The 69,485-nt window shown below is 56.1% G+C and overlaps 1 protein-coding gene and 1 long non-coding RNA gene across 4 annotated transcripts; one reads left to right on the forward strand and one right to left on the reverse strand.

Moving 5' to 3' along the window:
* Positions 1-25,000: 25,000 nt before the first annotated feature.
* On the reverse strand, positions 25,001-38,448 carry TBX3 (T-box transcription factor 3). 2 transcript variants are annotated; one of them, XM_051826596.2, is made up of 8 exons: positions 36,751-38,448; positions 34,811-35,078; positions 33,832-33,891; positions 33,404-33,550; positions 31,535-31,611; positions 30,366-30,523; positions 28,480-29,156; positions 25,001-27,052 (listed from the first exon to the last, which is right to left on the reverse strand). In XM_051826596.2, exons 1-8 carry the CDS (start codon positions 37,137-37,139, stop codon positions 26,609-26,611), a joined length of 2,220 nt encoding a protein of 739 aa, XP_051682556.1. In that variant the 5' UTR covers positions 37,140-38,448; the 3' UTR covers positions 25,001-26,608. The 2 variants fall into 2 exon arrangements, with proteins under 2 accessions (XP_051682556.1, XP_051682557.1); XM_051826597.2 differs by lacking the exon at positions 33,832-33,891 and having other exon boundaries at positions 36,751-38,440.
* A 5,369-nt stretch (positions 38,449-43,817) lies between these two features.
* Positions 43,818-50,568, forward strand: LOC103351746 (uncharacterized). 2 transcript variants are annotated; one of them, XR_519462.4, is made up of 3 exons: positions 43,818-45,409; positions 45,798-45,903; positions 49,861-50,568. It is a non-coding gene; the product is annotated as an uncharacterized lncRNA (long non-coding RNA). The 2 variants fall into 2 exon arrangements; XR_011385119.1 differs by lacking the exon at positions 43,818-45,409 and having other exon boundaries at positions 45,573-45,903.
* The last annotated feature ends 18,917 nt before the right edge of the window (positions 50,569-69,485 follow it).

Raw genomic sequence — 69,485 nt, forward strand, 5'->3', positions numbered from 1 at the left:
CCCCTCTAAGACCATTGGTTACATGAGCTCAATTCTCACATCCACTTGCGTGGACTAGGGCTGGCGGTGTGGTGCAGGAGGTTCAAGTCCCAACTGCTCCACCTCTGACCCAGCTCCCTGCCCTGGGAAGGCAGTGGAAGATGGCCCAAATGCTTGGGTCCCTGCTACTCACATGGGAGACCTGGATGGAGTTCCAGGCTCCTGGCTTTGGCCTGGCCCAGCCTTGGCCATTGAGGCCATTTGGAGAGTGACCCATCGGATGGGGGAGACTTTCTCTCTCTCCTCCCACCCCGCCCCAGCCCCTAACTCTATGTTTCAAATAAATAAATGTATGTGTGATCTAGTCTGTAATGATTGAAATGATGGGTGCAGGTCCGTCTAGCGACATGGGAGCCACACTCCTGGCGTTCTAGCCACAGAGATAGTAAGGGGATTTCGAAATGCGTTCTACTCTGGGATGACGCAAAGGCAGGAAGAGAAAGTGGAAGTTCGAGCTCCAGTGACTGCAGGAGCTGTGCCTCTTTCATGGCTCTTACGAAACTGTCCTTGTAAGAAATGCAGACAGCATGCGTGAAGCCGGCAGATACCGGAGCCGCTGGACGGGGCCAAGCCGAGCAAGCACAACGTGGCCCCGTTGGTGTGCTGTTCCGACCAGCTTCCGTCCCGAGGAATCTTTGCCAGGAGGAAAGTTCTCTGGGCAAAAGCTGCTGAGTGGGCTGCACCCACATGTTTCTGAGTTTCATACACTTTGAAGATCCCAGGAAGACTCATGTAGTCAGAAGGTAGGGGGCCTCCCCCTGGGGGAGTTCCGAGACCTGCCCCCCAAAACCTGTCCACTGAGTCCCTGGCATCTCCAGGTTAAGCACCCTGGCTTTCTTTTAAGAATGCGATCTTGGGGCCGGCACTATAGCACATTGGGTTAAAGCCCTGGCCTGCAGTGCCAGCATCCTATATGGGCATTGGTTCGAGTCCCGGCTGCTCCACTTCCGATCCAGCTCTCTGCTATGGCCTTGGAAAGCAGTAGAAGACAGCCCAAGTGCTTGGGCCCCTGCACCCATGTGGGAGACCCGGAAGAAGCTCCTGGCTTCTGGCTTCGGATCAGTGCAACTCCGGCTGTTGCAGCCAAATGGGGAGTGAACCAGCGGATGGAAGACCTCTCTCTCCCCCTCTGCCTCTCCTACTCTCTCTGTGTAACTCTGTCTTTCAAATAAATAAAATAAATCTTCTTTTTTTAAAAAAGGCAATCTTCCTTCCTCTCCTCCTCTTCCTCCTCCTCTTCTTCTTCCTCTCTCTCTCTCTCGCTCTCTCTCTCTCTGAATATTTATGAGACATTCACTGTATCCCAGATAGGAGATGAACCAAGTACCAGGGACTTGGTGACAGTGAGATATTAAAGTGCCACCTGCTCTCACTTCTCGGGTCGACTCCCTCTTCCTTTGTGGAAGTAGCAAGAAAGAAAGAAAAATCGCTGGCATCCAGGGAGATGGTGCTGATTGCCAACGATTTTCTCACATCGCCTGATGCACGCCTTTGGCTGCTGTTGAGTGTCATCTTGGCTTACAAAGGCAACGCTAAAACTCAAAGAAGGCAGGACGAGCAACCGCTTTATCCATAAGCGATGGAGGGAAAAGTTCCGAACCCAGGAGTTCTGGGCTGCAGAAGCCACACGGGATTTTCTCATCTGGGGGATAGGACCACAGTGTGAACCCGGACCCTGCCAGTGCCGCGTGGTCTTTGAGCAGCTCCTTGAATTCTGCGAATTAGTGCTGGGCGTCACCTCAGCTCCATAACCAACACAGCAGAAATCCCAGGCCTAGCACCGCTGCTGGCTAGCCTGGCTGCGCGTGCAGAGCCGTCTCCGTGGGCTTCCTCCCATCTGCAACAGCACTGGGCGGTGGCATCGCTGTCCCAGGCCCGGGATGGCCGCTCCCATTCGGTTTGTTTGCGCTCCATCTCGGGCAATCCTTCCTCCTCCTCGGCTGCCCCCTCCCCGGGGTCTGAAGCCCCCCGACCCCGTCTTAAGAGGTTTTGGGCAAGTGGATTTGCTCGTGTGAATGCTCTCGCTGTCACTCTGCATATCTGAAGCAGGGTCCAGTCTAGGCACTGGAGACAGTGGACACCTCTCACTGGGCTCCCCGAGGCAAGGAGGGGCCGCAACACACAACTTGCTTGTCAGGTGGCCAACAGCTCGAATCTCTCAGCGAGATAAGGTTGTGTTTATTATGTCATGTGGGGTGAGAGGCACCGTAAAATCAGAATGCCTGAAACCTACAAGATCCCAAAAAACCTCTTTGTCCAGAACTATGATAATTGTTGAAACTGGATGATAAGAGGCGGGGGAGGGAGGGAGTTTGTTATAGCTGGAAATGTCCCAAAGTCTTCAAAACACATATTTTTATTTTTTTTATTTTTTTTTTTTTTTTTTTTTATCTTTTATTTAATGAATATAAATTTCCAAAGTACGTCTCATGGGTTACAATGGCTTCCCCCCCATACCGTCCCTCCCACCCACAACCCTCCCCTTTCCCACTCCCTCTCCCCTTCCATTCACATCAAGATTCATTTTCGATTATCTTAATATACAGAAGATCAGCTTAGTATACCTTAAGTAAGTATTTCAACAGTTTGCTCCCACACAGAAACATAAAGTGAAAAATAATAGATGATTTTTTTAAAATGATGATGAAATCAGATCAGACCTATTGTCATGTTTAATCCCAGTGAGAGTCAAGTTGGGAATTGAAAATTTCTTTCTTTTTTTTTTTTTTTTTTTTTTTTTTTTTTTTTTTTTTACAGAAGATCAGTTTAGTGTACATTAAGTAAAGATTTCAGTCGTTTGCACCCCCATAGAAACACAAAGTGAAATATACTGTTTGAGTACTCGTTATAGCATTAAGCCTCAGTGTACATCACGTTAAGGACCGAGATCCTACATGAGGAGTAAGTGCACAGTGACTCCTGTTGTTGACTTTACCAATTGACACTCCTGTTAATGGCATCAGTAATCTCCCTATGCACCAGTTATGAGTTTCCAAGGCTATGGAAGCCCCTTGAGTTCTCCGACTCTTATCTCAAAACACATATTTTTAAAAGATCTTTATCCCCATTTCGTCACCGTCACCGAGTCATCCTTTGGAAGCAGCTTTTGCGTAGGTGGAGTTTGGAGAACTCCACTGCGCCCATCCCTCAGCTCCCTCGACCCAGGGCTGGTGTGAGATCTCCAAGACAAGGAGGTTGAATAAACAAGTGTTTGTTTCTCCTCTTGTAAAATCCCTGCAGGCACGAGGCAATAAGCGAATAAATCAGTGCATCTCTGGCAGAGCCAGCCTGGGGGAGCTGGTGGCTCCAGAGGTCTCCCTAAGCCTCTGGGCAGGGGTCTGCAGCGGCTGAAAAGCCATCCCGGCCTTGTCTCAAAGAGAGACGGTTGCATTTCAATGTCGACTGAAATTCTCCCACCCGCCGGGACTGGGATTCCGGACCCAGTGGCGTCTCCAAAGAGGAGAAATCATTAGCCTTAATTAAGCCCTCCCCAGCAGGCTGGCTGGGGTCTCAGAGGCCAGCCTTCATTCCATCCCGCCCCACAGGAGACAAGAGAGGGACAGGGGTCATGGTTTCCGTGGGCATCGTCCTTGGGTGTGTGCGACTGTCCTCTGTCAAGGTCATTCGGGTGACGCCTTCCAAACAAGTTTATCGCTTCTGCTGCTTCCGGCCTCTCAGAACGTGTCCTGGTGGCCGGGGGTGGGGGGTGGGGGGTTCTGAGAGTGAAGAAGAAATGGCCGAGACCGTCCGGATGGCAGGATCGAGTTGGGGGCAGAGCCAGAAAGGGCAGTGTGGTGCCAGACTTTGCAGGGGACCGGCGGGATGGGCGTGCAGGGACAGTTGAGAAGGCTGACAAGAGGAACAAGACGCTGCTGATGACAAAGCAATATTTTCCTTACAAATGGGCTGGGCGCCTATTAGGCAGCCTTTGTGTACTGGTTCATTAAAATTGCTTTAGCGTTGATGTACAAAAGAAACACAAAACAAGGAGGTCTTACCGCGTTTTGATGACCGGACAGCCGGCCGGGGAAGGGGTCAAAGAGTTGGCTTTGGGACTGTCCCTGCCATCTCCCTCCTTCACAGCACCTTCAGAGCCCCTCCCTCGTGCTGTCCCCTAGCCGTTTTCTCGGCGGCACCTGTCACAATCAGTATATAGCATGTGTGCACTGTACGATGGAGAGCATCCTATTCACCACGGTAGAACTGAGAAATACGTGAATCTGTGAATGAGTGATGCACGACTGGTGGATTCAGGGAGTGAATGAGTGAATGAGGAGGCAGATGATCGGGTGAGTCAGTGAGGGAGGGAGGGAAGAATCAGCCAAGGAGCAGTGGTTGCATAGACTAATGCACGGGTAGGGGTGAGTGCAAGGTGCAGTGAGGGCCTGGATGAGCAGGTGAGAGGCAGGCGTGTGAGTGGGTCTGTGTGTGCCCACGTGAGAGAGAGGGACTCGTGTCTGTGCGCGGGTCAGCTGCCGTGGACTCTCCCAAACCTGGTCACCACGCACAGGCCCAGGCCTCCCCTCTCTCAGCTCACCCTGCCCTGACATCCCAGAGCATTCACAGAAGGAGGCCTCTGCTCCCACGTGTGAATTTTCTCGAGTGTTTGGCAGCCTCGGTGTTCTTTCACGCTCAGGAGAAGCCTTGGGACCAGTATAATTTTCCTGTTGTAACAGATAGGGAACCGGAGGCCCAGAGCCATCAAGGTTTTGTTCCAGTGTCCAGAGCTGACAGGTGCTGCCTAGGATTCAGGTGTGTCACCTGAATCTCACACCAGAATTTGCACTCTCCAACCACAGTCAGGAGTTGCAGGGAGGGGAGAGGGGCCACACGGAACTCACCGAGACTTCCTCAGAGAAGGAGCCACAGGGAGAGACCTCAGCAATCAGTCTTGAATTCTCAGACCAACTTCCTGAATGGAAAATGAGTGAGTGGATAGATGGATGGATGCATGAGAGAACAGAAGGATGAGTGGATGAATGGATGGGTGGATGGGTGGGAGGGTGGGTAGATGGGAGGTGGATGGATGGGTGGGTGGGTGGATGGATGGGTGGGTGGATGAGTGGGTGGATGGATGGATGGATGGGTGGGTGGATGGGTGGGTGGATGGGTGGATGAGTGGGTGGGTGGGTGGATGGGTGGATGGATGGGTGGGTGGATGGATGGGTGGATGGATGGGTGGGTGGGTGGGTGGATGGATGATGGATGGGTGGTTGGATGGATGGGTGGGTGGGTGGATGGATGGGTGGGTGAATGGGTGGGTAGATGGATGGGTGGATGAGTGGGTGGATGGATGGATGGATGGGTGGGTGGATGAGTGGGTGGATGGATGGGTGGGTGGGTGGATGGATGGGTGGGTGGATGGATGGATGGATGGGTGGGTGGATGGATGGATGGATGGATGGGTGGATGGATGGATGGGTGGGTGGATGGATGGGTGGGTGGATGAGTGGGTGGATGGATGGGTGGGTGGGTGGATGGATGGGTGGGTGGATGGATGGATGGATGGGTGGGTGGATGGATGGATGGATGGATGGGTGGATGGATGGATGGGTGGGTGGATGGATGGGTGGGTGGATGGATGGATGGGTGGGTGGATGGATGGGTGGGTGAATGGGTGGGTGGATGGATGGGTGGGTGGATGGGTGGGTGGATGGATGGGTGGGTGGATGGGTGGGTGGATGTATAGGGACCTAGTGAAGCAGTCAGAATCACACTCAGGTGCTGGGGGCCTGGATTCAAATTCTATCTTCCCCCACTTCTCTGTTGTATGATAAGAGGCAAATAATGTTTTTAAGATTTATTTATTTATTTGGATGGCAGAGTTACAGAGAGGCAGAGGCAGAGAGAGAGAGAGAGAGAGAGAGAGAGAGAGGTCTTCCACCTGCTGGTTCACTCCCTAAATGCCTAAATGGCCACAACAGCTGGAGCTGGGCCAATCCGAAGCCAGGAGCCCGAACCTTCTTCTGGGTTTCCCATGTGGGTGCAGGGACCCAAGCACTTGGACCATTTTTCTTGTTTAAAAAAAGATTTTTTAAATATTTATTTGAAGGACAGAGTTACAGAGAGAGGTATAGACACACAGGGTGGGGGGTGGGGGTCTGCCATCCTCTGGTTCATTCCCTAATGGCTGCAATGGCCAGGCTGAGCTGGGCCGATCAGAAGCCAGGGGCCAGGAGCTTCTTCCAGATCTCCCACATGAGTGCAGAGGCTCAAGGACTTGGGCCATCCTCCACTACTTTCCTAGGCACATCAGCAGGGAGCTGGATTGGAAGTGGAGCAGCCAGGACTCAACCGGTGCCCATATGGGATGCCGGCACTGCAGGCAGTGGCTTTACCTGCTACTCCACAGCGTCTGCCCCTATCATGGGCAAATAACTTTAATGTTTGATACTCAATTTATCCATCTGAAAAAAAAACAAATAATAGGATCTCTATAATAAATATTAGTAATTCTCATTATTGCTCAGTACAATATCTGACATAAAAATTACGTCTTACATAAAGTAGCTCCCTGCAATCAATAAATGTCATTTTTATTATTTTATTTAAATTGAAGGCTATTTGTTGAAGAAAAATTTATTTATTTATTTTAGATATTTTAATTTTTTTAATTTGAAAGGCAGAGTGACACACACACAGAGAGAGAGAGAGAGAGAGAGAGAGAGATGGCTTCCATTTGCTGTGCATCCCCAAATGCCCACAATAGCCAGGGCTGGGCCAGACCAAAGCCAGAAGCCAGGAACAACTTCCAGGTCTCCCATGTGGTTAACAGAAGCCCAAGCACTTGGGTCATCCTCCACTGCTTCCCAAGCACATTAACAGGAAGCTGGATTGGAAGCAGAGTAGCCGGGACTCAAACCAGTGCTGTAACAGGGGATACAAGCATTGCAAGCAGCAGCTTACCTGGCCGTGCCCCAGCGCCCACCCCTGTTGAAGACAAATTTACGTATAGAGTTTGGGAACCGGGTTCAGCTCTCACTTGCTGTGAACAACCGTGTGGCTGCACAGATGTCCTCCACCTTGTCCGTGGCCATGTCCCCATCTGCAAGTCAGAGCGAGTGCCTGAGGGGAAGCGGTGGACATCCGAACGTTTCCAGAGGACTCAGCACGCAACTGACCCGCGGTGCCTCAAACATCTCCATCAGATCCTCATCACAACAAAACCATCTCAGAGCTTTGCAGGGGTACGAGTTGGAAACCTGGCATGATTTCTAAGCAGCAACTTGACAGCAGACGGAATGGGGTATGCTCGGTGGGTGTGGCATTGCAGCCCCTCATTTCTGCACCCCAGGATAGGTCACAGTGGGAGCCCGGGGTCTCCACGGGCTGCGTTGGACTCCTCATGCCTGCGCCGCCAGGCGCTCAGCACACCTGATATTAAAACCCGAATTAGCCAGGTATCTAACAATTGCAACTGTTGGGGGAAACCTGAGAATTGAGCGCCTCGGAGAGGACGTAGTGGATCTAACCAGAGCAACCTCACGTGCCGGTCCTGCAAGACAGGAAAAAGGGAAGCAGATCCCATGCATTCCTGATAAAAAGAATAAATTATAGCACTCCAATGCTGGCTCGAAGCCAGAAGCCTCCCTACATGGGTTTTCTTTATTATTTACTCATTTGAAGGAGAGAGAGAGAGAGAGAGAGAGATAGAGAGAGAGGTCTCCTATCCACTGGTTCACTCCCCAGATGGAGATGGCTGGGCTAGGCTGAAGCCTGGAGCCAAGAACTCCACCCAGGTCCCCCGTGTGAGTGACAGGGCCCCAAGCACTTGGGCCGTCTTCTGCTGCCTTCCCAGGCACATGAGCGGGGAGCTGGATCAGAAGCTGAGCAGCCAGGACTCAATCCAGGGCTTGGAAACCAGATGATAGCGTCACAGCAGTGGCTTAATCCACGGAGCCACATCCTTGCCCCCCCCCCCCGCCCCCATGAAATTCTTATGCCACGAACGTGCTACTATGTCTATGGACTGTGTGTACATCTGTGCCGAAGACATGAACCAGGGGGCCCCTCCTCCCCACATCCAGTCTTACCCGCCTTGAGCAAGGCTCTGCCCTCCCCCCCCCCCATCACCCTGCTCCCTGCTTTCATTCCTTGGTGGGGTGTGGGGCCTGGGTGGCTGTCAACCCAGCTACCCAAAGGTGACGCCTGGACTATCGCTCTGGCTGTGTCTGTTCCCAAGCTGAGTCTGTCCCTCTTAGGGGCTCTCCGCCATCTGAGATTACGAGAGGTGGGAGAGGGCTGGAGGACAGCCTCAGAAACAACACCGATTTGGTTTTTTTTTTTTTTTTTAAGTAAACAGTATGGATTCTTCTTCGCTCTCAGTCTAAACCTTGCTTCCTCACCCTCCCTGGAGCCCGGCGCGGAGTGCGCAGGCCCCCACTTTCCACTTGCCTTTAATTAACCCCCGGGATTCAGGGGTCTGTCTGAAGTGCTCCTCAAGAGCCTCCTTGGGGCCGGCCGGGGGGCCCACTCGAGCCCCCTCCGCGCCCCCCCAGCGCGCTCAACGGCGCCACATTCTTGCCCGGCTTCCGCCACCGGCTCTCTCTGACCCTGGCAGGACAAGAAGGCTCTATTTGGAGCTCCTGACATTGTAATGCCAGCTTTTGTGGTGTCCCCAGCGCCACAGGATCAGGGGGGGCGCCCCCCCCCCCGGCCTCCCGGGCACTTCCTCCCCGACCCTATTAAGTGATGTGAATTCCAGAAAGGTTGGATTGTTCTCCCGGGCTGTCCGGCGGCGCGGCGGCGGCGGCGACGGCAGAGCGCACGGGCCGGCCCGGGAGCGAGCGGGTGTGCAGGCGGAGGAAGCACCCACCACCCTGGAGAGGGAAAACTCATTAAAGCTCCTGCCAAAGACGCCCCCACCTGTGGGCTCCGGGCCTGCTTTTCAACAACAAAGCGCAGCCTGGCATTCCTGTTGAGGGAGGGCCACGTTCGCAGCCCCTTCTGAGCTCGTAAAATGAATTCTGCCACGGAGAGGAAATGGAACTTGGTGTGTTTTTGAAGTCCAGAGGAAAGCACGGGAGGATGCTAGGGGGCTCCGCGGCTATAAACCCGAGCGCCTGCCTTCCTTTCCCTCAGAGGTCTCACCAATTAAAAACCAGAGTTCAAGAGTTTGCTGCTCCACGCGAGGAACCTTCCAGAAAGACAAGGTAGCAGAGGTGCCCGAGACACCTGGCGGTGAAGTTCGTGGCGATACTGTTGCCTCCAGAATTCCACTGGTCCCCCTTGCCCATTGCACAGTGATAAGCAGAGAGGAGGTTGAGGCACCTGACATAGCCGAGAAGACGAGGATACCCACATCCCACATCAGTCCTGGTTACTCGGCTTCCAGGGTAGCTCCCTGCTAATGCAGACCCTGGGAGGTGGCTGTGATGGCTCCAGCAGGTGGGTGCCTGCCGCTGCTGTGGGAGCCATGGACTGAGTTCCTCACCCTGGCCCAGCCCCAGCCATTGCTGGCAAGAGGCACTTCAGAAGGGTGCAGTCATCCCTCAGCATCCATAGTTCAGTTCTGCGTCCATGTAGTCAACCCTGCTCAGATGGAAAATATTTGAAGAAAAACCTGCATCTGTCCTGAACATGTACAGACTTTTCTTGTAACCCTTGTGCTCCAGACAATATAATTTTACAGCTATGTACGTAGCATTTTAAGTAGTCTGTAATGATTTAAAGTGTATAAGTGAGGCAGGCACTGTAGTACAGTGGGTTGACACCCCGACTCTCATATTGGAGTGCTGGTCTGTGCTCGGCTTTCAATCCAGCTCCCTGCTAATGTGCCTGGGAGGCAGTAGATGATAACTCAAGTATCTGGGGCCTCTGCCACCCCTATGGGAGACCTGGGATGGAGCTCTTGGCTCAGCCCCTGCCATTGCGGGCATTTGCAGAATGAAATAGTAGATGGAAGATCTTCCCCCCACCACCACCACCATCTTTCAAATAGATAATTAATTAATTAATTAAAACCCTTTCATCTGAAAAGAGGTTTGCAGGCTTCACCAATCTGTCAAGCAGGTTGATGACTGAAAAAGTCAAGGACTTCCAAGGGATTAAAAGTCCTTCCCTTAAACAGGAACACAGTAGCCGATGAGCTCAATGGGCTTAGAGTCTGGTCACCACTGCACCTGCCAGGGACAGTGCAAGGCATATAACATATGCTCAGCAAGTACTTCTTAAACAAACAAACAAACTCTGCGCTGCCTTTCTGTGTCAGCAGTGTTGCCATCTACTTGGCTACAGCCAACTTCTGCCTCTGTGTCCTGTGTCAGGCAAACCTTTGCTTTCTCAGTCTCCTTCTTGAATAATCTGTTGTCCTCTAGGGTACACTGGTTGGAGAGATGCTCCCCCTGTTTTTCCTGGGGATCTACTGACCTCCTGATGCCTTGGCCTGTAAGCATCCATCCACTCACCCACTGGTTCACCCTGTCATTCATGACTCAGCTGTAAGGAAATTTCCCCAACCATCTTAAAAATATTCAATTAGCCCCATGAATAATTGAATAGCCCAGTTGACTCCAGGGGGATTGTGAATCAGTCTGAGTTTTTCTTTTTTTCCTGGTGTTCCATTCTCTGCTTTGAGAGTGGCTCTCACAACATGTGTGTTTACATCCCTTTGTTGTGTTTTCCTTACAGTAGGGGGACTGTCTCTTACAGAAGACATGTGTCTGTTTGGTCACCTCTGTACCCTTAGCACTCAGCGTAATGTTTAGCATGGAGAAGAAGTTTAGAAGATGGTTGTTGGAGGGATGGGTATTGGATGGATGGATGGATAGATAGATGGATAGGTGGATGGATGGATGGGTAGGTAGATGATGGATGGGTGGATGGATAAATGGATGGATAAGTGGATGGATGGATAGGTAGATTGTTGGATACATAGATGGATAGGTAGATGGATGGATGGATAGATAGATAAGTGAATGGATGGGTGGGTGGATGGATGGATGGAAATCAGTCAATGACTCAAGAAATGTGGAAGGGGAAGTACACAGTTTTCGGCAGTGGGGAGAAGGAATAATGGGTTCAGATTGAATATATAGTCAGCCATTCCTAGCCTTGGTTTCCGTATCTGTGGATTCAACCAACAGATTACTTCTAAAGCCAATTTGTATCTGTAGTGAACATGTACAGACTTTTGTACTTGTCATTATTTTGCACTTGTCATTATGCAGTATAACTGGTGTGTAGTGTTTGCATTGGATTAGGGATTATAAGTAATCTACAAATGACTTTGAAGTGTCTGGGAGGATTGCATGGGTTCTGTGCTGAAACTGCCATTTTATGGAAAGGATACGAGCATCCACTGATTTTGATATCTCCAGTGGGCCCTGGAACCAATCCACCATGGATCCTGAGGGACCACTGTGCTACCTTTGAGGTGGGGTTGAGATGTCTAAGTTGAGACACCGAGTGTGACCCCGGTATGAAGGTCAGGAGGAAGGTGTGCCCGGTGAGGGCCGGTTTGAAGCTGCCATCATGTTTCTGATGAAGGATCCATGGAAATGAGGAGAAAGGGTGCAGTGGGAAGGAGGGGACTGAAGATACTGTGCTAAAGGCTGCAGAAATGCAAGAAGGAGCAAGAATGAAAGACCCTGAGGGTACATTGGTAGGAAGACCGACAGAGATGCAGAGGAAGAGCTAGGGGACCATGGGATCATGGAAAGTGAGGAAAGCAGGAGGGTTCAAAGACGCAGGACCAACAGGGTCATTTGGGGTCAGGAGAATCAAGAGTGACAAGACCACCATCTTGATTGCTTTGGGTGTAGCATTGGCCAACACGGCAGTGGACATAATGACAAGAGATGCACCTGCAGTCCCCCAAAATCTCTTTTCTGGAAGACACTTAACTCAATTTTCTCTTGGAACCATGATATTTAACTTTTGAGAGGAGGGGCATAATTATCTGCTTTGAAAATTCAACAAAAGTCATGGATCACCTCCCAGAAAGATGTACATCTGAAACATCAACAGCAAACTCTGATAAAATTTCAGAGGCTCATGAAGCCACAGAAGCTGGATCCCCAGTCAGAAATCTAAAAGCCAAATTTTAGGACTTGGGTTTGATGATTTCTTTCTTGCTGTTTGAAAGCCTTTTTGATGGCCCGTGTCAGCTGCAATGGTTAAGATGTCACCTGGGGTGCCCGTGTCCTATATTGGAGTGCCTCGGTTTGAATTCCAGGTCCACTTTGCAATTCCAGCTTCCTGCTACTATGCATCCTGGGAGGTAGAAGTTGATGGCTCAAGTACTCGACCCTGACCTGCACCTGAGTGACCCAGATTGAGTTCTGGTCTCCTGGCTTTGTCCTGGTCCCTGTTGTGGGCATTTGGAGAGTAAAGAAGCAGATGGAAGATCTTTGTCTGTCTCTGCCTCTCTCTATCTCTTTGCTTTTCAAATAAGTGAAAATAACTATTTTTAAAAGCCTTTTTGGGGTGGGGGGGAGTCCACAATGTGGCATCGTGGGTAAAAAACACCGCCTGTAGTGCTGGCATCCCATAGGGGCAGCAGTTCAAGTCCCGGCTGCTCCACTTCTGATCCAGCTCCCTGTTAATGTGCCTGGGAAAGCAGTGGAAGATGGCCCAACTATTTGGGTCCCTACATCCACGTGGAATACCAAGATGAAGTTCCTGGCTCCTGGCTTCAGCCTGGTCCAGTCCCAGCCATGGCAGCTATCTGGGAAGTGAACCAGCAGATTAAATATCTCTCTCTCTCTCTGTAACCTGATTTAACCAGTCAGGCGGAGCCCAGGGGTGGGACCCGTCAGAACTGCCCAGGTGCATCCAGTGTGCAGTGGGTTGAGAATGGCTGTTGGGAGCGGGAGGGTGGTGTGAACGTGAGATGACAGGGGGCAGTGCACCTGCTGGATGTCTGGCATCCCTGCGCATTTGGGATTCACATGGAACATTTTCACTCTCTTTTTGGTTTGCTACATTGGCTATTTTGGACAGAGTTCTCTGGCCTTGAAATGGCTGTAAGTCCTGACATCAAGGCTTGCGCCTTCACTTCCTTATCTTTGCCGTGAGTCATCTTCCCAACCCCCTGCTTCCCGCGCCGGCTTGAGCAACAGCCATAAATAAACGAGAACAGAGACAAGACGCTTACGGGCTTGGGGTTCCTGCCTCCACTCCATGCCATGGGACACTAGCTTGCTTTTCTTCTGAGCATGTTTTCTTTTGAACTAGGCTGTCACAGTCTATAAAATTTTAATGCACAAATTTTCCATTGTTCGGGTATCCATGGGGCACCAGGCTTCCTGTCTCACCGTCGTGTGTTGACCAGGAGAGAAGCTGGCTGGGAGGTCTGGGGTAGCTGCCTTGTTTCTGAATGTGCTCTGATGTTGTTTGCTTTCGCCCTGTTGAGATCTGAGACCCCATAAATAATCCTAATAATAGCAAGCGCATCAAACTCACTGCGGGCCAGTCCCCGGGCTCTGTGCTGCTGGGCGCTATCGTGACCATCTTATAAAGCAAGGGTCATTGTCAGCCTGGTTTTAAGAGCAGGGAAGCGAGGGCCACAAGCAGCTGAGGCGCTCTGCGGGGGACAGAAATATCCGCCTTCCCCAGCCCGCTCTTTCTCTAAGAAATGATAGAAGGCTGTTTTTTCCGTTTCTGTCTGAAAAAGGCTGTTTTATTGGCTCCAGTGTGCTTTTTGCACACATACACGCACGCACATGTACACACGCACAGGCTGTCGCCACACCGGTGTCTCTCGAGTTGGGAGTGTTGCCTACAGCAGGGGCTGAATGGGCCTCCTGGATGCGGTTCCTAGGGAGGCACAATGGTGTTTGACCCCAAACACAACTCGCCTCAGCCCCTCTCTCCCTGGGGTCCCCCGCCAGCTACCAGGTCTTGTTCTGCAGGGGCCGTCAAGGGGACATGGGCCTCTCCGGCAGCACAGGAGAAGAGGAGTGGAAACAATTACTCTGATAACTCAGACCGCGACGTCACAACCCTCACAGGTAGTTTCCGAAATGATCTGGGTGATTGCCTCCATTTTCAGCTTGGGTTTAGATTCTAAGAACCCCCGAGCTTCCAAAATGATTCATAACAAGTGCGGGGCCTGGGCCCAGAAGAGGCACCGCGGAGGAGGCCCTGAGCTTGGGCGTCGAGTCCCCAGGTGGACACGGAGGTCTGGCTCCTCCCCGCCTCGGCTTCCTCCACGGAGCCTCAAAGCAAAGGCTGGGTGTAGAATAGAGAGGGAGGGGAAGGGAGGGGAAGAGAGGAGGGAGGGAGGGGGGAGGGAGAGGGGAGAGGGGAGGGAGAGAGGAAGGAGGGACAAGAGAGACTCCTTGTACCGTCACCCCACAAGCCTAGGAAAACATAAACCTGACCTTGTGTCTCCTCCGTTCTACCCAAGGGAAAGCAAACCATGAAAAAGCCACGTGATTGTGTCTTTCTGTCGTGGGTCTCCGGGTTGGCCCGGGCCCGGGAGTGGGAGCCACAGCACAGCTGCCTGGTCGGAGTCCGCACCCCCTTCCCAGCCCACAGTCGGTTGCCTGGGTCACTCCTGCTGCCGCTGCTTCCTCGTGGAGCCAGCCCCTGTGGCTCCGGGCTCCCGCGTGCCCTGCCGTCCAGCGGCGGCCTTTGGTGAGTGACCAAGCTCTTGGATTGAGCACCTACTAAGTGCCGGGCACTGTCACAGGCTGTGGCTCGCTAACATTTGCATCCCTCTTCTTGCCCTCACTCAGCACTCCGGGAGCCCAACCCTCAGGCACCCCGGGGTCCCTGGCCTGCGTTTCTCTCGGTTCCTTCTCCTTGCAACAGTTAACCGGGTGCCAGAGTTTCTTGGGGCTTGTGACGGTTTTGCTGTTTTGGAAACTAGATGTAGTAGCCACCCCCCCCTCCTTCTGGCCAGGGGCCAGCAAGCATGTGTTGCAAAAGGACAGGAAATAGCTAGATCCTGGCGTTCTGGTCAAACAGGCCGTAGGAATGAGACGCTCCGGGAACGAATGAGAGTGACCGAGGCCCGGCATAAGCGGAGTTGTGGATGCTAACATTTGCCTATCAGGCCATCTTCCTACGTCGTTACCGTTCCTTTGACAATACCACCCCCTCCCCCCGACCCCTCTCCTGCCATTTGAGAAGGTAAAACCCAGGGCTGGCACTGGCCCAGCAGTTGGGAGGCCGGGGTGCACGTTTGGTGCAACGGTGAGGAAGCCACTTGGGGTGCAAACATTCCTTATCCTGGTGCCTGCCTTTCAGTCCTGGCTCCACTCCCGATCGCAGCTTCCTGCAGAAGCACACCCTGGGAGGCAGCAGGTGGTGGCTCAGGTACGTGGGTCCCTGCCTCTCACGTGGGAGACTTGGATTGAATTCCTGGCTCTACCTGGTCCACCCCCAGCACTTGTGGGCATTTGGGGAGTGAAGCAGTGGATGGAAGATGTCTCTTTCTCTCTCCATCCTGCTTTTCAAATAAAACGAGAGAAAAAGATGCCCACTTCTCCTATCCGAGTGCCTTGGTTCAATTCCCGTCTCCAAGTCCCGACTCCAGCTTCCTGCTAATGTGCAACCTGGGAAGCAAAAGTGGCGGCGGCAGGACTTGAACTCCTGGCACTCACATGGGAGCCCCAGCTCAGCTTGTAGGCTCCTGTTTTTGGCCCCACCCAGCAGGGCATTTGGGGGAGTGAACCAGCATGTGGGAGCACTTCTCTCTCTGTCTCGCTCTCTCTCTGCCTCTCAAAAATAATGTTTTTAAAAAAAGTAACAACAGTTCCCTTCTCACAGGCCAGCTGCACCTGGACTTCCTACAGACTGTAGCTGGTCGATGAAGCCGTGGGTACCTTCCCAGGATCATGGAAGCCTTGGAGGATGGCAGATGAGGCAGAGGAGGGGCAAGTGAGAAAAGCTCCAGCCGACCTAAGAGTTCCAAGTGGAGGAGTCTCGGCTAGCGCAAACCTGGAACACGGTCTTGACCTGCAGTCGGTTGTCAGGCAAGAAGCTTTGCTCATGGTCTGTGATGTGCTACTCAGTCTGTCAGCCATGTCAGCCGTGAGCTGCTCCCTGGGGGGACCCTGGAGGGGCGCTGAGACCTGTGGCAGGGAGGCTGCCTCTAGTCTGGGTGGTGAAGACAGACAGTGGCTTCCATGTCCTCGCTGAAGTGGGCCAGGCCAAAGGCAGCCCACCACTCTATGCAGGTCCCCCACATGGGTGGCAGGAACCCCAGGAACCTGAGCCAGCCCCTGCTGCTTTTCCAAGGGCATTAGCAGGGAGATGGGCTGGGGTCAGAGGAACCAGGACCCAAAAGCAGTGCTCCCGTATAGGAGCCTGGTGTTCCAAGTAGCGGCTTAACCCCTCATCACAATGCCTGCCCCCACAGACCTCCTGAAGTACTCTCACATTCTCTGATTTTAGCTTTCAAGGAACGGGGCCAGGTGAGTTTAGAGAAGGAGGCGGGAGCCAAGTCAGGCGTGGTCCACGAGGCATGGAAGGTTAGACATGGGGCCAGAGCAGTCATTGGAACGTGACGCTGATGCGGGTGCTGGCATCAGCCCCACTGCCTGTGGCCCATGGGCTTAGGGGGTGCGAGCAGCGGTAGGCTTAGGGAGCCCTGTAAAATGAGGATCCCGACAGGTGAGAAAGGATGGCCCAGTAGCTGGAGCTGGCGTATGATGTGGTGCTGTCTTCAGGGTGTGACTGGGTGAGGACGCATCAAACGGACAGCTGGGCAGTGCTGGGGTAGCAGGTGAAGTCACTCCTCTGATCCAACTGTCAGTTCCAGTCCCGGCTGCTCCACTTCCAATCCAGCTCCCTGCTGATACACCTTGGAAAGCAGCAGACGATGAACTATGTACTTGGGTCCCTGCTACCCACGTGGAGACCCAGATGGAATTATGGGCTCCTGGCTTCAGCCTGGCCCAGCCCTAGCTGTTGTAGTCATTTGGGAAGTGAACCAGCTGATCTCTCTCTCTCTCTCTCTCTCTCTTGATCTCTCGCTCTCGCTCTTTCTCTCTCCCTTCCAAATAAATAAATAAACCTTTTTTAAATTAAATGTACAGTTGGCTGTGTCATCTTGCTCATCTTGTATGTTTTTAAGATTTATTTATTTGAAAGTCAGAGTTACACAAAGAGGAGAGGCAGAGAGAGAGAGAGAGGTCTTCCATTTGCTGGTTCACTCCCCAGTTATCTGCAATGGCTGGAACTGTTCCCATCTGAAGCCAGGAGCCAGGAGCTTCTTCCCGGTCTCCCACACAGGTGCAGGGGCCCAAGGCCCTGGGCCATCTTCTACTGCTTTTCCAGGCCACAGCAGAGAACTGGATCAGAAGTGGAGCAGCTGGGACTCGAACTGGCGCCCATATGGGATGCTGGCGCTTCAGGCCAGGGTGTTAACCCACTGCACCACAGCACCAGCCCCGCTCACCTTGTCTTTTTAACCAACACCCGGAACTCCTGCTCACTAATCATGGTTTGAGTTAAATTGCTGGAGGTTGGTGCAGGAGAGTGAAGAAGCGATTGCCCAGAACATACATGAAGAGAGCAAAGCTGCCTGCAGAAACTGCCATGGCTGGGAGTCAGTGACACAGGTGCACCTGTGGGAAAGGGGACGGAACGGGAACTGTGGGTGGTGCAGGCACTTGGGACCAGGGTGTCTAGCCTTTGCTCTTCTCAGCACGCCTGCCAGTAGGCATGCAGGTCTTGTTGTTCTACTTTTACTTATCTGTTTACTTTTTAAGATTATTTATTTGAAAGTCAGAGTTACAAAGAGAGAGGGAAGACAGAGAGATCTTCCATCCATTGGTTTATACCCCAGGTGGCCGAAATGACCAGGCCAAACCCAGGAGCCAGGAGCTTCTTCGGTGTCTCCCACAGAGGTGCAGGAACCCAAGCATTTGGGCCATCTTTTGCTGCTTTTCCCAGCTGTGAGCTGCATCAGAAGTGGACCGGGGACTCGAACCAGTGCCCACATGGGATGCCAGCATTACAGGCAGCAGCTGTGCCCACTATGCCATAATGCCAACTTCCCTATTTATTTAAATATTTATTTATTTATTCATTCACTTGAAAGGCACACCAGGATGGGAGGGGGGAGAGTGAAATCTTCCATTTGCTGGCCCACTCCCCAAATGACTACAACAGCCAGGTCTGGGCCAGGCTCAAGCCAGGAGCCAGGAACTCCACCAGGGTCTCCCACATGGGTGGCAGGGGCCCAAGTACTTGGGGGCATCTTCCACTGCCTTCCCAGGGGCACGAGCAGGCGGTTGGACGGGAAGCACTAGGGTATGGGATGCTGGTGTTGTAAGCAGTGGCTTAGCCAGCTGCACCTCAATGCAGGGGTTGAGACCCAGAGAAGTTGAGACCGCTGGCCGAATGGCAGCCAGCAGGTGGATGGCAAAGTTAGCGCTCAAGGCCCACTTTTCAGCTTCCAAATGCCAGCTTTCTCCTTTCTCGCCATGCTCCCTTGCTGGAAAGCAAGATCCAAGAGAAGAGAGACCCCCGTCTCAACAAGTATTGGTTGAATGAATGAATGACTGTTGGAAACGTTTCGTGCACTTTCCGCGGCCACCAGCAGATGGCGGCAAAGGAGCGGCCTAGCCGAGGCAGGGAGGCCGCGCTGGGAGTCGCAGCCTGGACTCCCGGAGCTGTGCACAAACCGGTCGCGGGGACTTCTTTCTCCCGCGGGCACCCGGAGGTGGCGCGGAGGGACTGCAGTCCCCGCTCCCTGTGCGGCCCCTCTGCCCCTCCGCAGACACCAGGGAGAACTTGAACGTCAACGCAGCCCGCGTAGGAGCGGCCTGTTGACGAGGGCGAGGGCAGGGTCGCCATGTCCCTGGCGCCCGGGCAGCTGCCCCGTTCTGATCCGCTTTGGAGAAGATCTTGGGGGACAGTCGAGCCTCGTGGGGCACCTACTGGGGTGGGGTGGGGGGACAGGCGGCCTGGCCCCAGCCCCGGGTATGAAGTGCCCCTGGAGTGCGCCCCGGGTGGCCGGGGCCGGCCAAGGCGGGGTTCGCGCGCCTGCACCCGGAGACGGCCGCGTCCGTCCCTGCTCCCGCGGTCGGCGGCGTCCAGGAAGGGCCCTCCGTGCTCCCGGATCTCCCCGTGCTGTTTCCTCGCATTAATCGTGAAAGACGCAGAAAGCCGAGACGGACCCATCCGCTTCCCAAACGCGGGGCTTCCCGGGCGTCTACACAGCCAGCCCGCTCCCCCGTCTGGGAGCTAAGGCGCTAAGGCTCTTCTGGGCCCCCAAAAAGAGCCACCTGCATTCAAACAGGTCCCAGCCGCCACCTGGCTGCGTGTTCTTTTTCCTTTCTGTGCTCTGGGGAGAAGGCTCAGGGGACCTCAGACCCCAGCGAGCCCCTTCGCGAACACACAAGCCGAGAGCCCCAGCTCCAAGCCCCCGCTTCACCGGGCGCGGCTGTACTCCGAGGTTAGACAAGGAGATACAACCTGCCCGCATCTGCACCGCTGCCCGCGATGGGGCCCGCGGAGGAGACGGGCGGGGACGGGGGGGGGGGGGGCCTGCCCCGCCAAGCCGGACCCCCGCACCCCCTCCGGCCTCCCCCTGCAGCCCGCCCCACCCTGGATCTTGAGGCGGGAGGCATCTAGGAAGAAGTCATTTTGTTTTATGAAAAGTGGTTTCCTTTTATTACCTGCGATAGCCAGGGAGGGCGAACCCGGCCACAGGAAATTAACCCCGGACTCGGTGGGGATGATAATGACGGCTCATAATCACAGGGCTGATAAGTTAATATCATTAATTAATCAGGTAATTATCCCACGCCTGGGGCCTTGGAGTCTGGAGGCTCGGCGTCGGAATAAGGAAGGGATTAGAGAACAGAGAGAGAGGGAAAAGGAGATTTTTTTTCCTCAATGCTACGTCCCCTAAATGACCGCTTTCCCCTTGTCTCCTTGTCCCCAGGGCGGTGAGCGGCCTTGGTTTGGCTGAACTCTTGCATCTCAGGATGTGTCAGAGGAACCGCACGGTCCACTCGCGACGCACACCCAGCAGCAAACTTCTGAGCGTGAATTCGGGATTCACCGGAGCCAGGAGCCTGCCCTGGCCTGGGGATGGCCCGCTGGTACTAAGCGGGGGCGCGGGGAGTGGGCGCCCCAGGGGTGGCCGCGTGTCTGGCGGGGTGGCAGGAGTGCAGGCAACGCGCCGCCGCCCGGGGTGCCGGGCTGGGAGGAAGCGACCTGAGTGACCACCGGAGACAGCCGGCCACCGCCGGGGTGCGGGGCGCCTGAATCCGGCATAAAAAGGGGGGAAAAAGAGAAAGTAGGTCCAAGGCGCCTGCGCTGGAGACGCGGGAGGCCCACAGGCGCAAACGTGCGGGAAGCAGAGCGCCCCAGTGCCATTCGGCGCCTGCGTGACCTTGACGCTTTGCGCACCTTCCGGGGCTCGCCACGCTCGCGGGGGTAACCAAGGCGAGGGAAGGCTGCCGGGCCACGCGGACACCGGCCTCTCCTGGTTGGGGGGCCTTACCCAGACCCAAACCCGAGCTCCGGTCATCAGCGGGAAACCGAAGTGGCCCGGGGGATCGCATTTCAAAAGCTCAGACGGACTGGTGGGGCGGGGTGGGGAGACGGGAGTAGTGGACAGCCGCACGGACCGCACCCAATGTACCTGTCCAGGTTCCGACGTCCCCCCCTCTTAGCTGCTCCCCTCACCCCTGTTCCAAGGACTTCTCCCAAACCGAGTGGGCCAGGACAGGAGGGCCACCCGCGGTCCCCACAGTCTGGGGGCGGAAAACGCCTTGGGTTGGGGTCACAGGCGCTCTTCCAGTTGCTAGCAGGACAGGGACTTGGCCTACAGCTGCCCAGGCTGCTGGGACCTGGGCCGGCGGCCGCACAACAAGGCACCACCCTAGGTCTCAGGGCTGCACCCTCAGCACCCCTTTTTCTAGCTCCTCGGTGCAGCCTTTGGCCCCTAGCTGAGTCCAGCTTGGGGCCACAGTTTGAATGCAAAGGGCAGGAAAAACCCAGTGTGTGTGGGGTTCCAGAAGCCGGCCTGAGGGTCTCAGCCGCAAAGAGCAAACTACCCGTGTGCAGGCAGAATCCCCGCACCGGCCGGGCCCTGGGGCCTGGGAAGACCGGACCCAGCACATCCTGGCGGCGCGGGAAGACCTGAGGTCGCTGGAGGGGAGCCTGGGGCGCTCCCAGCCTAAGTTTTGCTCCTGGGCCCCACGGGAGAGGAAAACCGTGGGGCCGCTGGCTGGCGCACGCGATGGTGCTGTAATCCCGTCGGTCACGGCTGCCCCTGGGCTCATACCCGGAGAACACGGGGTCGGCTTTAGCACCCTGCTGCAGGCATTTGTAGATGGGGGTTTCCGTCCCTGGCCCACCTCTCGGGGAACAAAGGCTCTGCGGGGGAGGGGGGTCCCGGGACTTAGGCAGAGTGGCTCACCAGGAAGCTGAACTTCCACTAGGCGTGGCAGATGCACGAATTCAGAAACTCTGGTATCAAAAACTCCAAAGCCCCCCCCCCCCCCCAACAAAAGCCGGGACACAGCCTGCAGATTTCTCTATACGCGGGACGCAGCAGCAGGTGGAGCGCCACCTGAGCTAGCTATCCTGACTCAGCAAAGGCAGAGTCCGGCTCCCAAAGTCCCCCCTGTGCGGTGACTTCCTCGGCCGTACCTCGGGCTCTGCCTTTGTAACCCCGGGATAAGAGCTGTACACACCTGAGAGAGTTCATTGCCAGGGCTTAGGAGGGTCCTTTTTGGGGGAAGCCTCACCGAGCGCGCGTGCCCCGTCCATGCCAGCTTTTTTTTTTTTTTATGATCGCTGTTGTGAGTACTTTGAACACTAACATCTGTAACGTATACTTCTTGATTATACGCATCTTGATTGTAAAACAACCCAATGCATCTACATCCGGAACTGTCCCGCGCATGAACTCCCAAACCCAAATTGGCGGCGACGTCTACAGATGGAGCACGCACAAGAACACGCAAGCACACACGCACACACACACACACACACACGCATCCGTCTGACACCTGCGGGGCTTGGCGGCACTGCTGGCGCTCCCCTCACCGGCACACGCAGGGGCCCGGGTCGCCCCTCACAGCCACGCTCTTGGCTGGTTGCCGTGAGGTCAGATTTGGAAACCAGCGAGGCAGAAAGCGCGCGGACGCGAAGCGTTTCGGGCGTCTTGCAGCGCCCGAAGGCGGCTGCCTGTCTGCCGTCTCGGAGGGGAAAGGTCAGACCTGGTTTTTCCTCCTCGGAGGGATCTTTTTTTTTTTTTTTTTGAAGGGCCTGCACGTCTTTAACCTTCCCCACAAAGAGTGGCTCCCAACACTGCGCCTTAGCGCAGAGCAAGGCCCTCCACGCACGCACCGCGCGCGCCCGCGTGCTCACACCCGGCTCGGCTCCTTCGGGATTGCTAGGGCCTGGGAGGAGGGGGTGCGGGGTCATGACCCCTGCCTCTGCCCCTGCACGCCCTTCGGCCCCTGCAATTAGCGCCGGGAGGTCAACAGGAACCTTCACCCGCGGCTCCAAGCGCAGCCAAAGGCGACCCCAGCCCCTCCCCTCCGCCGGGCTCCGACGCCAGGGCTCAGCCAGGCTGGGGGCCGACCTTCCCGACGGGCGGGCGGGGGACCCCGGGAGCTCAGACCGGCACCCGTATTTGTCACCTTCAATCTGCAAATCACGGAGTCGCTGGGCCCTGCAGGCTGCGGTAGCTGACCATTGCCGGCGACCGTGAGGCCCGCTGCTCCCTCGAGCCGTGGCCTTTGTCCCCGCGGACGAAGCCAGTTTTTTTTTTTTTTTAATACACACGCGCGCGCACACACACACGGAAAACTTTCATAGTTGTAAAGCAGGAGAGTGCCCAGCCAAGGAGGATCCATGCCCGGGGTGGAATCCGAAGCGTGCAGGCTGGGGACAGGGTCTCCCTTCCCTAGCCACGCATCATGAATTCACCGTGTCCCCAGCCCGGCGGGGCCCTGGGCAGGGGTCCACGGAGATTCCCAGACGCAGCGGCTGGGCCCCTGGCGGGAGCGTTAAACACAGAAGCCCTTCCTCCCCTGCGCTTCCAAGCGCTCCAAGCCAGGCCAGGAAAGATCTGCTTTCCTCATCTGCAGCCCAACAAGAGCGAACGCGATGTCCGGGAAGGAGGTGACGGCGGCTTCTGCCCGCGCAGGGGAACGGGGAGGCGCAGGGAGAGGGGCGCGGGCTGGGGGCGTCGAGGACGACCAGGGGCAAAGGTGAGGAGCCCGAGTTCCGGGACCCGGGAGGCGCTGGGGTGCGGGGTAGCCGGCGGCGACCAGGGCGCATTGGTGGGCCAGACAGATAGGTGGCACTCGAAGCCTGGAGAACAGGCGAAGGCGCCGGCCCCGAGTGGCCTCGGCGGCCGCCGCCGCCGCCACCATAAAGCCCGCGGCGAGATTGCGACCGGCGCCAGGTGAGTAATAGGCAACGAAATCTGGAGAGATTGCGAGCCGTCCACCCCCTGTCCATCAGCGCCACGACGGTTACTCATTAACTCCACTATATACAGATCAGATCGACCGGAGATTAAAAAATGGAGAAGAAAGCCTGGAGGGAGGCCGGGCAGTGTCCCCAAATTCGGGGGGTGGGGGGCGGGTAGGCAGGAGGAACGCGGATCCGCAAACCCCTGCTTCCCTCCTGCCGGCTCCATTCTGTCCTCCCCCAGGTGGGGAGCGCGCGGAGGGGCGCCACCGACCCACCACCGCCTTCCCCCGGCGCGGGCACCGTGCGGCTAACCCGGGCCCAGAAGCCGACTCCTCCAGCGGCTGCGGCTGCTCGGAGGGCGCGCGCCCCTGCAACTCGCTGCGCCCCGAGGGGGGCAGCCGCCGCCCAAAGACGGTTCAGGCCTCCCTGCGCCCCGAGAGAGCGCAGGAGGTGCCCTGGGGTCCCCATGCGGCCGGCCCGGGATGGAGGGGACTTTGCCCTTCTCTCCCAAAGGTCTCGACCCCCAGCCCCTTGCAAGGACAAGAGGGCGGGGAGGAGGCTCTTCCTTGCCGGGCGGTCAAGAGGCCCTGAAGGTGACAGGACGTGGGGCCGGGCTGGCGGGCTCCAGGCTGGGGGGTGGGAGGGTGGGGTGAGGGGTAGTCGGCCGCCAGGCAGGCTCCGGCCGGGTCCTCAGCACGCGGCCCCCGAGGCGAGAACCTCTCCTGGCCGCCCGGGTCGGCGCGCACACCTCCGAGGCGAGGCTGGGGGTGGGGGGCTGGGGTGGGGTGGGGAGGCCAGAAGGCCGCCGCCGCCGGCCCTACCGTTTTTTATTGAATGTTTCAAAGATAAATTGAACTTCAAAAGGCAACTCCCCCAAGGGCCTGGAGGCTGGCCGGAGGGGAGGATGCCAACCTTGTGCGTGAGCCTCCCCCTGGGGGAGGTGAAACCTGCGCCGGGGGAAATCGCCTCGCCCTCCTGCCGCGGTGTCCCGGACTCGGAGAGGCGCCCGGGGTCAGCCGGCTCCAAACGGTGACGGCAGGGACGCCGAGTGCGCGTCCAGGCGCCTCCGCTTCTGGAAGCTGCGGAGCCGCCTCGCTCCCTCGCGGGGGTGGGGGGCATTCTGCTCGCCCGTTCCGTGCCAAACGCACCGGTGCGGACACAAGCAGAGGGGTTGGGTATTTAAAAAAACCAACAACAACAACAACTCGGATTCCCCCAGATCCATGTCAAAGGGAGCGCACACTTGAAACGCACGGGGTTCCCGGTGCCCGGCCAGTTTGGGTTGGATTCCGGTGGGCGAAGCCGACGTAGGGAGCAGCGCTGTCTGCTCCGATTAGCATTTAAGGATCTGAAATGACTGTTCTTTCCGAATTCTAATCAGGCCCCTTCCCGTCTCTCATTTTTTTCTTTTCTCTCTCTTTTTTTTCTCTCCCTAATTTAAAGGAAAAGTAATTTCAGATTGAAGCTGCTCCCTTCGCCGGAGTAAGGGACTTTGCTTTTTAGCTTTGTAACTTGAGTGACATCTCATTTCGGTTCACCTTAATTATTTAAAGGTGGGGGGAAGGGGATAGGCAAGAGACTGATCCTACCGAGGAAAGCACATAACACAAGGCCCATAGACATTTCAATAAAAATTTATTGAAATTTCAGTGATGTTTTAAAGAGAGAAGGGGGGGATACAGAAAACCAAAGAACTCATCAACAGCTATAACACAAAATACACCTTCTGTAAGCTCCTCTGAGCACCTGACTTTTGGACTGTGAAGGCAGCGCTATAGGCACTAACTCAAAACACCATCAGAGAATTCCAGACACTAGCAAATAGAAATACAAAAGAAAAAAAATTACAAGTCAAACCACAGTCCCTTCCACCCACCCCTGGGGCCACAGCAATTTCAGAACCACGTTGGGGTGTTGTATTTTCAGGAATTTCAAGTGGATTCTGGAAGGGGCACACCCCCTCCCCGATTTTGGCTAAAATAGGAAATAGCACTCTGGCCCCCCCCCCCCCACAATCTTGGACTTTAAAAACAAAAGAGATCAGAAAAAAAAAAAAAACCCATGTTGCAGATAAGTGTGTAGGTGTTGGTGCACAGTGTGTTTTTTCGGGTGTTAACAGCGAATTCTGTGATTTGGAGATAAAACCGGCGAGGAGAAACAACACAAAACCTTACAGGTGCGGGCCTATTTACAGAGCTTTATACAACAATGTCAATAAATTAAAGTTTTCATTTTCCAAGCATTCATATTCCACCTATTTACAAGGGTTATCAAATAATTACATAAATACTTTGTCTAATAGTCTCGCTCCTTCTTTATTTTTTTAAAACCTTGTTATTGCATATACAGGAAAGAGAAAACTGTCAAAGAAACACAACAGGAATCCTGCTACAGAGATTAATTAGAGAAAATAAATCCATACTTTTTTCTGTTGTCCCACCCCTCTCCTCCCTGGGGGTGCAGGCTTGGGGGGAAGGGGGTGGGATGATGTTTCTCCCCTAAAAGCTCAGAGTTCAAAATAAAAACCACAAATACATGACTGGGGAACATGCAAGAGACCTATAGCGGCTCTTCAAACATCACAGGAGTATTCAAAAGACAGACTTCCTTACTAGACACTAAGCTAGGATGGCAGTGACACCCCTGGGTGCCCCGCGGTGCTCCCTCAGGGACCCCAGGAGAGTCGCTGAAGTTACTCATCTTCACACACAGAATCGCGTTCGTGTATGCATTTGTCCCCTTCTTTTAAAAAACAAAAAACAAAAAATTTGCTTTTTGTTTCCACTTGACACAGCGAAGGAAAAAAAAAAAAATATATATATATATATATAAATCCACAGGGACCAGGAGGCTCTCTGCACCTCCTGCCCCTCCCGGTGGGCCTGGCTGCAAGTTGCCTGGGACTTCAATGTCTCCACTCCCACTCCCCAACAACTCGAGACCACAGGCGCGCTTCGGAGCTCCCCCACCCCCACCCCACCCGCGGCTCTGGGGCTAGATCCAGGATACAGAAGCATTGCTAAGAAGCCAAGGCGCCAAGGCCTGGCTCTAGAACGTTCTGTCCAGGGAGGCCGGCACCCCTGGCCCCTATGACCGCCGAAGGGGACGGCTACACCCTCCCCTCTCCCCCGCGCGCCGCCGCAGGCCCGCTGGCTTCTTGGCCATCCCACAAAGTGCACGGCAGACTGGACTGGACTGGAATGGGCAGAATCCGGGGCGCGGGGCTCTAGGGGGACGAGCTGCGGGACCGGTCGGGCTTGGCCTCCAGGCCGCTGACCAGCCGCTGGATGCTCTGAAGTTCGCTGGTGGCCGCCTCCTTGTCGGCGCACAGCTTGGGCGACAAGGACACGGAGCTGGACGACAGCGTGGAGGAGCGGCTGTTCAGTTCCGAGCCCGAATCCACGGCCCCCGAGGCCGGGCTGGCGGCCAGGGCGGCGGCTTTGGCGTCCAGGGGCCCCGCGGCCGCGGCCATAGACGGCAGCGCGGTGCTGAGCAGGCCGCTGCTGTCGGGGACCGGCACGGGGATGGAGTAGGGGCTGTAGCGCAGCCGCGGGCGCATGCTGTTCAGGTTGAGGAAGGGGTGGCGGTGCACCGAGCTGGAAGCCGCCGCCGCCGCCATGTACGTGTACGGATAAGGGAACAGGCTTCCGAACGGCGCCATGGCCAGGCCCTGCGGAGGAAGAGGAGCGCACGCAGCGAGTCAGCCGAGCGAGCGGGGGCGGGGCCGCGCCCACCACGCGCCCCCGCCCCAGCCGGGATCCCTGGGTCTTTTGGAGGCTGGGGGTGGGGGCTTCGCTCCGTGTCACCCCTGCCCCCAGGGAGGGAGGTGGCAGATAATTGGCACACTTCTTGGAACCAGCGCCCGGGGACAGGCCCGCGGGGAATCTCTCCCCGGGTAAGTCGGGCATCTGTTAAATGGGACCGCAGAGTGCATGTGCCCCGGAAAGGGGGCTGAACAAAAACACGAGGGGAGGGATTATCAGACTCTGGGGAGGAAGGGAGGGTTGGCCTCCTTCTCTCTTACAGTCTTTCCTAGAAGTTTTCTAAAAGGGAGGGGGGAGCTTGAGCAAAAGGAAGTGGGGGGGAGAGGAGGGAAGGTGCACCCAGGGGCTGGGAAGCAGGAGGGCCGCACTCAGCTGGGGCTGCAGGATGTACAATGCAGGGTCCCGGGCCCAGGCTAGTTCCCCCGTACCAGGTCTCAGGACGCCATCAGTGCCCCTGGGTGCACCTTTCCTGGCCCACCTGTGTCGGGGCTGCCAGGAGAAGCCAGCCAAAGCTGGGAGGAGCCCAGGAAAGCCAGAGGCCGGCTCTTGTCTGCACGCCCTCCCCCCTGGGCAGGGGAGGCGGCTCCTGCTCCAGCCTCCTTGGCCGAGAGAAGGGAGACGAATGCCGGCAGACAAAACAAAGGCGAGAGCCGCGGGGAGCCGCGGAGAACCTCTCTCTGAGCGAATGCAGCGGCCTGCCCTGCCGCCCTGTACCCGGCACAGCTGTGGGACCAGACGCACACGCCTGCCACAGCCCCTGCCGGGCCCTCTCCGCTGACATTCCCCACCTGAGCACCAATTAACCCTTCACGGAACAGGCTGGGCTGCCCGGGCTGGAAAGGCTTCAAGGCCTAAGAGGGAACTCCCACCCAGGGAGCGACACCCCCCACCCCTGCCCCAGCCAGGACCCTGTTCCCAAGGGAAGGATGGGACTGGGAGACACTGCAGCCCTGCAAAAGCTGAGATGGAGTCAGATCTGCCAGTGCCAGCTGTGTGACCTTGGGCAAGTTACTTGACATCTCTGGACCTCTCTCCCTCCATCTGAAAATCAGAGCTCATCCCAGTACTATGGGAGGGTTGGACCAAGCAAGTGGGAATAGACCAAGAACCTGCTCCCTTGCTACTCCCCCTGGGAACTGCCCTCAGGAAGGCATTGTAAAGAATTTCCTGGTGGGGAGGGGCCGGGTGAGGTTAGGAGGAGATAGATGAGCCCAGCACCTAGTCCTGGATCAGTCGTGACAATAATGAAGCTGCCAGACAAGGGGGCTGGGGGGATGGCCCGGAATCCCAGGGCAGAGGGACCAGAGCCAGTGGGGGAGGGGAGGATAAATACCTGGGAAGCCAAGACGTGCTGCTGGAGGTGGAAGGGCAGGGTGGCGGCCGAGGCCCCGGACAGCCCCTGCGCCGCGGCCGCCGAGGCCATGGCGGTGGAATCCAAGCCCGAGACGCCGGTGGAGGCCCCGGACACGGTGGCCAGCAGGGGCCCCATGCCAGCCGCCATACTGGAGAAGGCGCCACCCATGGCGAACTGGCCGGGGTGCAGGAAGAGCGGGTGCCCGTTGAAGAACTGCTGGCCGGCGAGGCCCGGGGCGAAGCCGAGGCCGGGCAGCGGGCCTTGGGCCAGGTGCGCGGCGGCCGCGTCCGTCTGCACCGAGAGCGGCGCGAAGACCTCCTTGCCCGGCGGCGCGCGCGCCTCCTCCAGCTTGGACGTGGCCGCGCCGTCGCGGCCCGGGCTGCGGCGCTCCTCGGCGCCCAGGCCGCGGGTGCTGGACGAGATGGTGGCCGGGCTGTGGCGCGAGTCGGGCGATGCCTTGTCGGGCCGCCCGCTGTCCCGGGGCCGACCGGCCGCCTCTGCAGCGAAGAGGTGCGCCTTGCCCCCGGGGCTGCCCTTGTCGCGGCCCGGCTCCTCCGACGTGGTGGTGGAGATCCTGGCTGCTTCGCAGGCCTCGGGGCCGTGGTCCTCTTTGCTCTCGGCCTCAGCGTCGCTCTCCCCCTCGCTGGGACACAGATCTACAGTGGGAGGAGGAAAGGAGCAGCCTAAAGTTAGGGCCTGAGCGCCGCCAACGCAGGCCAGGGCGCCCCTGGCTCCCAAGTCTGAATCCCACCCAGCTTCCAGGCTCGGCAGCCCTGGGGGAGCCCCTCATCCTCACCTCACCTCAGTCTATGCATCCACAAAATGGGAATAAGGATCCTGAACAACTTGTGGAGTTCTTAAGCTCACAAGGAATTTCTAGTTTGGTGTGGAGCTTGTTCCCCCACCCCCGCCACCCCAGGGGCAGCTCTCTTGTTATCATGAACCTGGCTTCTGTTTGTGCGAGGGTCCATTGCCCTCCTGCTGTATCAGCAAAAGTTGTGGCATGTGTTTCTCCATCGTGCTGCAGGTCAACTTGAAGAATAAAAACGAATTTGCTCTGAAAGTCACAGCTGGACCCCAGCCAGCCACTTGGAAGCGGCACCTTCCACAAGTGTGCGGGTTGTTGGGGAGGCCTTGTTTGGGGAGAACCCCGCTGTCTGAACTGGAATGAAATTCAGGCCCCTCTCTCTCCTCCCATGCTCACCCTCCCCCCCCCCACACACAGCCTTCGTGTGTCTGTCCCAGCCGGGACGGGCAGAGATGGGCGCTCCCTGCTTGGGGACAGCCAAACAATCACAGCCTCTTTTTTGCTCTCACCACACCCTCTGTGGGTGTCCGACCAGAGAAGAAAAAGGGGCCCTGGTTTATGTTTAAAGCTTAACCGGACTGAAGACATGAGCTGCTATTGTTATTACACTTACAAACAGGTTCCTTCTGGTCGAGGGCGCGCGGGCCAACTTGCTCTTTTAACACAGGAAGCCCACTGGGGCTCTGAACTCTCTCTGCCAGCCCCACCCCTGCCCCCAGTGGGTCTCCCACCCATCCCACCCAGGTCAGCTGCTCTGGAGCTGGTGCAGGCCCTGCTCTCCTGCCTGCCCAAATTCCCTGCTGCTGGGGGGGGGGGGGGGTCAGAGACTCTTGGTTTGGAGGGAGGGAGGGAGGTGGGAGAGAGAGAGAAGCACAAACACCCCCACCCCCAGCCCAACCAGGCTTTGAGGGATGAGGTTCTGAGCTCTCCAGTACCTGCGGGCCCTTGGGGAGGGACACACCCCAGGGGCCACCTGTCTGGAAGGCACTCCCAAGGGCGAGTGTCAGGGCCTGTGCCCCTTCCCTGCACCGCGGCCAACGCAGGGGCCCAGGCTCACCTTTGAGGTTCGAGGTCCCCACCGTGGAGACGGCGGGAGAAGAGGCTTGAGCGAAGCAGCTGAAGGCGGCCTGTTCACTGGAGGACTCATCCGAGGTCCCGTTCTCTTTTTTGTGTCTTTCATCAAACACGCGCATGGACTGCAGGGTGAGCTGCTTCCTGTGGCAGAAGTCCCCACTCAGCATCACAGAACGCGACCCCCGGCTCCCCTCCTGGCTTCCTCCCCATCCCAGGGCAGGCATGCATGCACACGTCACCTTGCCTGCACGCCACCCAGGGGCCACCCCGATTCCCTGAACTCTGCTTGCCCAGGGCAACGCACAGACCCTCTGTCCAGGCCGCCAGGGCGGGGAGGAAGGAGGAATGAATGAATGAATTCAAGATCAAATTCAAGATCGGGGCGCCATCAGGGAAGGTCTGTGCACTTTTGTCTGCAGGAGCACAGGGCGGTGGCGGCCTCACAGAGCAAGGGGGCACGGGGGTGTCTGGCCCTGGGGAACACCAGCTCAGCCTAGCAAACCCTTGCAAGGGCCCGGGAGGAAGTGTTTATTTCATGGTGCACTTCACTGTAACCGTTTCAGCAGCACATTAATTGGAGTAAAAATTTATTTAGATGTTAGAAATTATTTTTAATGCCTATCCCCTCAAGGGAATAGGTGAAAAATTGAGGGTGATTTTCTGGATTTTAGAAATTCTTTGACTAGGGGTGGGGGAAGGGAGGGCTTCGTGCACACATACTCCCCAGCTGTCTACTTAATGCAAAATGATACATGGGCCCTTGAAGGAGGGCGGGAGCCACAGGCTGCTCTGGGGTCCCCAGCTCTGCCTGATGGCATTTGGAAGGCAAAAGTACAAAAATTCCACACCATCTGTGAATATCTGGTCCTGTCCTGGGACCAACCCAGGAGGAACTTCCATTAATTAGGAACCAATAAGTGTCCTTATATAATCTGTGAGCCTTGATACTTTTTCTCCCAGAAATAACCGTGGCGTAGCCCAGTTAATTTCCTTCAAAGTAATAATGCATAAAAATGGACGGTGGCCCAAGGGGACTGAGTTATCTTCTATCCACTCTTCCCAATAATTCATTTTGAATACTTGAAAGCTGGACCCCAGAGAAGAGGCGCTTTCTCGAAATTATCTGAGAACAGAGTCCCTGTCTCAACTCACCTTTTTTCTCTCCGCCCATTTCCAGTGTCCCGGAAACCTTTTGCGAAAGGGTTATTGTCTATTTTTAACTGAGTTATCTAGAGGAGGAAACAGCAAGAGAGAGAGAGAAACATTGGCCTCAGATTCTGGGAGGTTGCTGGAGTCTTGCCCCCAACCCAAAGCCTCCTGGGATGGGTCAGGGGCAGGAGAAAGGGGGCTAAGATGGTGGCAGGAGTTTGGAGGGGGCCGTGGAGACGCCACAAGGAACCCTACCAAGACTTGTGTCTTCCCTAGGAGGCTAAACCAAGGATTCCAGGCTAAAAGGACCCAAATACGTTTTTTCTTTGGGCAGCTGAGAGCTTGGGTTTAGAAACAAAAACATCATCGAAATTGTCCACAGGAAAACCTGTAGCTCTTCAACTTGTGCTTTTACTTGGATTTCTTTATCCAGAGCAATTAATCATAAAATATATTGTGATGTTCTCCCCTACCTTCACACACACACACACACAGCATACACTCCAACCTTTTCCATAATCTAATAAAATGATTTATGGGACTTCACTACCCTTGTGCTGGAGTGAGTTTGATTTTTTTTTTTTTTTTTTGCTGGGGGTGGGAGGAGTGGTTTGAGGAATTACAATATTGACAATTACAGATTTAAAAGGACGGAGTGACCACTGGAAACATTTGTTTTCATTTATTTTCTCTGCCACCGCCATTAGGTGGAGAAGGCCCGCGGCCCCTTTGTCTGATCTGATCAAAAATGCTGCATTTTATTATTACATTAACAACTGAGTTTCCCAGGAATCCGGGTCCAGAGGGAGCCAGCACTTTGCAGGCTGAGGGAAAAGGCTGTAATATGGAAGCTTTCAAATCCCTTGCAGAGTTACTCAGGGATGGGAAAGGGCCCCTTGGTTGGGTTCTTGTTCTTGGAATACACTGCTGAGGGCAGGCACTTCAGAAGGGGTCCAGACTTAGGGAACCCTCCCGTCGGGTGTCCCCAGGGACAGTGGGCTTGCAGAAAGCCAGGGGCTGTCAGCTCACCGGCACTCCGCACTTGCACAAGGTGAAGAGCCCCCAGCCCCTCCCCCAGCCCCTGTCCAGCTGCGAACTGGTGGAGCGGCAGCAAGGGGCGCTCTCTGTGTCTCTTACAGTCTATGCCCGTGACCTTTAGGCCACAGCAGCTCTAGACTCCAAGGGCTGCCCCATCGGAGGCTCCGTCTTCCTTCAGCCTCCAGGGGAAAGAAAACTTCTGATGAAGTGGGGACTTTGACCGTGTAAACTGAAAAGCAGGACTGTGATCAGGGTAGGTTATTCCAACCACGCAAGCACGCACGCACGCACGCGCACGCACACACACACATCATAAAAAACACAGCAGCATAAAAGGTAATAAAAACCAGACCAACTACTCGGGATTTCTGGGGAGCAGAGCTGGTCTCCACCAGGACGCTCCTTCCAGGATTCCCAGGGGCTTTTGCCTTAAATTGTTAGCTGATTCCTTGGGAACCTGATTTCTGGATCCTTCTTCCTGAAGGGGCAAAGGATGAACAAAGTCTGGAGGAGCGGCGTGGGAGAGGGCGGGGTTTGGGAGGGTGGATCGGGGGCGACCGTGGGCACAGGAGCCTCTTCCTGGCGCAACTGGCTCAGCGTTTTAAAAATCAGCATTGGCTTCTTAGCTGCTGGGGTTTTATTTTGTTCCCTTCCCTGCCCCCATTGTGGGTGCCAGCTCCCCTTTCTCACAGATATCGCGCGCACAAGGAAGGTCAGAGCCCCAGAGCAAGCTCAGGACGCACAACCCCCTCTCTGGTAACTTTCTCAGTCAGATGCAGGGCAGATCAAGGGGGAGGAGAAAGACCATCCTTGGAAAGAAAGCCCCTCGGTTACCTTATCGTTCTGGTATGCAGTCACGGCGATGAACTCGGTTTCGGGAAACAAGTACGTCCGAAATGTACTATAAGGGAGTTTCAGGATGTCATTGGCTCTTACGATGTGGAACCGCGGCTGGTATTTGTGCATGGAGTTCAGTATGGTCTGCAGGGGAGCAGGAACGGGAAACACGCACACACAAACAGACACACACACACACACAAAGGATTTAGCAAGACAGGCGGGGTCTCTCCAGCCCCTGCCTCAAAGCCATCTTCCCACCGCAGGGTGCCACACTTGGCCCGAGCCCACCTCCTGGGAGTACCTCCTCGGGTACGTTCGGATCTTATCTATCGGAGAATCCAAACCATGGTGCCTCAATTTCCACAGGGTCCCCCCCCACCCTCGCCAGCTAAGGTGCATTGGCACCTTGAACCCTAGCCTACCTGAGTACCAAAACTATAATTCCCCTGCCACGTTGCGTGATCGCTTGGGAAGGCCAAAGTCTTAAAAGATAGAGAAAAACATGCATTTTAATTTACAAAATGATTCAGTGCTTATAAGCGCCCACTAATTGACGCGCCCAATCCACTTAAAGCCCTGAACGACTGAACTCCAGAGTGGAATATTTATGCCTTAATCAAATCAAGAGCTTCAAATGCAATTCCTGCCCGCTGAGGATATTTTCGTGCCATTCACGTCTTCCCGGGCCTGATCTCCATGCTTCCCCTTCGCTTATCACTGTTTATTTTATTGAAATGCTGGGGAGGGGTGGCCGCAGGGGCGAAAGGTCCTTTGCCTGACTTTTGCGGGCCACCCCAGTTCTCACCAAGTATCTTAAGCATTCCCACGCCGACTACGCGGATGGATGCACTCCACACACACACACACACACACACACACAAGCATGCACGCACCATGTTTCTACCAAGGATCTCGGGCCTCGTCTCCGGGAAACCTAACTCTCACCTAAGCCCCAATTATTTTCTCCTAGGAGAGAGTCAATTTCTAAAAATGTCCTTACACCCTTTAGCCAACATGAGCAAGGCTTGGAAGCGCAAACCCTCCCAAGAAATAACGCGGCTGGTTTCAAAACGCCACCGGCAGGTTTTCTCTTTACAACAAAACAGATCCTTCGTGCTGAAACTGACTCTAGGGCTTTGGTTTTTCTTTTTCTTTTTTCTTTCTTTCTTTCTTTTTTTTAACCCTCACTGTCAGGTCAGGCAGCCGTCTACCAAGGATCTGGGATCGGGAGAGACACAGAAGCCCGAGCAGAACGGCAGGCCTCCCGTGACCCACACAGCAACAGCTGGGAGTCCTGGTCTCGGGGCAGATCGACCGAGTTTGCTTGCATTAAAGCAGAACTCTGGGGAAAGCGAGGCAGAGAAAAAAAAGGCTCTGGCTGACAAGTGGAATGAGACTTACAAATCCATGCTTGTCCGAGATGTTGTTGGTGAGTTTCAGTTTGTGAAAGGTAACCACTTTGGACATCCACTGCTCTCCGGTGGCAGGACTGTCCGGATGAATGTACATCCTTTTGGGCATCTCCGGGTCGGCCTTGCCTGCCACCATCCACCGCGAATTGTGGAATTTATATCGGCAGTCATCTGCAGCTATAATATCCATCAGCAAAATGTATTTGGCTTTTTTATCGAGTCCTGAACATCTCACTTTAAATGGAGGAAACATTCGCCTACAATGGGAAAGAATTGAAAAAAAAAAAAAGGGAGGAGGAGAAAGAAAAAATAACAAAAGAAAAAGAGCGAGAAATCACTCAGAAGCTTGGGTTTGATTTCATCCTGAAATGTGTTAACCAAGTTTAAAACGTCCCACTGTGATGGCACACATCTGTTTTTCCCAAATAGTGCAACGGGGTTCAACATCATCTCTTTCCACCCAGAAGCATTCAACACGTCCAATGGCTCCAGTCCCAGGACCCAACACAGATGCACCGTGGCAAGGCACTGATCTGCACCCTCTAATAATCTCTTTCTCCCCCCGTCCCCGCAGGACTGCGAAGCCTGCCGCCCCCCTTTTTAGGGAAGTCGAGGCCTGTGCCTTATTCTGTAGGTCGCTAAACGCGAAAACAGCTCGGGGGTAGGATTGCGGTGAAATGCGCTCACCCCAGGCCAGACTCTGCCAGCACCTATGCAGGAGAAAAAATGCTACACTTCCCCCAGGACGCGGGGCATCAGGTGGCACCCTCCCTGCCTCTGGCCGAGCCGAGCCGAGCCGGGAGTCCCGCTCTGGCGAAATGAAACCGGACTTAGGAAGTTCTAACTCCGAGCTTCCCCTAGCGGGCTGGACTCCCAGGCCTCACACAACCCGGCTGTCGGCTGTGGACACAGGGATCCGGGAGCTCCCCTGGCTGCCGGCTCAAGTCCCCAGGCCCCTCCACACCGGCCAGCCTGGGGCACCACATTGCTGCTGATCACACAGAAGTGTTGGCAGTTCCCAGAAGGGAAGCCCTTCGCTGTGGAAACTGCCTAAATGCGCTGTGGCTTTGCGGAACACATGGTGCCAAACCCTGGTCTCACTTTGGAAGGAGACAGGAAGTTGAAGACATCAAGGGGGGATTTTATACATACATATAAATATATATATATAGTTTTCTTTTAAATCCTTTCCTCTTTACGTCCGACTTCCATGCTGTTTTTAAATCTGATAGTCGCAGGCAAGCGTTGGGCCAGGGCAAGGAGTTGGAAACCTCAAGCAAAACACGGGGTAGGACACTCGCACCGACACAAGCGGTGTGCACAGCCTGGCTGGCTCCTCGGGTCTGCGAGCATAATCTTAATTATCCAAAATTGCCTGTTGAACTCTCCCTCCGGTCACGGACACGTGAGGCCAACAGCTCCAGCCGTCCTTAGATTTGGCCCTGACCCCTGGCAGCAGGGGCTTCGGCCCCCTCACACCCAGAGGCCCCCAAACTGCAGAAGGGCAGGCGGGGAGAGAGGGGCAGGCCTCCCACTCCCAGGCATAAGACAAGATTTGCACCCTCCCCGGCTCCCCGAACAAAATGAAACAGCCACAGGACACAGCATTCACAAAGAAGTCAACGGGATCCGGAATGGAGTGAGGGCTTCTTGGGGGGTAGGGGGGTTTCTGCCTCTCTGCAGGGAACCCCAAACCTCTGAGGGGGTGGGAGGAATCCTGTCTGCCCCGAAAGGAGCTATGCCGGCGCCCAGGTAAGCAGAACGGCCCGCCGCTGAGACAGGGCCCCGGGAGTCTCTGCACACTCGGTGCAGGCAGCTAAGTTTTCGCCCCAGCCGTAAGGACTGGCAAACCAGCTTCCTGGGAGGAGAGGGAGGGAGAGGCGCCTCCAGGGCCTCCGGCGAGGGGGCCTCCGTGGCCTGGGCGCTTACCTTCCCGACTTGGTAATGACCATCTCGGTGCCCCGCTTGTGGAACTGATCCCAGAGCTCTTTGGCCTCCAGGTGCACCTTGGGGTCGTCTTCCACCTCCTCTTCGGGCTCCATGGTCTTGAGAGGCCTCAGGTGCGCCTGTGGCCCCAGGGACGAGAAGGGGATGCCGGTCTCGGCCGCCCCTACCAACTGATCCATGATGGGCTTGGCCAGCGCGCCGGGCAGCGAGAGCGCCGCGGCGCCGGTGGGCGGCAGCGTGAGCGCGGGGAAGAAGGGCGGCTGGTGCCCCAGCACCGCGCTCATGGCGAAGTCCGGCGCCCGGTGAGGCAGAAAAGGGTGGTAGGCCATGCTGGTCCCAGGGATCACCGGATCTCTCATGGAGAGGTTCATGCACTCCGGGCGGGCCCCAGTCCGCGGCGGCTGCTGCTGGTGAGCTTTTGGTTTCTTGTCTTTTGGTTTCTTGTTTTGTTGTTCAACAGCAGCACATAGTTTTTGTTGTGGTGGTTGTTTTAAGAAAAAAAAAAGCCAAAAAAAAAAAAAAAAAAAGAAGAAGAAGAAGAAGGAATCGCAACGAAAGCACTTCAAAGGGAGGGGAGGGAAGTGCGTTTCGCAGCCAGAGCTAGAGAGGAGGAGGCGAGCGCCCGGGAGACATAGTCGCTGCGGGCGCGGCGTCGCTGCAGCCCCGGGTCCCCGGCGTCCCGCCCCAGCCCCAGCCCCCGGGTCCTTTGTTGCCAGTGCGGTCGGCGCTCCTGGAAGACTTTCCACCTTCTCCCCCGCCCCCCTGGCTCGCTCTCTCCCTCTCCCTCGCTGGGGGCTTCCGCAAGCTGCGCCGGGCCCCGGCTTTCGCCCGGAGCGAGCGAGCTGCAAAAGTCTCTCGGGGGCGGGGAGGGAAAAAAATTTAAAAAAAAAATTAAAATCAGTGAGATGGAAACCCCCCCTCTAGCAGCGCCGTCCGAATTCGAGCTGCGCCCAGGCTGCGGCTCGCCCTCCTGCTCCTCCGCTGAGCGCCTCCGCAGGCTGTCTCGGGCTCAGTCCCGGTCTTGCCGTACTTTTTCGGCCGGGCCTCTCTCGCTTCCTCGTCCTACAACGTGAGCGAATTCGCTTCCTAAATCTGCGTCCAGGCGCGCAGGCTAGGCGGGATTCAGCGAGGAATACGGAGAGGAGGGGGCGAGAGAGAGAAGAGAGAGAGAGAGGAAAGAGAGAGAGAGAGAGAGAGAGAGAGAGAGAGAGCGCGCGGCGAGCCGGCGAGGAGAGGGAGGGCGCGCGAGAGAGCGAGCGGAGCTCCGCGCCTCCCTGCTCGGCCTCCGAACTCCCCGGGGCGTCTGCTCCGCGGCTCTAGAAGCTGGGGCTGCGCGGTGGGCCGCGGGGAGCCGGAGGCCTCTTGATTGGCTCTTTGACGCTTTCGGACCAATTGTGTCGCTGCATAGGCGTGGTTTTCACAGGTCGAGTGCTGGGGGACAGAGCCGAGTTATAAAAAGAAGGTGTCGGAAACGGTAACGTCGCTGCGCCGCACCGGTCCTACTGCCTGTCCCGTGAATATGTCAACACGATCCGAGGGCGGGCGGGAGCCGCCGCGCCGCGCCGCGCCGCGCGCGCCCCGAAGTCGCCTCTAGGTGGCCGATCCCGAGATCGCCGCAGCCCCCGAGCGCGCTCGCGCCCGCTCAGCCCACGTCTGAAATGCCTCGGTCCTCCAGCCCCGGCTCCCCGGAGGAGGCAGGGCCTGGGAGGAAGGGGGAGGGAGCGAGGGAGGGAGGGAGGGAGCGAGCGAGCGGGCGGGCGAGCCAGCCCGACCGCGAAGGCGGAGAGCGCTCCCGGGCGCCGGGCAGGGGCGCTCTCCGGCCGCCGCGGCCCGGTCTCTTCTCCGGCCCTCGCTCTTTCCCCCTCCCCCGGCCCCGGGCGAGCCGAGCGGGCAGCCGAGCCTCCCCGCGAGCTGCCATTCGGCCGCTGCGCGCAACAAAAGCCGGCGGCAGCAGAGACTCCGGGCGTGCGCGCTCTGCGGCCCCACGTGGAGCCAAGCTCCGCCTGGCCGCCGCCGAGCGAGTGCCGAGCCCTGGAGTCTCGGCGCCCGGCTTCCTTGCGCCTGAGTCCGGGGACAGACGAGCACCGAGATGTGGCCAGATCTCGGCACGCGCGCATGGGGGCTCCCGTCTCTCCCAGGCCTCACCCGCAGCCATGTGCGGAGGACCCCCACCCGGGGCATTTGTACCAGAACACGCGTCCCCCAAAACACGTACACGCGAACACGTACACAGCCTGCGTGGCTGGCCCTGTCTCTGCGCGCACTCCGGGAGACAGACTCTCGTTTGGTTTTTTTGGAAATGCATTTACTAGCCATTTTGCACGCGAGTCCCGTGTTGTGTTCCACGGTGGGGGAGCAGGCAGGGGAGCGGGGTGCAGAGGGAGTGTACAGAGCCGCGCAGTGAGCGCCGAGACTGGGCGGATTCTGGGCCTGCCCCCTCCAGGCCGCTGCCCCCGGCGCTGCCGGCGAGGGGTGGGCGAGTTGCCTGGGGGGAGGTGCGCCAGTCTAGTATCTTCCCCAGGCATCGCGCTTATCTCTCGATGCCGCGGTTCTTTCTCCACCCGGGCGGGCACTTATCTCGCCTGAAGTCCGGGGGCGAATTTGTAAAACAAACCGTGAATCGCCCCCACCCCAGAGGCGAGGAGCCTGGTTCGAGTTCGGGCAGGGTGGGGGCCTAGGCGAAGGATCCGACCTGGCGCCCAGGTAGTCACTTTGTGCGTCTGCAGCAGCTCCCCTGCCGGGGTCGCTGGATTCCCCCACCCAACCCCGCCCCACCCCAGAGTGCGGCCTCCTAGGGGGCGGGGCAGGTCGCGAGTTGGGCGACCCTACTCAGATGGAGGGACATCCTGGGGACAGTGTTCTTTTACCCTTCCTGTGATGAGAGAAGGGGCCTGGGAGTTCGGAACACGCCCTGGGCCGGGAGCTCCAGAGCCGAGCAGAGAAGTCCTCGGTGACATTTTGCCCTGTGTAGCCCCCGAACCCCTAGCCCCCGGAGCCCAAGTGGCAGCGAGCGGAGGCTGAAAATGTGGGCCAACCGCGCCAAGATAGGACAGGCACCTTCCTGGCGACAAGCGTCCCCAGCCTCGCATTTTTGCCGCACATGGTTAAGAGCGGAGAATTCCCCGCAGTCACCGGAGGGTTCTGCGAACTCCGTCTGGCTCGCCATCTCGCTCCTTTCTTTCCCTTTCGTTCTGTCCTCTCTGGTGGTGACAAAAGAGAGTAAGAGGGAGAGGAGAGAGCGCGCGCGGCCCAGCGCGCCGGCTCCTAACGCCCCCCTGGCGCCCCATCGCACAGGGTGCCAGAAGCCAGGCCTTGTCCCCCTCCCTACGCAGAACACCGAGGTCATCGCAGGGCTTTCCGAGGCAGAAAGCACCCCCTCCCCCAACAGAGCTTGGGCCTGGGACGGCTTCGCTGCGCTTCCAAGGGCGCCCCCGCAGTCCCCGCTACCTGGTGCTGCGGGCGCTGGCTAGCCCACCCGCTCGGCGCGCGCGTGGAGCGCAGGCAAAGTAGCTGCAGCCACAGGGCACCCACTCCCCTCCTCACCCGCTCGGCTCCCCGAGCGGCCCCATCGCAGCAGAGCGGGTCCTGGGCACTCCGGCCTGCCTCGCCTGGGACCTGGGAGGGGTGCCTGCTGATTTACCTTGTAAATATCTTCACCTAGCTTTGGGCTGCACCCTCGATTGCCTGTTTTTGCCCAGGTACCTCGAACTTAACCCTGGGGTCACCCCAGAGCAACCACGCCTGACCCCCCCCTCCACTGCAGCATAGGAGGGAGGGTGGAGAAGAGGGAAATTTGCGGGGTTCTGAATCGAAAACGAGGACATCTTGCTAATGGTCTGCAAACTTCCGCCAATTACGACTGACCTCCCAGACTGGGCCCCAGGAGGCTCCTATTATGCCGGGCGTCCGCCGTAACTCTGGGATCAAAAGCGCGAAGGTGCGAACTCCTCTTGTCTCTGCGCGCCCGCCGGCCCCCCTCCCGGTGGGCGATAAACCCACTCTGGCGCCGGCCGTGCGCTGGGTGATTAATTTGCGAACAAACAAAAGCGGCCTGGTGACCACTGCCTTCGGGTTAAACATTGGCCAGCGCGCTCCGGAGACTTATGCCAGGCCTGGCCTTCGGGACAGCCCAGGACACCGGCTAGTGCGGCCCCGGCTTCGGGCTGCAGCCGCAGGCTCCGCCTGGACTTTTCTTTGCTTCAAACCCTTGCGTCTTCTCTCCTCCTGCCTCACGTTCCACAAACACCGGGAGGGGGACCAAATCTTGGGTCCACAAAGGACCTGCAGAAAGTTTGATGTCTCCAAAATATTCCCCTACTTTTTCCAAAAAGAACTCCACACTGCATTGTAGGCCTGGGATTTTTTTTTTTTTTTAAGAAAAAAAAAACACCTCTCTCCATATAGGGTAATGCTTGCAGCCGGCTGAAGGTAAAGGAATAGCATTGCACGGGTAGGCGAGTGTTAAGGGCGTGGGCTCAAGAGCCTGAAATTCAAGGTCGCGCGTGGGAAAAAGGTAGCACAGGCACAGCCAAATCAAGTGTCTTCAGCCAGGCCAGGGATGAGAGCAGGCAAGTTCAACGCCGGGGACACCCTGCGGGATCCCTCTGTTCCCCTGGGGCGCCACCAGCCTCACCGAGCCCTTTGTGACCGAATGGTGTTTATCTGAAGTTTACAAAAAAAAAGGGAGAGGAGGGGGAAAGGCTGGTGGGTAGGCGGGGTCGTTTACTTTGGCAAGTTTGCTGTAAATATTCACGTCAGTGCGTGTGAGGTCTGGCCAGGGCCCGGGACACACTCGTTCCCTCTTCAACTCTCACCCCGGTTCACTGCCGAGTGCCTTTTTGGTGTCGCTAGACTGGGAGTTCTGTTGACACATGGACCCGTGTGTTCCCCCTGGGGTCTGAGGCCTAACTGAGAACTGTGCTGTGTGGGGGTCGGCCAATGTACAGACTCCCACCAGGGAGGCCGCCATTGCCCCCTCCCAATCCCCGCACCCCATCACAACTCTTTAGGTATGGATATGTTTTCAAAACTGACTCATTGCTTGCTGTGTGGCTCTTTCCGGCCAGAGTTTCCCCACTGGGGACTGGCTTTTTTTTTTTTTTAACCCCGGGGGAGCATAGGGGGGAACCAGTCCCTAGTTTCCTATTCAAAGCTCCTCCTGCAAAACATCAGGAGCACCCCAAAACCCACAGGCATGCATGAACGCCCCCAGACTACCCCCAAACACCGACTTTCCCACCTGCACAACCCCCTGGGCTACCTCCAGCCCTGACTTTCTCACTCAGTGCAGAACTTCCGCACACCCCGGAGCCTCTGGCTGCGCCCCACCTCTCCACCCGGTGCCCCTTGGTCCAGTTCAAGTCCCCCCACATCTCCTCCACCCTGGGCAGGTACAAAGCTCTGGGCTGCACCGCTCGGGGCAGGACCTCCACCTCTCTTTCTGTTTCTGCTTCTTCTGTCTTCCCCCTTTTCTTTCTGTCTCACCACCTCTCTGTCCATCTCCCCTTGAGATTCTTTGATCACGTGGTCTTTCTTACCCCTTCCTTCTCCTCCATCCCCCCCACCCCGCCTTGTCCACCTTATGCCCCAGCCTTTAACTCCTCTTGCTCTTTTTTAATTTGCTGTCTCCTCTTCTCCTCCTCTCTATTTCCTTGGTTCTCTCAGAATTTGCTTCTATCTTTCTAACTCAGGGCCCCTGCAGTTCCCCCGCCTTGGGCCTCCCCCCATCTTTCCCAGTCACAACAGACTGGAGGGCCTTCTTCCTGGGGTTCAAGCAGAGTGGGACCCCTCGCTTCCTAGGCTGGGACGAGATGACGTTATCTTGGGAGCAAGAAAAAAGTTGGGCCCATCTGTCTAGGTGGGAAGCTTCGCTGTCTCCTGTTGGCATCTCCAAAGCCAACCTTTTGCCCAGGGTGGTTGGGCCCCCTCGGGGCTCCCTAACCTCTGAGATCCCACCCCCACCCCCCTCCTCATCTCCTGGGCAGCAGCCCAGGGTAAAAGGCTGCAAATCGGGCTGCAGAGCCCAACTCCCAGCTTCTGCCTGGCTCCAGCAGCACGAGCTTTCTAGCCATGCATATTTCTCCATCCCCTGACATCCTTCTAAATTATTGATCAGAGCAATTCAGTGCAGGAGTCTGCAGCGTGTGTGCAGGGGGTGGGGGTCGTCCAAGTTGCCGAGCTGGGGAGAAGTAGTATTTTTAGTATGAGGCTCACTTTGGCGCCAGTTGGTTTATGCTGTTTCTAGAGCATCATTCATTACACACTTAATCCATGCTTATCGTACCTCCTTTTAATGTAAATATGTTTTTGGCAGAGGCGAAATGAAAAGATCTCACTGTCCGTATTATTCTTGTTAGCACCTAGCTTTCACCCTGCAAAACGGCAAATTTGTACACAGCCAGTGATTTAGATAAGTTGGAGGGGAAATAAAGGAGGTAAGAATGAAGTGTGTGTGTGTGTGCGTGAGCCTGGGGATGGTGCTTTTTATACATCCGTGAAGGTTTTTTTCCTCTCCCTCTCTCAGGAAAAGGAACTAATTGTGGTTTCCTAATTTCTAACCCAATCTACATCTTCAATGCTCTCTTTGTGTGTGTGTGTGTTTTACCCAATTATGAAAAAAAAGATAATGCAATGGACATTACTTAGTCTAGCAGAAATGAATTCCCAAGGCAGGGGCTGGAAATTTTTCCCTCTTCACTTATCGGACCCAGAATCAGCGAGATGCAGGCCTGGAGCACTTTGAAGACCCCTCACCCCTCTGTCTTCCACATCCTCTTTTCCACTATTCATTCAAGACAGGTAAGGGGACAGATGGCTCCACAGTGTTTTATGCTTGGAATTTGACTTGTGAGGTGAGGAGACTCCAGGACAGAATATTTTAAAGAGGGTGGAGAAAAAAATATATAACAACCTGGTCTCTGAGCCCACGTGCAGGTCGTGGGTGACATCGGGGCGAGGGAATGGCTGGTGGTGGTGGATTCTTCCCTCCGTTCTTGGTGTCGTGGAGGTGCCAGGGTCCTGGGGCACTGGGGTCTGGTCCCAGGGGAGCAGTTGGGCTGGAGGGGATAGGGAGAGCTGTAAGTGAGAGGCCATGGCAAATTACAGGGCTGCTACCGTCGGGAGAGTTGACAGGCCCCAGAAAGATCAGCTCCTCCAGACCTGCTGAACTAACCATCCCCGCGCAGCCTCAGACACGTTTTCTCAATTTGAGCATGCTATCCATTACTATTTCCCGTACTGGGTTTCAAGGACAGAGGACGGGTCCCCAGGTGCCGGTGTCCTCGCCCCGTGTGGATCTCCCAGCTGGACTTAGAGAGAAGGGAGGACAGAGCGGGCACTTCCCCCCTTCCCTGTCCTGCGGCGGCGGCGGCCTCGCTGCAGCTCCTAGCCCGCCGTCCAGCCTCTCCTGGGTCCCCAGAGGTCACGTTTTCAGCACTTCAGAAGGGGGTTTGCCTCCTCCAGGCTGGCACACTGGGCTTCAAGGGGCTCCAGTTCTTCCTGTCGCATGGAGACCTGACAAACTCCCATCCTCCCTGGCTGCCTGCAGTGGGAAGTCCTGCCCTGGCCTGCAGCTGTCCCTGCAGCTGTCCCTGCAGCCCCAGGGCGCACGGTGGTGGTTCTGCCTCTCCCGGGCGACCTGGCTGGTAGGAGTCTGCAAACCCTGCCACCAAAGGCCTCTGTCTGAGGTCTGGACTCCAGGCCTGGCCGGCACCAGGCAAATTCTCGGGCCAAACTCGCTTCTCACAAACTTGGAACCAAGCCCTGGCTGCTTCACTTTCCTACTTTTTGCCATCCACCGAGCCTGTTTCGTGGCCACACAGGTGGTGAGAGAGAGATACAGCTGCTGCACCCCTGCCTCTGCCTCCATGACCTGTCCATCTGGGTGGCCCCCACCCCGGGGAACAGCAAGGGACGGGGAAGACCCCAACTAAGTGACTGGATTCTGAGTTATGGTGGGTCCTCCTAGCCCCATCACCTTGGCCTGCCAATAGCCCAGAACAAAGCCTGCGTGTTTGTCAAGTGTCCTAAATGTGGTGGCACCGCAGGAGCCATGGGGACCTGCCTCCCGGCCATGAACGCTCAGGTGAAGGTCAAGGCCCGAGAGCTCTCAGAAGCCCTTGAAAGCGTGGGGCTTGGGATCTGAAGAGAGGACGGCTGGAGGAGCTTCTCTTCTCTCCCTTTCAAAAAATGTTGTGTTTATCTTAGAGCAAGGGGAGAGAGGGAGGCAGTGGGACGCGCACACAACGCAGCAAAGAGAATGTTTGGATTCGCCAGGGCTTTCCCTCTGTGCAGCTTTCTCTGGCGTCCGGGGCCTCGATGCATTTCGTGCCCAAGCCAAACACTAAAACTCGTTCGGGCCGGCCGAGAGGGACGGCCCACCGGGCCCTGGAACCTGGCCTCCCCTCTGCTCACAGCGCCGGGTTCTTGCTTCTCCCTGGCCGAGCAGGACAGACGGCCCTGGAAGCCCCCACAAAGTCCTTTTGGGGGATGGTTTCCGCCCCGAGGGTGTGAGTGGGGGGGTCCACCTACCGTCCCCCCTTACCGCGGGTCCAAACGCGGAAGCTGAGCGGATCCAGGCCTGGCCGAGTGCGGAGCCGGGGAAGACGCTCCGGACCTCGGATTCCGAGTCTGGCGCACGGAGGTGGAGCGGGGGATCGGGCTCAGGGCTGGCCCCAGACGCTGCCTGCTCCACGGCGGAGGAGAGGGAGCAGGGGGGGTGGTCTCTGGGTCGCGCGACTGAGTCCCGCCGGCCCGGGAAGGGCGCACCGCGGGCAGGTAGCCCCGTGCCGGTTACCTGCCTGCCTCTCCCGGTGCCGGGGCGGGGCGAGGCGGGCTCCCCGGCGGGAAGGAGGAAAGCCCGGCGCACCCGGTCCGCGAAACTCGGGCTTTTGAAGAACGAAAACCGCGGGTGCAGGGGCTCAGTCCGCAGCCCCTCGCCCGCGCCCTCCTCCCCGGTGTCTGATATGCCTTTTCTGTCTCCGTCTCGCCGCCCTGGCGGCCCCCTCTGCTCTCTCTCTACTCGTGCGCAGGACAAATCCGGGGTGGATGGCAACGACCTGTGGCCGGGGGTACCAAAAATGAAAGAGACACGGAGGACCCTTGGCTTCAAAGTGGCGGAGAAGCGACCGCGAGGAGGTAGCTTCCCGGGAGGCGCGGGCGGGGAGCTGGGGTCGCGGCAGCGCGCTCGGCTCCCGGCTGGGGTGAGTTTTTAGGCTTCCTTCGCAGCAACTTTTAAACACGGGTCGGGCCGCAGCTGCAGCTCGGGGGAGCTTGCGTCCGTCTCTGGCTACCCGCGTGGACGCCCCTGGTCAGCGTTTGCCCCCCGCCAGTGCTGGGCGTGGGGGTGGGGTGGGGTGGGGAGGGGGCGGGGAAGGGCCGCAGCCTCCCGCTCCGGACTCCCGAGGGGACGCTGGCTTGGGCGATGGCTCTTAGCAGCTTCAGGGTCTGAGTCTGATCTTGGGGGTACCTCCAGCGTGGTTGGGGGCTGGGCTGGGGGCTGCTCTCCTTCCCTCCGCGCTGCGTTGGGGTGGGACGGGATTCGCTCTGCGCAGCCCGGCCCTGCTGGGGTGCCGGGGCGCGTTATTAAACCCAGACGCTCCGTGCAGGGTTGAGGCCATGCGGAAAAGATTTACAATTAAGCCAATTGGAGCCGAATGCAGCCATCAAAAGTTCGCAGGTGTAAATAATGCCTAGGTTTTTTTTTTTTTTTTTTCCCGTTCTAAGCGACTTCATCCACCCCTCCTGCCCCCCGACTTAGCTGGAGTCCTTTTTTGTTGAGAAAAGCGGGGAAGAGGAAGCGCGGTGCGGCGAACTCGGATTTTTTTATTTCCCATGAAACAAGTTAAAATGCGAGAGTGCCTTTCGTCCTATGTTCGCGTGTTCCTGTCGTGGGCTTCCCCACGTCACTTCTAGAATTCCAGAGTTGCTGTAGTCCAAGAAAGGCCTTTGGGCTGTAGGTTGTACTTTTTTTTTTTTTTTTTTTTTTTTTGGAAGTGGGGCCGATTTCAGTATAAACAGGGAGACTGGAGGTGGATGACACGGCCTCTGAGAGGCAGGGATTGGGTGGGAGGGGGCGAGAAGAAAGGCAGTGGCCTGTGGCTGAGAGGGAGCAGAGCGGGAGAGGCAGGCCTGGCTCCAGCGTCGGGCAGGGCCTCCTCCTGCAGGGAGAGCTCCGGGAGCGGTGCGTGGCTCCATCTGCTAGGCTACCTTCTACAACATTCTTTACACCTAGGAGCCTGTGCTGTGTGTTTCTAGAATATTCTTTGTGGGCACCAGCGTGTACCTATGGGCATTCCTAGTAGCCCAGAAGATGAAATTAAATCTCGGATTAAAAAATGCGTTGCAGTCACACCCCACGGGCAGACTCCTATTTGATCAACGCAGACAGAGTTAAATTTGTTTTTCGGCTCCGCAGTTACTCGGTTCTCTCAGAGCAATAGAGCCAGTCTGTTACAAATTACCGGGGAATTGGAGAATATGCCCCCCACCCCCCACCCCCTGTCGTTTGCTGCTTGTAGTCTCGCGCTAACCCACTCAATAATATATGTAATATGTGTGTACACAGGCACTTTTCCAAAAAATTAGCGATAACATTCCGGGTAGATGAAGAGTGGCATGGGGGCTTATTCTATTTTATTTCATTTCTTTTCTCCCTTTGCATTTAGAATTCGGGGCACGCGAGGCGGCCACCGGAGACCCGGGGCCAGGGGCACGGACGCCCAGCGGGCCTGGGGCGGTGTGTTCCCCAGCCGGAGCTGCGTGGAGGAGCAGGGCATCACAGCGCCTGCTCCAAGCGGGATAAGGTCATGGGTGTAGAATGAGGGAGGCAGGACTTAACATGTCCGCGCCCAGGGCCCGGGAGGAAGCCCCCCGAGCCTGCATCGCAAGCTCCCTGGCGGCGGTGCAGCACTTCTGCCCTCCTTTTGAAACTTTCCTGCCCAGTGCAAGCGTGGTGCACGAATTAGAGGGGACTTAGAGGGGACCTGAACCCGCATCGGTCTTCAGCGGGGTGGGCTGGGCGCGGGGAAGCGTGGACGTGGAGGTGGCCTCGCTCCGCGGGCTGGCGTGGAGGCCGCGGCCGCTTTCCGTCCCCGAAGCCGCCACCCCTCGCTCCTGGGCAGGCTCGCCCTGAGCCTTTGCGCGAGGCGCCCTTGCGGTCTGGCCGCTGGATGGCGCTCGGGAGCGAGGCGGCTGGCGGACGGGCGTCCTCCGCGTGTCCCCGCAGGGCCTGGGCGAATCGCCGCCGCCGACGCTCGCGCTGGGACGCAGCGAGAGAGGGTCACCCCAGACTCTGCCCAATCTTTGGAGCCGGTGAGGCTGGGGAAGGAGAATTCTTAGGGCAAAGCTGCGCCTCATTGTTAAAGCTCCACCTGCACCAGCTACTGTTTACCGAGATTGGAGTTGGGGGTGGGGGCAGAGCCTGGTAGATGTGGGGATGCAAAGCAAAGTGTGCGTGGTTTTAGGGAACTCCTGATCCCGCGCCCTTTTCTGCACCCTCTCAGGTCCCTTCGGTGACCATTGGAGCGGCTGGCCCTACCTGGGACTGAACAATGGTGCTTGGAACTGGGAACCCCAGGGCTGAACAATGGTGCTTAGAGCTAGGAAGTCCAGGGCTGAGATGCACTGTCCTCTCTGGCTTCCAGGGTCCCTTAGGAGGTGGCTGCTGCCCCTCACCAGACCTGCCTCTGTGGCTGATTGAGAGGAGCTCTGCCCGGGTGATCAGCACCTCGCTGACCGGCTATTTCACAACAGTTGGTTGCTGTTTGTAACCTTGGGAAGAATAAATTCGTCCAGTCCTTGTTCTGTGTGCCAGGCAGTGTTCCAGTTCATTCTGTGTTCCAGGCACTGCCTTAGTCTTTATGATCTTGTCTGGAATTACTTCCAGAGCTGGAGGGGTAGGAGAAGGCTTGGATGGGAGAGTGTCCCGGTGAAATCCAATCTGAAAACTCCTGGGTGCCCGGGACTCAAGTCCAGCTCTGATCACAGAACTGCTAGGTGCTCATATCGGGGAGAAAGTCGAGAAGAACGGGAGAGAAAGACCGCACAGGGCATTCTGTCTGCTCTGGAAAAATAGAAGACCCCTTGGAAGTGCTTTAAGAAACAGCGAACTTATTCACTGCCTCAGCAAATGGACTCGGATATGTTAAATAAGACAGAACAAGTCAACACCAGTCACAAGCAGACCCATAGGAAGCCGGCAGTGGAAGAAGCTTGTAGGATGGATGAGAAACTCCACTTTGTTACTCTGCAAATATTTACTGAGAGGCTTTGACGTGCCAGATACTCTGCGGAGACTCCGGGGGAGTCAGCTTGTTGTAATCCCCCCTCCCATCTTGCGGAAAATATATATTGTGCCCATTTGGAAGAGGAGGACAGTGGAGGCTGAGACACTGGCAAAGGGCGCAGAGGCCAAAATCCAGCCGCCCAGCTCTAGCGCGTGCTGCAGAGAGGTGGGGCTGGGGAGCCTTGGAGACCCCGATGGCGCTCCTGGCGTGGTGGCCGCCGTGGCGTCGCGGGCCTGCCTAAGCGCCAACAGGTGCCTGAGTCTACCCCCCTCTCCCCACTGCTGGTGCGCAGAAAGGCTGCTCAAGCTCCACGCGCCCCCGCCCAGAGCCAGGACTTGGAGCCTCCAAGCCCTGCGTCCTCCCTTGCGTGCGGGGCGGCGCGCACACCCACACCGCGTTTACAGCGGGTGCGGCTGCTTTTCCACAAACGGGAAACTGCGGGCAGACAGCTAGGGAGCCTGGCCCAGCGTCGCACAGTCAAAGAGTGACAGCAAAGAAGTGCCTGTGACCCCTCCCCCACTAGGGTTGTCAGTTTCTGTTAGGCTGTCCCCTCCCCCCTATTAGTATCCCAAGGCCCAGGGGGCTGAGTAAGCTCATTCTTGTATCATTTTAATTTTACAAATAGAACAGATTCTCTCAAAATGAATGGGTAAGGGGGTGGTGGGGGAGTGAAGCTCGTTTCCCCGCCTCGCGGCGTGGACATGGAACCCGCTCGGGGCGCCCGCCCGTCCCCCGGTGTGGCGGGGCGGTTTCCCGCGCCAGCCTCGCACAGGCGCCTGCGATGTTCTCCTGTCTGTTTTTGTCCTAGGCTTCGTTCGGTTGATCGATGAAGGCGTCAGGCCGGCCCACCATAAAGTCAATGCAATCGATGCGGACGTCCACGACCGCTCGAAACAGAGACCTCTCCCCGTTTGCTGCGCGCTCGCAAGTTCCACGCAACAGGTCTCAGGACTCAAGGTTTCTCGTTCTAGCCAGTCGTTTCCGAACTAGAGGCAGCTGGGGGTGGGGTGGGGGGTGGGCAGGAAGAAGCCTCTGGGCCCACCCAGCGGGGAGAGCGCCCCCTCCTCCTGCGCTCCCCGGAGCCCCTGGCCGCGCCAGCTTCCACCCTCCCGGGGTGATTTCGTTCAGGACTTGGAATCCGACACCCGCAACGTCGCGCGCCGACTCGCTCTCCTGAGCTCCAGGTTCCACACCTGCGAAATGGGTTTGCTACACCGTGCGGTTTATTGGAGGCGACGTTTGGGAGATCCTCACGAGAAGGACCGCGTTCGAAGAGTTTTTCTACACTCGTTAAATGCAGCAATCAGAGCGGGTGGGCTCCCCATTTCCTGGACAGGGAAACAGAGTCACGGGGCGGGGAGTCGTACCGCTCCTCTCCGAGGGAGCTGGGGATCAACCAGGGCCTGCCCAGCTCTTTGTCTTGGCAGGAGGCGCGCACAGTGGGGATTCCTGTTCTGCACTGCCCTTTTGGGGAAGAAATTCCATTAAACCCTCCATCGGGCAGTCTTGCCCACTACCCAGGTCCTTTGGTCCGTCCATCAGGACGCATATGCGGTTGTGTGCGTGGGTGAGGGGGCACGGATGGGACAAAACCTTCTTAAAGGGGAATCCACTTCGTTCGAGACTTTTTTGGGGGGGGTACAGAGGAAAGAGGGAGAAGTATGAGTGCGCGCGCGCTCCTGTGTGGGCGCGCGCCCGTGTGCGAGTGTCTATGCAGGATCAATATGGCCCAGACAGCCCTTCACAAAGGGGCTTCAGGCGGGCGCCTCCGCGCCACAGCGCCTGCCCCACCGCCCGCGGCGAAGTAATTGGGTCCTGAAAGAAGGGGCATCGAAGCTTCCAGTTAATTAGTCAAGAAATGAATCAAGTCCCAGCGGCCTGGCAAGCGCTCCCGAGGCGCGGGTTTTGTGCAAACCAAATTGATCAGTGGGCCGCTCCCCTCGGGCCGGGTGGGGCGCAGCGGGGGACACAGCTGGGACGCCTGAGCTGTCCTGCACCCGGGGCGGACGCGCCAGAGTGCCCGGCTCTAGCTTTCCGTGTCTGGCAGCTCCCTGCCTCCTCCTCCCCCCTCCCCCACCACCCTGTCTCCTCTCCTCTCCCTCTTCAGCCTTGGCTGGTGCCTTCCCCGCTCCCTGGTCCCCCCCCCCCCCGCCCACCCCACGCTTGCAGAGCCGCTGCTTCCGCCCTCTCAGAACTTCCCTGGCCAGGTCAGAGCGCTCCCCCGAAAGTCCCAGCCTCAGCCCACCAGGTTCTGGGGCCCGGTGGTTTGTCGAGGAAGCGGAGGACAACGGTTGGAAATGAGCACCGGCGTGGGCGCCCACAGGGCTGCGGTGTGGGCCAAGGTGTGGCTTCAGCCTCGGGGCTCCCCAGGCGGGTGGGAGAACCCGCGGAGCCAGCGCGCAGGGCTGTTGGTCTGGGTCTTCACCCAGTGAGGACCCTGAGTCCCCGGAGACCTGCCACCCAGGAGCACCTGCTGTAGTCCCACCTTACTCTTCCTGAGTGAGCACCGACTCCCTCTGTTCACATCAAACAGGGCGCAGATCCTAAACTTAATTATTTCAAGGCCGTTTTGTTCCCAGTACCGGCTGCTCTTCCCCTAGGGACTGAACTCAGAGTTCGCAGAAGTGGGGACGGAAAGGGGGGGGGGGCGTAGGCTGAAGGTCCTATTCTCTAGCCAGGAGTCGATGCCCACCTCTGGGCCCTAGCGGGCCGATGTCCTCCCCACCCCCAGCCGCCCCCTGTAACCAGATGCATAGGAATAGGGCCCCGGGCTGCGGAATCGCCTGGCCTCCTGCAGTGGCGCTAAGGCCCTGCGGTCTCCCATTTGGTATCTATCTCCCAGCTCTTTCCGTGAATGCACGTGGAATTCGGACTTGCAGGTCGGGGTCAGCACCTCCACCCTTCCCTTCCAGGTCTCGGGAGTCTGGGTTGGCGGCTTGGAGCCGCGCACAAGTGACCCGGATCTGGTTTCCCCTGCCCGACCCTCAGCCCTTCTCCGTGAGCACGCCCGTGGGATCCCGGCAGAGACCCCTGCGGGTTAATCGGAGAACGCATTCCAGACAGCAGCCCGGAACGATGGTTTTCCTTTCTTCCTTTGCCCGCTTGACCGACTTTGGCTCTGCTCAAAACCCTGCGGTGCCCGCGCCGCGCTTGGCTTCGCTTCCCGCGGACCGCAGGAGGCCTGGGACTGCGGCTTCTGCTCGCCACATCCCTGCCTGGCGCGCACGCTGCAGCTTGGGTCGCTTCCTGCGCGCACCTACCGCCAGCTGCTTTGGGTCTCAGTTTCCCCCCTCTCCTTTGATGGGGAGGAGTCGCGAAAGGGCTGGTGGGGCAGGGCCCTGCTTCCTGTGCGGAGGGGCATACAGACTGGAGTAAAATCGCTGAGTGGCTCCATTTCCACTTCTTCCTTCTCCATCTGCACGCGCACCAGAGAGGAAACGCGGGGATGTCTTGCTTTCCATGCTGGGAAGGGGGTCCACCAGCTTCATGACGGCAGGCTCCTCTAAGTGGGGTGCACAGCCGGTGGACCTCAGTAGGCAGTGATGGGGGCCCGGCTGCACAGGCGAGGAGGATGGGCCGGGTCCCAGCCAGCAGGTGCGTGCTTCCCCAGGTGTGGGTGAGCTTTCCTGTGCACCTGCCGGCCCCACTACGACTGCGGCTGGTATTGGTACCTTGGGAGATCCTGTCATGGATAGAGCTTGGGAGATGGCATACAGGAGCTACTGGAGTCTATTCACTTTATATCTCTGTGACCTCCACTGGGAAATGGAACCAACAGGTCCTGCCAGAAGAAGGAAATGAGATCATGTGTGTGCATTGCTCAGCCCAACGCCTGGGCCCTGGCAAATGCTCATGAGTCATAAGCTGTTTGGGCACAGAAAGTGCGCATGCGCACACACACACCTAGAAGGCTGCTTCGCACATCTTCAACCCTTTTTGGGCTCTCAGGATCTCCAAGCGGGGAGGGGCCCTTTCACCAGACTCAGTGTCCCTGCTGGCCTTCATAGCTGGGTTTCCTAACTCAGAGTCCAATCTGGTGCCTTGTCCACCATCCCCGTTCTGCCCCTGTCTTCTCTATCCTCTGAAGTGAAGCGGCCAGGAGCGGGGGTGGGGGAGGGGGGAGGAGGATCCTCAGATCTATTGAAGTGAACAGCGGAGGGAGTTCAGAGAGTCCCTGGGGTGAGGCCCCCAGTACTGAGAAGCCCCGTAAACGAGGAGGGGCTGCAGACGGTGGAGACCAGAAGGGACTTCTGACTGCTGGCTGGGGCACTCTCAGGGGGGAGACTGTAGCTGCCCAGCTCCTCGTCAGCAGCAGGAGCCCACTGCCCCCCGCCCCAGTCCTCTGGGGCACTGCAGATTCACCAGGGGACAAGGAGAGGAGGAGGAAGGTGAGAGGAAGGAGAAGGATGAGAACAAACAGTGGAAAGTTCAAATGGAGTGGGGGAGAGAGAGGAAGAAAGACAGGGAACGCAAGAAAGGTAGACAGGTCCCAAGAGCTGGGAAAGCCTTTTACACACCCAGAGACTGGGAGAGGTGAGGCGCGGAGAGGAGATGGAGGAGAGAGCCGGAGAAAGAGGAAGAAAGACAGGGTGGGGGTGGGGGTGGGGAGAGGACCTGCAGAGAGGGAGGAGCAGGTGCCTTGGAGACTGAAAGAGAAGCACCCAAGATGCGGGAGACAAAGAAAGATCAAGCAGGGGCGGAGAAAGTGGGAGATAAGGAGGGACCTGGGAGGCAGCAGTCTGTCCACAGGAGAGAGGAGGAAGAGCCCGGGGAAACGCACAGCCCGGGCAGTCCCTGGCCCACCCGCGGGAGTATTACTTAACATGCGGATGGGGTTATCTTGCACGGAGTAACTGCCTCCATTAAATCACTAGTGAGCTACTCAAACCCTCCAATCCCTGAAGTAGCCTCCAGCCCTCGGGGGAATGGGGTTCTGAAACCCAGAGCAAGCAGATACAGCAACTTAGGACAGCAGTTATCATTCATTAGGGGTTTGGGGGGGGAGCCCTTGGGGGAAGAAGTCACCACATTCCTCTTTTTGCCATTGGCTTCTCCTGGAAGCTTCTCTCTTTCTCTAAGGCAGAGATGCACACAACCCCCCAGGGAGCTCTGGTGGGGTGGGGCGGTGGGGGTGGTAGGGCCTGGCTAGGTAGAGATGCACACAACCCCCCAGGGAGCTCTGGTGGGGTGGGGCGGTGGGGGGGTAGGGCCTGGTTAGGCAGAGATGCACACAACCCCCCAGGGAGCTCTGGCGGGGTGGGGCGGTGGGGGGGGGGTAGGGCCTGGCTAGCCCCTCGGGAGGAAGTGGGATTCTCCCAGGCAGCAAGGGGCTGCACGGTTACCAGAAGCTCCCCCTGCAGTGCCCCTCCCATCCCCCACCCCCACCTTGGGAAAACAGGTTTTTGTTCAACCAGGGGGGAGGCTGGTGAGAGATGAGGAGGAGGGTTAGATGCTAGAGCTAAAGGCGGGGCTCCCCGCCCCCTAACGCATCACTCCAGCTAGTTCAAATAAGCCCTAGCTCCTCTTGCCCCTCTCCACCTCCTCCTTGCCTCACCCCCTCCCCCGTCTGCCAAGAAAGGTATTTTAAAAGGGACGTTTTCATGGTCGAAATAAAAGGATTTCTTTTTCTTTCTGTCTCTCCCAGATCCCCCCCCCCCCTTTTTTCCCCTTGTTGCAAAGGCTTGTGTTTGCTTTGCTTTAACAAACAGCTGATAGAGTTTACTTTAAAGGGAGCACTAAAAAAAAAAAAAAAAGTGCCCACAGGGCAGGCGAGGCGGTAGCTGTGAGCAGGCGCATCCGTGAGTGAGTGAGTGAGTGTGTGTGTGTGTGTGTGTGTGTGTCCTGAGCAGACTTGCCATAATAAATGGGACCTGTTTCAGGTGCAGAAAGCTGGGAGGGGTAGCGGGAGGAATGCATGGACGGATTTACACCTGTCCCTACAGCTGCTATCCACAGACTTAAAGCCTCCAGAAAGGACCCTTGGTGCCGACTTGTCTGGAAGCCATCAGGGTTAGTTTTGAAGCAGGAATCTTGAAGTGGACCCGAGGGTGAGCTCTGCCCCCTCCCCCCCACCCCCCACCCCGCATTCCCTGTTGCTGTCCTCAAGTGCCGCCCAGGTCCAGCCGCCTCTCGCCCCTCTCTGCCCACGAGCCCCGCCCTGCCTGCCTCCCTCCCCAGTTCCTCGGCCAGACAAATATCATCGCTGACTTTTGCTCCCTTTGGTGCTGCCGCCCACTGAGGGCTGAGCAGGACCCAGGGTTTGCAGCCAGCTCAGGCCAGAATCTGGCCCCGGGAGGCTGTGAGGGACTCCTGACCCTGCCCTGCCGCCAGGGACTGCCCCCTGCCACCGGCCTCGCTCCAGCCCAGCGGCCACACAGTTGAGTGACTGATAACATCCAGACACCCCTGGAATCTTGCTTGCAGTCCCCGCAGCAGTGGGCAGCAGGCGCCCTGCCCTGACACTTGTTGCCACCTCTCAGAGACTGATGAAAGCCCCACTCAGCTGGACCCTTCAGCACGGGGACCCTGGAGCCAGGGCACTCGAAAGAGATGTTTGACACCCTCGCCGGGAACTTGGAGTCTCTGGCTTTTCTACCCTGGGCCCTACAGAGACCTGGGAGAGGGCAGTTGACAGGCCACCTGCTGCCCGAGGAGGGGCAGCTCCATACTTTGCCAGCAGATTAACAGGCCCTGTCTGAGTATCTGGACTTCCACCGCCTTCCGTAAAATGTGTGCGTGTGTGTGTGTGTAAACTCGGACAGTTTATTCCCTAACATACAGTTTCATAATTAACTTTTTCACCTCACTTGTTGACAGTGGAAACTTTATACAGTTGTCTCTCTTTTTAAAGATTTATTTATTGATTTGAAATGCAGAGTGACAGAGGGGGAAAAGAGAGAGAGAGAGAAGCTTCTACCTGTTGGTTCACTCTCCAAATGGCCATACCAGCTGTGGCTGGCCCAGGGTGAGGCCAGGAGCCAGGAACTCCATCTGGGTCTCCCAGGTGGGTGCCAGGAACCCAAGTGTGTGGCCCGACGTCAGTGTTCTCCCCAGGTGTATTAGTAGGGAGCTGGAGGCAGTGCTCTGGCACGGGATGCTGGCATTGCTGGTGGCGGCTTGGCCCGCTGTAGCACCATGCCGGCCCCTGGACCGCTGTGTCTGAGCTGACTCTCAGGACCTCCTAAACACAAAGCGTGCGCAAGCCCCTCAGATAAAATGGCACAGGAGCAGGGAGAGGGGCATTTGGCAAACAAATTAAGACACCAGCCAGGACACCCGCGTCCCACACCAGAGTGCCTGGTCTCTTCTGCTTTGGATCCAGCTTCCTGCTTCCGTGTGCCCTGGGAGGCAGCAGGTGATGGCTCGAGTACTTGGATTCCTGCCACCCACAGGGGAGACCCGGACTCCTCGCTTCAGCCTGGCCACGTCGCTGACTTGCTCTGGGTGTTCTGGGGGACTGAATTAGTAGGTTGATGGTCTCTCCGTCTATTTCTGTGTCTCCCTGCCTTTCAAATAAAAAATTAAATACATTTGTAGGTGGCATAATATTTACTTACAACCCACGCATAAGCGCCGGACTACTTTAAATTAACCACAGATTACTTAGAACACCTCTCCGATGCCAATGCTAAGTAAATAGTTGTTACATTGTTTAGGGGAAAAGGCCCGTACAGGTTCACTACAAATGCCATCCCCCACCCCGTATTTCCCATCCCTCGTTGGCTGAATCCACAGGTGCTGTTGAGTGGGTGTGTGTCTTGGGACTCAGAAGAAGAGAAAAACCAGGAAGCAGTACGTGACGCAGACAAATGGCGTGGCAAGGCCTGAGCCTGGGAATCAGAACTCCACCCAGGTCTCCCGCGTGGGTGGCAGGAACCTAACTACCCGAGCGTCACTGCTGCCTCCCAGGCTGTGTGTTAGCGGGGAGCCGGGGTCAGGCGCTCGAGCTGGGAACTGGTACGGAATACGGGATGCAGGCGTCTCAGCTGTGCAGCATCCCTTGACTCTTTCCTTGTAGGCAAGGACTAAAAACGATAATCAAATGAAAACTTGGCCATTTCACTCATATGCAGCAACTTTTAAACTAATCACAGATCATTAACACTATAGAAGAGCTCCACTGTTGTGGTCATTTGAGGAATGAACCAACGGATGGAAGACCTTTCTCTCTGTAACTACCTTTCAAATAAATAAATAAAGTATTTTTAAAAACTTACAGTAGTCTGTCTGTCTACCTACCTACCTACCTATCTGGGTCTGGCTTATTTCACTTAGCATAATGATCTCCAGCTGCCTCCACTCTTCGGCACATGTCAGGATTTCATTGTTTTATATGGCTGAGTGATACTCCTTCACATTACATACACACCGCATTTCTTTATCCGGTCATCAGTTGAGGGATATCTGTGCCGGTTCCATATCTGAGCTGCTATGAACATGGGAGTGGGAGTCACTCTTTTGTATACTATTTTCATTTCCTTTGGATATATTCCCAGGCGTGGGATACCTGGGTCATCCCCTCCATGTCCTGAGCAGTATGTTTCTTCTTTTTTCTTTTTTTAAATATATTTTTTAATTTACTTGACAGGTAGAGATATAGATAGTGAGAGAGAGAGAGACAGAAAGAAAGAAAGGTCTTCCTTCCGTTAGTTCACTCCCCAAATGGCCACCACGGCCGGCGCTGCGCCGATCCGAAGCCAGGAGCCAGGTGCTTTCTCCTGGTCTCCCATGCGGGTACGGGGCCCAAGCACCTGGGCCATCCCCCACTGCGCTCCCGGGCCACAGCAGAGAGCTGGACTGGAAGAGGAGCAACAAGGACTAGAACTTGGCGCCCATATGGGATGCCGGCGCTGTAGGCAGAGGATTAACCAAGTGAGCCACGGCGCTGGCGCCGGCCCCCTGAGCAGTATGTTTCTAAGAACACCAGGGAGCGTGTGTTCCGTTTTTGGCCTTCCGGGCTCTGCTGCTCTCTCAAGCTCAGCATCATGGGCCCAGCTGCAGGCTGCCTCTTCTCAACCACGCTGGAGAGCCTGACCACCTTTTGGCACCATGGTCCCCTTGGGCAGTCTGGGGACACCTACGGATCTTCCTCGGCGATGTCCTTTAAAAGACATGTAACGGCAACTTGAAATAAAAGCGGTGCCAAAACTGCCAGAGAAATCCTTTGAGATATGGTGGCCTACATGATCTTTACGATGTATGAAGTGACAAAGTGGAGGGGTGGTTCTAACGCTGTGCTTTTGAAGCCGGGATGAGCAAGGTTGCGTTTCGGGATCTCAATCACACTCGTCCTGCAACGTAATGCTGTTTAAGCTGCCACTCGGGACACCTGCATCTCACATCCGAGTGCCTGGGATTTGAGTCCCACTGCCTCCACTTCCAATCCAGATTCCTGCTAATGTGCCTGGAAGGCATTGGGTAATGGCTCAAGCACTTAGGTCCCTGCCACCCACGTGGGAAACTCCAGTAGAGTTCTTAGCTCCTGGCTTCGGCTTGGCCCAGCCCCAGCTGTTGTGGGCATTTGGGGTGTGAACCAGTGTGAGGGAGCTCTCTCTAATGCCCTGGCTTTCAAATAAATAAAAATGAGTAAAATATATTTTTATTTATTTACTTCTTAAAGATTTACTTAATTTATTTGAAAGACAGAGGGACAGAGAGGGAGAGAACAAGAGAGACAGATCTTCCATCTGGTCATTCCATCTGGTTCACTCCCCAAATGGCCAAAGTAGCCTGGGCTGAACCAGGCCAAAGCCAGGAGCTTGGAACTCCATCTGCATCGTCCACATAGGCGGCACTTGGGCCACTTTCCACACTTTCCCAGGTGCATTAGCAGGGAGATGGATCAGAAGCGGAACAGCCGGGACTCTGACGTTCCGATATGGGATGCTGGCATTGCGAACAGCAGCTTAACTCGCTGCGTCCTATAGCATCCCTTCATTTCTTTGCTTTTTTAAAGGGAAGACCTATGATTGCTATTGGTGACCAAGCCCGAGCCATCACTATCACCAGGGCTCCCATGGCTTATCTTCTACAGTCATAATAGAAAGAACATTAATTCCACTTTGAGTCCAGTGGAAATGAACACGAGATTCCCCTCCCCCATCTGACTTCTCAGATCCATGAGTCCTGTGCATGAACTCCCAGGCCCCCACGAGAGTCCGCCGCAAGATTCCGGGGTAGGAATCCCTGGGTAGCAGAGGGACTGACTCGTCTCTCGGGCTCAGTAGAGGCACAGCCTTGGAAGCTGGTGCAGCCTACTGGTACTGCAAGCCGGGGCAGGGAGAGAGTTTCTTTGGAATATGAAAAGTATCTCTAAATATTTCCAAGAATATTTCTCAATGGGCCCAGGGGGGACTGAATGTCTGGCTTGAGCAGATTTGGCTCAGAGAAGGGGCCGGTGGTGGGAGGTTTCTCCTCTACCCCAGCACACCCACACGCCACCCTGGGGTGAATTTCCCTGGCCACTCTGAAGCCTGGGTTTCCTCCGATGCCTCACCTTCTCCCCCCAGCCCCACCCTGTAAACACCTTTGCAGCTCTTTGCCCCCGGGGGCTGTAGACAAGTCCTGCCTTAGCCCTGGGTAATCCTTTCCCAGAGATTAAGTCCAACGCTGAAGCCTCAGCCGCTTCTGTCTTGAAAGACAGCACTTAGTCAAACGCCTCTGTTCACAGCAGGGACGTCGAAAATGGCCCTGGGACAGCAGCGGGCACTTGCTCTCTGTGGTGAAATCTAGTACTGGGACAGGCATTTGGACTGGTTTCAGGCATAGCTGGAAAGAAGAGAGCTGGAGACTGTCTGGACCCTCCCAGGCAAGTCGAGGGCAGCTTGAGGTGGAGCAGGATCCCCTGGGGGACCCCTGGGTCCCAGCAAACTCTGCAGACCACCTGCTCCACGCCAGACCCGTGCCTTCCTCTGCTTGCTTAACCAGCTCTGATATTCACACACTAACTCATTTACTCATTCAGTAGTTGGGTGAAGGGCAGGGATTTGGTCTAGTGGTTAAGATGTCACTTGGGACCTGCACAGCCCAGACCGGAGTGCCTGGGTCCAAGGCCCAACTCTGCTGCAAATCTGGCTTCCTGCTATTGCACAGCCTAGAAGGCTCCAGTAGCTGAATTCCTGCCACCTACACAGGGGACATGGATTCAGTTCCTGGCTTCTCAGTCCTGGCTGTTGCGGCCGATAAGGAATGTATCAGTGGATGAGAGCTGTGTGTCTGTCTGTCTGTCACTCTGTGTATCTCTCTGCCTTTCAAATATAACCATGGTCGATAAGTACCCACTATATGTTGGAAACTGAAAATAGAGCATTGCACCAAAAATGCAAAAAAAAATCGTCCCTAATGGAGATGATGATAAACAGAATCAACAAACTATATTTGATGGTGATAAGTAACGGAAGAATGAAGCAGGAAAGGGAATTTGGGACAGGGGCAGGTGTAGGGTTTAATTTAAGGGTGACCTGGGGCAGGTAGCTGGGAGCTGCTTGGGGGGCCTGCACTTCCTATTCCGGCTCCCTGCTAGTGTGCACCCTGGGAGGCAGCTGTGGCTGATCACCTAGCAGTGAGATTCAGATGGCCTTCTGGGCTCTCAGCTTTAGCCTGGTCCAGCCCCAGCCACTGTGGGTATTTGGGGGAGTGAAGCAGTGAATGGAAGAGACACCTGTCTGTCTGTCAGAGTTGAGATTCTAGGGGGGAGGTGAAGGTGAGGCAGAGCGTGCCGGTTGGGATGAGGAGGTGTGAGAGAAGGTGGGGGAAGGCACCCACCCCCCGACTTGAACTTGAGCTTCTCGGAGGCACGGCCGTCTGCATTCTGTGTCCGTCATCTTACCCCAGCAGTGCTATCGTGTAGGTATCATTTCCCTCCCTATTTTACCACTGGGGATGGCGAAACTGAGAGGTTAAGGAAGTTGCCCAAGATCAAACAGCATAAAGCCTAACAGGAATGCTTGCTGGTTGCTTACTTTTTTTCTTTCTTTTGATTTATTTATTTGTTTATTTGAAAGAGTTACAGAGAGAGAGAAGGAGAGGCACAGAGAGAGAGAAAGAGAAAGAGAGGTCTTCCATCCGATGGTTCACTCCCCAACTGGCCACAACGGCTGGCGCTGCACCCATCCAAAGTGAGGAGCCAGGAGCTTCTTCCAGGTCTCCCACATGGGTGCAGGGGTCCAAGGACTTGGGCCATCTTCTACTGCTTTCCCAGGCCATAGCAGAGAGCTGGATTGGAAGTAGAGCAGCTGGGACTTGAACCGGCACCCATATGGGATGCCAGCACTGCGGCTGGCGGCTTTATCCGATGTGCCACAGCGCTGGCCCCCAGAATACTCTTTCTTCCAAACCAGGCTGCCTCTGGCACATTCCTGGGAAGAGAGGAGTGAGGAGGGAAAGGGCAGGTGAGGGGGGAGCTGAGGGTAGAACCCTCCCTGTAGCTCACAGCCAGGGAAACTGAGTCCCATAGAGGAAAACCATTGCCCAAGGTCACGAAGGAAAACCGCAATGGTTCAGCGCCTCAGCTCGGGGCTCACCTTACTCTCCCTTATCCCTGCTTGATGTTTTCTCATCTTGGCACTGCACGGTAAATCACTTTGGCCCTGTAGGCTCAGTTTTCTTATCTATAAAATGGAGCTGATCTAATGACTCTGCCACAGTTGTTGGACAGGAAAAGACAAGGTCGTCCACGGGAGAGGACTTGCTCCTGTGCTTGGCACAGGGCCAGTGCCCAATAAACACGGGGTTTCTCCACTCTCACCTCCCTGGCACTTCACCCTCACCTCACTTGGCTTGGGCGAGGTGAACCATCTGCTAATTTGGGGGTGTCTTTGCCAGTGGTTCCCCGAACTGTTTTTTTCCTTTTTTGGCTCCAACAGAAAGTGTAGGAAGGGGAGTAGAGGCATATAGCCTAGGGCTGGAGACGGTTGCCTCTCTGGCTCAAGTGCCTGCGTTGATTCCTGACTCCGGCTTCTGTGGAGGCAGACACAGAGTGGCGGTGGCAATGGCTCAAGTCATTGGGAGACCTGGGCTGCTTCCCAGTTCCCAGCTGCAGCCCTGGCCCAGCCCAGGCTCAACGCTGACATTCAGGGGACTTGTGGAGTGGATGGGAGTCTGTCTGTCTGTCTGTCTCTCTCAACAAAATAGCAGAGAGACCGATGGAATGAACTCTCTGAACTCTCAAACACCCACCACCGAGTCTCCCTAATTACTAACTCATGGCCAGTCTTGTTTCGTTTATGGATGGTTTTAATGAAAATCTAGACACCACATCACTTTGGCCGTAAGTGCTTCAGTGTGTGTCTCCAAAAGAGGAGAAGGAACTTCTTTTTCTAAACAACACAACCACAATGCTGATAGCCCCCGCTTCGTGCAAACAGACAATGATGTGTGCGGCTATGAAATATCCAGGCCATACTCAGTGTTCTCCAGTCGTCTCCATTGCTATTGTTACTCTTTTAGCACACTGGGGTTGTTCCAACGGGGATGCAGACAAGGTGTCTGTGCTGTTGCACTGTGGGTCTCTTGCAGTCATCTCTCTCTCTCTCTCTCTCTCTCTCTCCTCTCTCTCTCTCCTTCCTCTCTTCCCCCTTGTAAAAAACCATAAAATGGAAATAATGAAATCATGTGGGATTCTTGTCATGTGTGCCCTTGCGCGTCATTAGCTATGTTTCTCGGCTGCCTGAATTCACCAGGAACTGGTGTTCAGAACGAGGGCTTGCAGGGGGTCAGGGCTGATTCCCTGGGCACGCCTGCTTCCTGGACGGCGGTGTGTGCTTCTGTCCGAGTCTCGCGTGTCCCTCTGCTTTCTCCCTGGTTTCTGAGGGATCGTGGGTGGTCATTTCCTGAATGGACGCTTCATTTCAGCCGGGGTTTGCAACTGGAGATCCTTCGTTCATTTCTTCTTCATTTATTGGGGGCTATTCTCACATTTCTTACTTAAGAGGATGTCACATGGTTCAGAACTGAGGTTTGGGGTGGCTGTTCAGCCGAGTGGTTAGGATGCCTGCCTGTGTCCCATGTTAGGGTCTCACCCCTAGCTCTAGGTCTTCACTTACACTCCCTGTTACTGTGCACCCAGGGAGGCAGCTGTCCTAGCTCTTGCAGTTGAGTCCCTGACACCCATGTGGGAGACCTGGATTAAGTTCCCGGCTCCTGGTTTTGACCAGACCCAGCCCCTGCTGTTGCGGGCATTTGGGGTAAAACCTAGCAAATGAGACACCTCTCTCTCATCTCTCAAATAAATGTATAAAAAGAATTTAAAAGAATTTTTAAAACCAAAAATCCACCAAGATTTGAGTAGACATAGCCTAAGAGTTAGGTATTTTTGTATTCCTGAATTATAAACCTCTTCTACTGAGTTGATATTTTATATATATATATATATAGTGAAAATTTAAGTGATTGCCATTTTAAAAAATATTTACTTATTTTATTTGAAAGAGTTACAGAGAGAAGGAGAGGTAGAGAGAGAGAGAGAGAGAGACGTCTTCCATCCGCTGGTTCACTCCCCAATTGGCCACAATGGCCGGAGCTGTGCAGATCCGAAGCCAGGAGCCAGGAGTTTCTTCCAGATCTCCCACAGGGGTGCAGGGGCCCAAGGACTTGGGCCATCTTCTACTGCTTTCCCAGCCACAGCAGAGCGCTGGATCAGAAGTGGAGCAGCTGGGACTTGAACCAGCGCCCATATGGGATACTGGTGCTTCAGGTGGTGGCTTTACCTGCTATGCCACAGCGCCAGCCCCAGTGATTGCCATTTAAAAATAAATGAGCAGAAGCTGACATTGTGGCACAGCGGGTTAAGCCACTGCTTGGAATGCCGGCATCCCCTATAGGGGCACTGGTTGGAGACCTGGCTGCTCTGCTTCTGATTCAGCTCCCTGCTATTGCCCCTGGGAAGGCAGCACAAGGTGACCTGAGTCCCTGGGCCCCTGCCACCCCCATGGGAGACCAAAATGGAGCGCTAGGCTCCTGGCTTCGGCCTGGCCCAGCCCTGGCCATGCAGCCACTTACGGAGTGACCCAGCGGAGGGAATCTCTCTCTGTCTTCCTCTCTGTCACTCTGCCTTTCAAATAAGTAAGTAATAAATAAATGCATTTAAAAACCCGCTCACGTTCACAGAGCAGGTGCACCCTGGCGAAGTCCTGGGGCAGGAGTCAGGGAAGCTGCAGGGCTGCTCCTCTCTCTGAACCCCAGAGTCTGAGGCCTCGCTGCTGCCCAGGCCCCCAGCCACCTGCAGGACCTTCTGTGATGGCTCCAAACAGGAACCGGCCCTAAGGGAGGGGGCACCTTTTTGAAAAAGTGTTTCCTTTGGAAGTCCTCAGTCCCTCAGAGCCCACAGGAGCGGGGCAGCCTGGGCTCGGCTGAGAGACTTTAGACAAAGCCCAGTGCCCGCAGCTCTGCTTGGTGGAGAAGGGGTTTACTCCTCAGCCCGGTGCCTCAGGGGCGTTCTCAGCACAGCTACAGCTGCGGCGTCTGCAGGGGCGCGCTCTCTGCCAGCAGGGGTGGCCCGGCCTCTCCACAGCGCGTTCAGTGCTTGTCTGTTGGGGGAGACAAAACACAGGCTCACACACGCAATACACACACGCATGCATGCATGCATTCACAGAACACGCATGCACAATCTACATACACGTACCACACACACATGCACAATATACACAATGCACACACATACACAAATGCACACAATACACATTCACATACTCTCACACAATATGCACATATACAGAATATATGCACACACAACAGACACATATACACATATGTGAGCACTACATATATACACACATATACAATATACATACACACAATATACACATACACATAGCCACACATATATGTACACACTTATTCACACACACTCACACATACATATTCATTTATATACACACTTTACACATATACACACATGCACACATCACATATACACAAAAGCACAGACATTCACAAACTTACACATTTGCACACACATACACACAAAATCACACACACACACACACAACAGAAAGAAGACGGCTTGGGTGGCTCAGTCCCCCGCCCCCGCTGTCTCAGTCCCCTCCAAAGAGAAGTCCCCCACCCCATCCCACTCAGGTTCCAGAGCCATGGTGGGGGGGGTCCTCAGGGGGAGGGGGCAGCCACCAGCAGGGAACATCTTAGCTTCTTTGCTTTTCCTGAAATATAATTTTTCAGGGCGTAAAATGCACTCTTTTTTTCAGCATCCTTTTTATTTGAGTTTATTTATGTAGCACGCCTTTTGATCGGTCCCCTTTAATTCTGCACGGAAGGACTGCATTTTACAAGGAGAGAGAGGTGCTCCTGAGGGTGTGCTGCTGTGGGGAACGGCTGCCCTAAGTGAGCTCCGGAGACGGCGGCAGTGTCCGGCCAGGTGCGCGCCCCAGACAGGAGCCGCCCGTCCACCGTCATCAATCACGAATGCAGATGCCCATCAATCCGACCTCAGGACTTCTGCCTACACTGCACTCTGAGCCTGCTGAGTGGACAGAGCCTGCCAGGCTGAGCGAATGACACAGAGCCTTCAGCGGCTTGGCCACGCGGTCCGCAGCACCCGGCTGCGCCCTTTCTCCATCTCCCTGGCCGCGAGCATCGCCGCTCTGCGCCCCCGACCCTGGATGTGTCTTCAGAATTGGCCTTCCCAGGCCCTGCTGTGGTCAGCCCAGCCTGCAGCCCTCCTGTCTCAAATCCATTTGCTACGGCTGTAAAAGGCTGTCAGCTGAGGCTAGCAGTCAATCTTTCACTCAGAATGGCTGACAACAGCGAAGCAGCTTGGGGGTTCCTCCTCCGGCTCTGCAAACGGGCAGTCCCGCTGTGCCTGCCTCGTGTCTCAGGGTGGGCGATCTGGTGGCCAGGTGGGCGTGCGTCCAGTGCATGGTCTCAGCAGTGGCGCTCAGATGGCGTCGGCTGGTGGCTCTTCCGAGCACACAACCCCTCTCTTTCCGTCTTTGTGAAAAATGGTCAAATTTTGTGGGCAAACAGGTTTTTCTGGCTGATGAGCCTTTGCATGAGGGAAGCCAGGGGCCAGGACGACGACTTTGCAGGCAGAGGACGGTCGGTGGTGGGCTCGGAGCCTGGCTGTAGGGTTGCTTCTTAGGTAGCCACTGCCCCGGAGAGCATCAGCTCTTACAGATTTCGCCATCTTGGAGGAAGGCAATCCACCGATCGACAAGCTATGGGTTTGCAGCGACAATAACTGGCTTCTCACTCTGTCTGTTCCTGATCCCATGAGCTGAGCCGACCACAAAACCTTTCTGATCTTTAGGGTCCATCCCACGGGGCCGAGGCTGCCTGCTCCAACTCCTGCAGGTCCTTAGCTAAAATCCTCCGCAAATTTCAAAGTGCATAACGTTTAGGAGCTGCTATTGTTATTATGGTAATTACAACAATAGGGCAAACATCTCTGGGGAGGGAGATTAATTGGCATTTGTAAAACACATGGAAAATTTCCTGCTCTCTGCGCTGGAAAAGCACAACTCGCTGGGAGTCTGAGTTTGCGCGATGAAGCGCTGAAGTCCTGCTTCTAGTTGATGGACAGATAAGCCGCTCTTCAGAGGAGTCGAGAGATAAATCTTGGGGTGTCACTTCCTCCAAAGAAGGGTGGGGCATGCACATGGGGAGGCAGAAACACAGTCCCGCGCATTCAAGCAAGTGCAGAACTGAAAGCCGTGGACGGATAGGTGGAATTTTGACCACTTCTTGCCCATTTTCCTCTCAACAGTCAGAGGATCATTCTAGAATCCATACCAAATCATTATGCATCCCCAGGCCACGCTAAGCTATCTTCAGTGACTTCCCATGGCTCATAAGGGAAAGCCCCCTGCCTTCTCTCCCAGCTCAATTTGTCTCAAATGTGATCATTTCAGGTTTCTGCTCTTAGCACGCGGTGAGTTGAATTATTGACCCCAAAACTTCATGTCTCTGTATCCATGCCCTTTGCCTTGTGACTTGGCAAATTCTTCTTGTTTAAGGTTCAAGTAACTCCCCTGACCTTTGACCCGCTTTGGTCAATCACAAGCGGTCAGACATGACAGCGGCCAGTTCTGAGCCTGGGTTGTAGGAAGCTGTGGCGTGGGTCTGCTACTGCTGCCCCTTCTGCGTGGCTCCCCTCCCCCCTCCCCCTCACCCTGGGTGAGCACACGTGGTGCAGGCTGGAGCCCCACCCGTCAGACCTGCAGCGTGCAGCAGAACAGCCCTGCTGAGCCCAGCCAAGCTCAGCCAGCCCGGACACAGTGGAGACTCTTGCCCTCTCATGTGTAGTTCTATCCCCAGTATTTAGCACGGCGCCTTGCCAGTCACAGAGTAGGTGCTCAATACATTTTTGCTGAAATGGATCAACAAATGAAGAAGCTGAACACACTTCCTCTACGTCTAGAATATTACAAGCCTAAGAGAAGCAACTCATATAAGGGGTCTTCAAGAAGTTCACGGAGAATGTGTATTATGGAAGAACTAGGCGGGAATTTCAATTGTTTCTTTCTTTTCTTTCTTTCCTTTCTTTCTTTTTTCTTTCTTTCTTTTTTTTTTTTTTTTTTTTTTTTTGACAGAGTTAGACAGTAAAAGAGAGACAAAGAGAAAGGTCTTCCTTTTCCGTTGGTTCACCACCACCCCCAATGCCGCCACGGCCAGCACTGCACCGATCTGAAGCCAGGAGCCAGGTGCTTCTTTCTGGTCTCCCATGTGGGTGCAGGGCCCAAGCCTTCCATTGCCTTCCCGGGCCACAGCAGAGAGCTGGACTGAAAGAGGAGCAACCGGGACTAGAACCCGGCACCCATGTGGGATGCTGGCACCACAGGCGGAGGATTAACCTAGTGCGCCATGGCGCTGGCCCCTCAATTGTTTCTTGCAACACAATAAACTTATCCTGGAGATTTTCATTTCCCATCAACTTTTTGACCTGTTCTCATACGGTCTACAAAGACCAGTGTACAAAGAGAGAAGAAAGACATAAAACAAAGAAGCCAGTTCGAGTCTTGGCTGTGCCACTTCCAATCCAGCTCCCTGCTGATGTGCCTGGGCAAGCAGCAGGAGATGGCCCTAGTGCTTGGGCCCCTGCCACCCATGTGGGACACACAGAAGAAGCTCCTGGCTCTTGTCTTCAGCCTGGCCCTGCCCTGGACGTTGCGACCATTTGGGGAGTGAAACAGTGGATGGAAGATCTCTCTCTCTCCTTCTCTCTCTAACTCTGCCTTTCAAATAAGTAAGTCTTTTAAAAAAGAAAGAGAACGGGGTTCCAGGGGTGATGAGTCAGTGTCCCAGGGCGTGGAGGATGCCATTGAGAAGTTCTCAGAAGCCGGAGAGCAGAGGGGCAGCTCCTGGGAGCCAACCAGAGTGGCTGGAGATGTGCAGGGAAGATAAGGGCGCTCTAAGTAAATATCTCAGTGGGGAGGGGGGAGGCCAATGATTTCTTTCTTTCTTTTTTTTTTTATGGTCAGACCTCAATGCAAGAGCTAATGGGAAAATACCTAACCCCGGGTTATGGCGTATAAGTGGGAGAAGTCAGATGGGAAAGATAGAGGTATCAGAAGGAAAAGCTAATGGAACCACAAGGGAGACATTAAAAGGCCATAAATCTGGCAGCTTGCATGGTATTTACCCAGGAATTCTGCAGAGGGGTTAACTCTTAGAACCCTGCTCACCTGGACCTGGGGCCAGCGGGTCTCACCCAGGCTTCCAACATGGGGTTTGGACCCCTGCTGAGAAGAATCAGCCCCTAAGAAAGATGTGTCCCGAGGCGGGGATCCGCCCAGGGAGTCTTCGGGTACACCGCGGGGCCCCAGATCGGTGGAAGGCTGGGCTGGTAAAGGGGTTCCACCACCTCAGCCACTGGGGAGCATTCTTTGGAAGAGTTAACCAGCCCGTGGGGAAGGGAGAGCCACAGGATATAATTTATTTACCTACTCTCTGTCAAAATCCTTCCCAGAAGGCTGTGGATGGCAGTTCTCTGTAATTACACCTGCTGCGAGGTTCTGCAGGTCCGACCGACAGAGGTTAACTCGTTAGTGCTCACAGCACACCTGGGGGAAAGGTGTGCGTCCGGGGATGGGGCTGTGCTCAGCTCCACCAGCCAGCTGGGGAAACGGAGGCACTTCCTGGCTGCACCAGCCAGCTGGGAGGAGCAGAGCGAGAACCATGACTTCCCAAGAACCAAGTGCTGACGGTGAGTGGAGAACGGCTCGGCTCCGGGGCCTGGGCTCGATTCCTCTGTGACCTGTGATCTCTGTGTGACTGAGGAAATTCGTGCAACCCCTCTAGCATCCATTTGATCCAAAAATGAAGAGAGCCGGATGCAGCCGACTGGTTGGCTCCTGCCTCACGATCCTATTGGTTTGGAAATTTCACCCGCCTCTAGTGACTGAGAAATGCCCAGTTTGCTGTGGACGCCAGGGGTGGATTCGGGTTAGACGGCAGGTTGAACGTGCGAGGCAGCAGGTG

Source organism: Oryctolagus cuniculus, chromosome 21, assembly GCF_964237555.1.
Source record: "Oryctolagus cuniculus chromosome 21, mOryCun1.1, whole genome shotgun sequence".
In the NCBI taxonomy this organism is placed as follows: domain Eukaryota; kingdom Metazoa; phylum Chordata; class Mammalia; order Lagomorpha; family Leporidae; genus Oryctolagus; species Oryctolagus cuniculus.

What these genes read in the sequence shown, in the direction of transcription:
- TBX3 (XM_051826596.2), bottom strand. Translation starts at nt 37,139, where the DNA reads ATGAACCTCTCCATGAGAGATCCGGTGATCCCTGGGACCAGCATGGCC. An exon ending in AATGGGCGGAGAGAAAAAAG is followed by an intron (nt 30,524 to 31,534) that starts GTGAGTTGAGAC and finishes CTTCTGCCACAG; the next exon opens with GAAGCAGCTCACCCTGCAGT. An exon ending in GGGGACCTCGAACCTCAAAG is followed by an intron (nt 29,157 to 30,365) that starts GTGAGCCTGGGC and finishes CTCCCACTGTAG; the next exon opens with ATCTGTGTCCCAGCGAGGGG.